Source organism: Oncorhynchus mykiss, chromosome 8 (assembly GCF_013265735.2).
Source record: "Oncorhynchus mykiss isolate Arlee chromosome 8, USDA_OmykA_1.1, whole genome shotgun sequence".
Taxonomy (NCBI): Eukaryota; Metazoa; Chordata; class Actinopteri; order Salmoniformes; family Salmonidae; genus Oncorhynchus; species Oncorhynchus mykiss.
Genome location: NC_048572.1, coordinates 13,130,987 through 13,203,075, shown reverse-complemented (window position 1 = coordinate 13,203,075; position 72,089 = coordinate 13,130,987). Strand labels below are relative to the sequence as shown.

Genomic DNA, 72,089 nt, shown 5'->3' with positions numbered 1-72,089 from the left:
TGCTAAATTTCAGGCAATATCATCAATCGAACATCTTAAATACATCTGGGTTACAAGCCAATTTAAGAGAAGTAACGTGATTTACACTATATAGGCAGCTTGAGTGCAGGAAACTAGAGAGTTTCTATTAGAATTCAGGTCATCCTGTTTTTGATGGGCTGTGATTCGTGCTAAATGAGCCTGTTAGATTTGTCCCGAAATAGAACCTGTTTTAGTATTTTAGGATACAAGCGAAATCTTTATTTCATCCGGAGCAGAGGAGGGAAACTTTATAATGACTGTTGCAACTTCCTTTCAATATTTGTGCAACTTTATCTCGACCTGCAAGTTGCATGGTGACGCAAATCCGCCCCTATGCTCATAATAAACAGAGGAAATCTATTCCCCTCTAAAACGAAAAGACAATAACTTCAGAGGCCATACTTCATCCGTATTCGAGACTCGCATGTTTCTCACCGAGTAACGAACATAATGGGGGACTGATTATTATGACAATGACAAAAGATCAAAGGGTAAATTAGATGTTATTATTATTGTAGGGATGGGAATGTGAGTGTTGTCATTTTCAATTCGGGGGAACATTTAGACACTAGGCTACTTGCAATATAGCCTAACTAGTCGTTAGATTGGCTTTTATAACACAGAGGTAAGGCAATAGCCATATACCAGATACAGTGCTTTTTATTAAACAGGAGTCATCATGTATTACAATAAAACATTGAATGAATGTATAAATACTAAATAATCCTAATTAATATGATAAAGGTGAAGTCTAAAATAATACAAAATAAACAACAAAAGCAATAATAATAATAATAATTTACTTTTAATAATGAACAATCGCATTCATATTGATAATGATGAATAATAACATACACATTTTACTCATGGCTACAATTTAGTAGTGTGTGTGTGTGTGTGTGTGTGTGCGTGTGCGTGTGTGTGTGTGTGTGTGTGTGCGCGCGCGTGTGTGTCCTACACATTCGATTGTTAACTCCCAAATTCCCACACCACATAGGCCCATGCATGTACTGTTTTTAACCCATTGTCATTACGTGCGCGTCTCATCCTCCAACTGCATTCATTAGATTTGATTCATTCCCGGAAGAAACTATGACCCTGGCCTGACTGCCTCCTGTCACGGTGTTTTCGAGTGACACTTTTCCAGGTTAAAATTAGAAATGAAATGTAACGTTTACCCTGGATCATGCAGTTAACACAATCCAGGGAAAAGGATGTAGCAGAGGCAGGCACAGCGGGATAGCAAGCCTCAGTTATTTCAGGTGCTGATGAGCCTTCAGAGGGAAGCATACATGGGCGGATTGGCCATCTGGCAATTCTGGAAAATGCCCGAAGGACCATCTTTTATTGGGTTGGGCTGGTGGATATATATATATATATATATATATATACAGTGCCTTGCGAAAGTATTCGGCCCCCTTGAACTTTGCGACCTTTTGCCACATTTCAGGCTTCAAACATAAAGATATAAAACTGTATTTTTTTGTGAAGAATCAACAACAAGTGGGACACAATCATGAAGTGGAACGACATTTATTGGATATTTCAAACTTTTTTAACAAATCAAAAACTGAAAAATTGGGCGTGCAAAATTATCCAGCCCCTTTACTTTCAGTGCAGCAAACTCTCTCCAGAAGTTCAGTGAGGATCTCTGAATGATCCAATGTTGACCTAAATGACTATTGATGATAAATACAATCCACCTGTGTGTAATCAAGTCGCCGTATAAATGCACCTGCACTGTGATAGTCTCAGAGGTCCGTTAAAAGCGCAGAGAGCATCATGAAGAACAAGGAACACACCAGGCAGGTCCGAGATACTGTTGTGAAGAAGTTTAAAGCCGGATTTGGATACAAAAAGATTTCCCAAGCTTTAAACATCCCAAGGAGCACTGTGCAAGCGATAATATTGAAATGGAAGGAGTATCAGACCACTGCAAATCTACCAAGACCTGGCCGTCCCTCTAAACTTTCAGCTCATACAAGGAGAAGACTGATCAGAGATGCAGCCAAGAGGCCCATGATCACTCTGGATGAACTGCAGAGATCTACAGCTGAGGTGGGAGACTCTGTCCATAGGACAACAATCAGTCGTATATTGCACAAATCTGGCCTTTATGGAAGAGTGGCAAGAAGAAAGCCATTTCTTAAAGATATCCATAAAAAGTATTGTTTAAAGTTTGCCACAAGCCACCTGGGAGACACACCAAACATGTGGAAGAAGGTGCTCTGGTCAGATGAAACCAAAATTGAACTTTTTGGCAACAATGCAAAACGTTATGTTTGGCGTAAAAGCAACACAGCTCATCACCCTGAACACACCATGCCCACTGTCAAACATGGTGGTGGCAGCATCATGGTTTGGGCCTGCTTTTCTTCAGCAGGGACAGGGAAGATGGTTAAAATTGATGGGAAGATGGATGGAGCCAAATACAGGACCATTCTGGAAGAAAACCTGATGGAGTCTGCAAAAGACCTGAGACTGGGACGGAGATTTGTCTTCCAACAAGACAATGATCCAAAACATAAAGCAAAATCTACAATGGAATGGTTCAAAAATAAACATATCCAGGTGTTAGAATGGCCAAGTCAAAGTCCAGACCTGAATCCAATCGAGAATCTGTGGAAAGAACTGAAAACTGCTGTTCACAAATGCTCTCCATCCAACCTCACTGAGCTCGAGCTGTTTTGCAAGGAGGAATGGGAAAAAATGTCAGTCTCTCGATGTGCAAAACTGATAGAGACATACCCCAAGCGACTTACAGCTGTAATCGCAGCAAAAGGTGGCGCTACAAAGTATTAACTTAAGGGGGCTGAATAATTTTGCACGCCCAATTTTTCATTTTTTGATTTGTTAAAAAAGTTTGAAATATCCAATAAATGTCGTTCCACTTCATGATTGTGTCCCACTTGTTGTTGATTCTTCACAAAAAAATACAGTTTTATATCTTTATGTTTGAAGCCTGAAATGTGGCAAAAGGTCGCAAAGTTCAAGGGGGCCGAATACTTTCGCATATGTATGTATGTATGTGTGTATATACATACATACATACATACATATATATATATATATATATATATATATATATATATATATATATATATATACATACATATATATATACATATATATACATATATATACATATATATATACACTGAACAAAGATAAACACAACATGTAAAGTGTAGGTCCCATGTTTCATGAGCTGAAATAACAGATCCAAGAAATGTTCCATATGCACAAAAAGGTTATTTCTCTCAAATTTTGTGCACAACTTTGTTTACATCCCTGTTAGTGAGCATTTCTCCTTTGCCAAGATAATCCATCCATCTGACAGGTGTGGCATATCAAGAAGCCAATTAAACAGCATGATTATTACACAATAAAAGGCCACTCTAAAATGTGCAGTATTAGGTTTTGAGGGAGCATGCAATTGGTATGAGTATGGCAGGAATGTCCACCAGAGCTGTTGCCAGAGAACTGACTGTTCATTTCTCTACCTTAAGCCGCCTCCAACATCCTTTCAGAGAATTTGGCAGTATGTCCAACTGGCCTCACAACCGCAGTCCACGTGTATGGCGTCATGTGGGCGAGCAGTTTGCTGATGTCAATGTTGTGAACAGAGTTCCCCATGGTGGCAGGTATGGGCAGGCATAAACTACGGACAACGAACACAATTGCATTTTATCGATGGCAATTTGACTGCATAGAAATACCATGACGTGATCCTGAGTCCCATTGTGAGGCCTATTTATTTTAAGGTATCTGTGACCAACAGATGCATATCTGTATTCCCAGTCGTGAAATGCATAGATTATGGCCTAATTTATTTATTTCAATTGACTTATTTCCTCAAATGAACTGTAACTCAGTTAAATCTTTGAAATTGTTGCATGTTTCATTTATATAATTGTTCAGTATATTTTAAATGCGCCTGTTTTTTAATGAATTTTGCACAATTTCTCTGTTGTCATAATAATCTGTATTGAGCATTTGGCTGACCAGTGGGCAACGGCCGGCCCCCGGTTTTGTGATTGGCTGTGCTGAGGTGTCGCAAATTAACATTCAGTCAAACGCGCATCATCAAAAAAAGTGAGACCTGCTCTGACTCTCACTCAGTCAGAACTGAAACTCACGGATCATTAAAAAAACGGAAAGATGTCGCAAAAAAACGTTAGCTTTAAAAAAAGGCTATTGATGCCGATGCTGCTAAATGCCCGAAATGAACCGATTTATATGCAAAAAGTTCTGCTGGTCCGAGTGCTGTGGCTGTGTCTGTGAGAAATGACAGACCAGCTGCTGCTGCCACTGCACGGTGCAGTTGAAGTAGGAAGAAAACAGAGAAAGACACTCAGGCACGCTGACACAGATCATGTTGAAACTGCTGAAAGTCCGGCCTAATATTCTGGCTTTATATTGTATGACATAGTAGGCTAATTAAGGAAGGGGGGATTCGGGGGAACATTTAGACACTAGGCAACTTGCAAAATAGCCTAACTAGTCGTTTGATTGGCTTTTATAACACATAGCCATATATATACCAGATATTTATACAGTGCTTTTTATTTATCACAAGTCATCATGTATTACAATAAAACATTGAATGAATGCATACATGCTAAATAATCCTAATTAATCTGTAAAGGTGAAGTCTAGTAATAGTACAAAATAAACAACAAAAACAATTATAATAATAATACTTTACTTTCAATAATGAACACTCATATACATATTGATAATGATGAATAATAACATACTAAACTTTTTTTAAATTATAATATAAACACATTTTACTCATGGCTACAATTTAGTAGTGTGTGTGTGTGTGTGTGTGTCCTACACATTCGATTGTTAGCTCCCAAATTCCCACGTCACATAGGACCATGCATGTACTGTCTTTAATCCATTGTCATTACGTGCGCGTCTCACCCTCCAACTGCATTCATTAGACTTGATTCATTCCCGGAAGAAACTATGACCCTGGCCTGACTGCCTACTGTCACGGTGTTTTCGAGTGACACTTTTCCAGGTTAAAATTAGAAATGAAATGTAACGTTTACCCTGGATCATGCAGTTAACACAATTCAGGAAAAAAAGATGTAGCAGAGGCAGGCACAGCGGGATAGCAAGCCTCAGTTATTTCAGGTGCTGATGAGCCTTCAGAGGGAAGCATACATGGGCGGATTGGCCATCTGGCAATTCTGGAAAATGCCAGAAGGACCACCTTTTATTTGGGTGAACTGGTGGAGTATATATATATATATATATATATATATATATATATATATATATATATATATATATATATATATATATATATATATATATATATATATATATATATATATATATGTATATATATATATATATATATATATATATATATATATTCGTTGTCTGTAGATTATCTCTGCCAAAATATATATATATATATACACAGATTTTTTTTTAAACACAACATGTAAAGTGTAGGTCCCATGTTTCATGAGCTGAAATAACAGATCCACATTTTTTTCCATATGCACAAAAAGCTTATTTCTCTCAAATTTTGTGCACAACTTTGTTTACATCCCTGTTAGTGAGCATTTCTCCGTTGCCAAGATAATCCATCCATCTGACAGGTGTGGCATATCAAGAAGCCAATTAAACAGCATTGTTATTACACAGGTGCACCTTGTGCTGGGGACAATAAAAGGCCACTCTAAAATGTGCAGTATCAAGTTTTGATGGAGCGTGCAAATTGGTATGCTTACGGCAGGAATGTTCACCAGAGCTGTTGCCAGAGAATTGAATGTTAATTTCTCTACCGTAAGCCGCCTCCAGCGTCTTTTCAGAGAATTTGGCAGTATGCCCAACTGGCCTCACAACCGCAGACACAATGTTGTGAACAGAGTTCCCCATGGTAGCGGTGGGGTTATGATTTGGGCAGACATAATCTACGGACAACGAACACAATTGTATTTTATCAATGGCAAATTGAATGCACAGAAATATCGTGACGAGATCCTGAGTCCCATTGTGAGGCCCATTTATTTTAAGGTATCTGTGACCAACAGATGCATATCTGTATTCCCAGTCGTGAAATCCATAGATTATGGCCTAATTTATTTATTTCAATTGACTGATTTCCTCAAATGAACTGTAACTAAATTAAATCTGTGAAATTGTTGCATGTTTCATTTATATTATTGTTCAATATATTTTAAATGGGCCTGTTTTTTTTAAAAGAATTTTGCACAATTTCTCTGTTGTCATAATAATCTGTTTTGAGCGTTTGGCTGACCAGTGGTCCGGTAAGGTTTTGTGATTGGCTGTGCTGAGGTGTTGCAAGTTCACATTCACAGTCAATCAAACGCGCATCATCAAAAAAAAGTGAGACCTGCTCTGACTCTCACTCAGTCAGAACTGAAACTCATGTATCATTAAAAAAAATGGAAAGATATTGCAAAAATATGTTAGAGAGATAAAAAAAAGGCTATTGATGCCAATGCTGCTAAATGTCCGAAATGAACCGATTTATATGCAAAAAGTTCTGCTGGTCCGAGTGCTGTTGCTGTGTCTGTGAGAGATGACAGACCAGCTGCTGCTGCCGCTGCAGCAGAGGACAGTGGGGCAGTCGAGGTAGGAAGAAAACAGAGAAAGACACACTCAAGCACACTAACACAGATCATGTAGCCTACTGCTGCAAATTAGGCCTAATATTCTGGCTTTATATTGTATGACATAGTAGGCTAATTAAGGAACGGGGGATTCGGGGGAACATTTAGACACTAGCCTAACTAGGCGTTAGGTTGGCTTTTATAACACAGGTAAAGCAATAGCCATCTGCTATTTATACAGTACTTTTCATTAAACACAAGTCATCATGTATTACAATAAAACATTGAATGAATGCATAAATACTAAATAATCCTAATTCATCTGTTAAAGGTGAAGTCGGGGTCTCTGTATTTGAATTGTTTTATCAATGTTTAGGCGATTTGCTTCGCTTGTAAATCTGTGTCTCTTCAGGCAGCAAGGCAACTAGGGTTTTTGAACTGTAGCAGAGAATGGTTGCACCTGACCTCGCCTGCTCCCGCCTGCCTTCCATATTTGAGGAAGTATTGTATTTCCATTGTTAGAGCTCGACTTGCCAATATAATAGATCATATTTGACTGTGGTGACTAAGGACTCTGGTGTCAGATTACATTCCCACCTAAAATGTATTTTTTCATCCGAGGGCTCGTCACTGATTTGTGACGGGCCCTAGCGACACTGTCATAACGAAGCCCAAAACTGGAAATGTGTACGCATCCACAGAAACTAGTCCCGTCGTTCTATGACAAACACAGAAAGGTTTAAATCGAATTCAATAGAGGAAAACAGAGAGAGCAGAGGACAGACTCTGACACAGATGTACTGCCAGTTCCTTAATGTTTTGTCTGTATATGTAGCCTAGTATTAAACACAGCTAAGTGGGTAGGGTGGAACACATAGGTGATGTCAGGCACTCATTTGCAATATAAGTAGCTAGGCTGTTATAAAGTATTGTGAGCCAATTGTCATCTATTATGCATTGATTTAGTGATTTTTTTTCTTTGTCTGAAAATGTGTGTTTATTCATTCACAAGGCAGTGTGGTCTCATCATCTTCCTGTCACAGTGATGCTAGGCACAGCACAGGCAGCTCAGCTGCTGCAGCAGAGTCAACTGTAGTGGAGATAGGAAGACAACACAGAGAGAGAAACACACACACACACACACACACACACACAGTCAATACTGCTGCCATGATTTACCTTTATACACATCCCAGCATATGCTGTAGTATTCATAGTCAGTGGTGACCCTGTTTTGAGCCCCACATTTTTTGCAAATAAAAAGCATGTTATTTTGGCATTAATACATGTCACATATCAGTTTGCACACTCTATATATATATATAAACTCCCAATAATTTATTGGGTAAATCATGCTAAATCGCCACTGTTCATAGTATATTCATAGTATTTTCTGGATATTCCTATTGTGTATATATTTGTATTACCATTCCTACTAAAATATTTGTCTATTACTTGGTTGTGTGTGTGTGTGTTGCAGCCTGTGAGTATGTATTTCACCGCAACATTTACATCTTGTATTCTGTGCATGTGATCAATAGACTCGCTGTGATGTGGGCTGGTGTAGCTAAAATGCTAGGACTGAATTTTTGGCCCTGTCACGTCCTGACCTTAGTTCCTTTTTTATGTCTCTGTTTTAGCTTGGTCAGGGCGTGAGTTGGGGTGGGCATTCAATGTTTTTGTTCTATGTTTGGTATTTCTGCTTTTGGCCTGGTGTGCTTCCCAATCAGAGGCAGCTGTCAATCGTCTCTGATTGAGAACCATACTTAGGTAGCCTGTGTTCCCACTATGATTTGTGGGTGGTTGTTTTCTGTTTAGTGTATGTCACCTTACAGAACTGTTTCGTTTCTTCCATTTCACTTTGTTATTTTGTTTTGTGCGTTCAGTCAATAAATTATGAAGAACACTTACCACGCTGCATATTGGTCTGATCCTTCTTACTCTTCTTCAGACGAAGAAGAGATTCGTTACAGGCCCAGTCCGCCCCTGTTAAAACATGAAGACAAGCTGAAACATGTCAAAGCACTGGAGTCTTTATTTTACACTCTGGAATGTCAAACAATAGTGCCATTTCATTGGTCAATCATTTCATATGTGATTGAATGTTATGTTTGTCCAGTTCAAAATGAATGTTTGACCCATGTGACATACTGTAGGCCTATTCAGAGATTGTTTCAGTTCTATTATAATTGTTATTGCCTTTAGTTTTCAATTACATCAATGCAGGATTGTATTACAAAACCATAACAAAATATGGGTGGCATAAAACCAATAACATTCTAATAGCATATTGTCAATTTATAAAAGGAATTGTGCTTTGCATTGTACTGTATGTTGGAAAGGTTGGTTGAGGCTGTCAGAACTTCTTTAGGCTACTGTATAAACAAACACATGTTGAAAATAAAATGTAAAACTACACGAGTCCAAGTCAACACTTTTTGATTAAAAACAAAGTTTGACAGCTACAGTACAGCTAACCATTGAGAGCCAGCATTCACAAGCCTATTGTTGTCACTCGATTGCTCTGTGTGTATTTTACAGGAAGCCTTATCAGACCTAAGGAAAGCTGAATGAGCGCCTCAGCCAACAACTGTCTCTGATCAAGAAGTTGGGAGGGACGCAAATTAAATAATTTCCATTATTAAACAGAGAATTATTACTCCCCTTTGGTAAAACTTAGACCTAGGCCAAGATGACTATTTCTGGAAATGTTTGTCTCAGGAAGGAACTTTCACAGATTTAATGGGACCTGGGCCATTGTACATGGCCTTCTGTATGGCATGGTGCCATCGTTTCCACAGCAACAACAAAAAGTTAAGGGAGCTATCCAAAGTGAATTGAAAACAGGTTTGTCTCATTTATGTGACCCCAAATGTGTCTTTTATTATATTCAACAATATTTGAATCAGTTCTGTTCCCCATGTTTTGAGGGAACCCGGCTCTCCACGTGTGAAAAGGTCTCGAGATGTTTTTGAGGATTGTTTCGGGGTGTTTGTCCAGCCAATGGTGCAACAAACATAAATTGTCTGTGTTATGACTGTGGTCCATATGAGTAATCCCATAAACTCTGTGGTAGGGGTGGGACACTGGTTAGCACATCAAATAAATCCCCACAACAGGCCTCTCTCTGTAAACTATTAGGACATAGACCCAACTATCCAGGTTTTTAATCTAATAGGGGAGAGCTCTTAATGTGTTCACGTATTTGTGATGGTAACATCATGTAAATGCATTAGGACCCTTTTGGAGACTGTTTTTTATATATATTTTATTTTATTCTAGATACTTGGAGGCCTATCCATGTTGATGTGTTGCTAAGGGCCCGGTCAAGTGGATCGAAGCTAGTTCCTTGGATACAGTGGCCTGGGAGCCCCAGCTGCCCATCAGTGGAGACGGGACTCATCACGCAGGAAACATAAACATTGAAATATCAAAATCCTCCAGCGCTGATCATGGGAAAATTTGGAAACCTCAAGGATTTTATCCTACCCTTTAGGCCAGCAATCACCATCAGGAGAGTTCACAACCAAAACTGAACGTCTCCACAGTTCCTGTGGTTTAAGGCCATATTAAACTAAAATTAAAATGATTAACCAAAAGACATCATTACAATCACATAATTGTAAAGTTGTTCCTGAAAGGCTACAGTGAAATGGCGAAATGACCCCCCCCCCCCCCGTGTGGTCATAGAATAGCACAGTTCTCCTGCGCTTTCCCCCACACAACAGGACATAGATAAAGACATTAGGTGGTCATTAGGAGTGGTAGACTAACCACACTCTCCTCAGTCTGCCCTGTCGTTTAAACAATCGAAGAGCTTCTTTAATGGAAGCTTTTAAATATGATGGTGTCCCACTGTCTGTACATTAACAATTTATGTGTTTACTTTAAAACGGCCCTGGCGCAGATTAAAGTCGCTCCACTCCGTGCCTCTTGTGACTGGTGCCTTTAAGGTCTTCCGATTACTCGCTGGGTCAATGTACACAGGGTTAAACCATGTTTGCTGAGCACTCTGGGGTCGCAGTGCTAAATAGGAGAGGAGACTAATGGAAACGCAAAAGGTCATCATAACAAACCATTACTGCTTCTTCTCTCCAGTGTCCTGGCATGCATCCCAGGAGGCCAAAAAGAGAAAAGGCACCGTGCACATAATGACGCCCATGTGACCGTTGGCTCGGGTCGCACTCCGCAACCCCGCGCAAAAAAAGAAAACGTCTCAATTTATAGACTCTATTTAAGCATGGTCTGTGACTGCCAGTGATCAATTTTGCATGTGTTTACCACAACCCTTCACTATTGAGGAAAAGCAGAGCCTCCCAGTGCGGAGGAGATCTATACCCGTGTCACACTGTCCCAGGGGCAGTGCTTGCTGCGTCAATTAATTGTAATAACACGCCACTATGGAAACAAATGTGCAAATGATCGGGTGGGAATTCTAAACAACAATGGAACCGGAGGCTGCAGAGTAGCAGGTGCTGACAGTATGTGGACACCCCTTCAAATTAGTGTATTCTACTATTTCAGCCACACCCATTGCTCACGGGTATATACAATCTGGCAAACAGCCATGCAATCTCCATAGACAAACATTGGCAGTAGAATGGCCCATACTGAAGAGCTCGGGGAATTTCAATATGCCACCTTTCCAACAAGCCAGTTCATAAAATGTCTGCCATGCTAGAGCTGCCCCAGTCAACTGTAAGTGCTGTTATTGTGAAGTGGAAACATCTAGGAGCAACAACAGCTCAGCTGTGAAATGGTAGGCCACACAACCTCACAGAATGGGACCGCTGGGTGCTGAAGTGCATAGCATGTAAAGATCGTCTGTCCTCGGGTTGCAACACTCACAACCGAGATCCAAACTGCCTCTGAAAGCAACGTCAGCACAATAACTGCTCATTGGGAGCTTCATGAAAAGAGTTTCCATTTCCGAGCAGCCTTACACAAGCCTAAGATGACCATGCGCAATGCCAAGCATCGGCTGGAGTGTGTAAAGTTCGCAGCCATTGGACTCTCAGTGGAAACACATTCTCTGGAGTGATGAATCACGCTTCACCCTCTGGCACTCCGATGGATGAATCTGTGTTTGGCAGATGCCATGAGAACACTACCTGTCCGAGCACATAGTGCCAACTGTAACATTTGGTGCACGAGGGATAATGGTATGGGGCTGTTTTCCATGGTTCTGGCTAGGCCCCTTAGTTCCAGTGAAGGGAAATCTTAATGCTACAGAATATAATGTCATTCTAGACGATTCTGTGCTTCCAACATTGTGGCAATAGTTTAGGGAAGGCCCTTTCCTGCTTTCGCATGATAGTGTCCCCCTGCACAAAGCGAGGTCCATATAGAAATCGTTTGTTGAGATAGGTGTGGAAGAACTGGCCCAACACTCCTAATCGCCCAACATCAGAGCCCGACCTCACTAATGCTCTTGAGGCTGAATCGAAGCAAGCCCCTGCAGCGTGCGTGCGTGATCCCGTGCCTATACATCTCACATATTACTAGAGCTGGATAACGTTCGATTTCTATAATAGGCCTGGAACATTACCTAGGCCAAGTTATTTTGACTTCAGAAAATGATGTTGTTATACCTCTCTACTTGATTTGTGGTCGCTACCAAAACAATTAAATCAAGGTTATGATCGGGCGTGTTCTCACAAAGCAACATTTTACACCGCAGGTATCAACTTGATGGATTCCAGTTTTGTCAACGCTCCAGAGCTGTCTAAACAGACCGTGTTTTACGACCTCTGAAAGTACAGCTGTCAAAATTACGAATAGCCTAAATCGGAATTGTCATTAAAACAGAAACATCATCTAAGCAATGACAAAATAAAATAATAACATAAATTGAACACTCATGATGGTTATTTAGTTTAATTTCCGAGTCGTCATCGCGTCTAAATCCACATAGGCCTAATTCAATCACGAATCTGGGTATTAATTTGACATGGGCATAAATCAAATTGTATAGCGTCGAATATAGACTAAAGTAGCCTAGCCTATAGCAAAACATGAATAAATTATTCATTTTTGTGAGTAAGACAAGAAGCCTACGTCCAATTCTTCCTATATGCTCTCGTGCCTAGGCCTATATATTATCCTAACGTTTTGAAAAATGCATATAGGCCTGGACGTCTTTGGTTGGCAATAGTGTTTTCTCTAATCAATAAATCAGCGTTTCCTTTTTTTGTGCAGTTTTCATTATGGACGTCTGGACAGCCACAGAAGGCAACAATGCACTTTCACTTATCAGGATCACACCCCAGGGAGAAGAGGTCAGGAGGAGAACATCCATGGATCCAGTTAAAAACACAACAGTAATAGTTTTCCACACTATCCCAAGCGCCTTATATTTCATGTACCGTTTTAATATAAATTGCCTTTCAGAACATATTTTCTCGTGCCAGCCTAAGGGCACATCGACACGTCTTCACCTAGTCGGCTCGGGGATTCGAACCAGCGACCTTTCGGTTACCATCCCGACGCGGCTTCTTAACCGCTAGGCTATCTGCTGTCCATATACAGATACTACAGTAGCCAATTGTTTTATTATGCAAATAAGTTACTTTGGAGGCACGTCAAACTGCTTTGGTGCTATGAAAACTCTAGTGCCTTGTGCATATCAGTAGTCTAATTGAATTTATTCATGCTATTTAAATAAATTAAAGTGATTATATTACATTAAATGTGTTTATTGCTTGTCAAATAATAATTATCTCTAGAGGCTATCATTTCCAAAGAAGGGTTATTAAATTGAGGCTTTTGGGCAAGTAAACTACATGTTATAAAATTATAATATGTAATGTGAAGACAATAATTTTCTATTATCCAATCAACAGATTTCAGGCCCACACACACATTTAAAAAAGTATAAATGCAACATACAACAATGTCAAACATTTTACTGAGTTAGAGTTCAAATAAGGAAATCAGTAAATTGAAATGAATTCATTAGGGCCTAATCTATGGATTTCACATCACTGGGCTGGGGGTGCAGCCATGGGTGGGCCTTGGAGGGCATAGGCCCACCCACTGGGTAGCCAGGCCCAGCAAATCAGAATGAGTTTTTCCCCACAAAAGGGCTTTATTACAGACAGAAATACTCCTCAGATGATCTCGCAGGCGAAGAAGCCGGATGTGTAGGTCCTGGGCTGCGGTTGTGAGGCTGGTTGGAAGTACTGCCAAATTCTCTAAAAAGACATTGGAGGCAGTTTATGGTAGAGAAATTAACAATCAATTCTCTGGCAACAGCTCTGGTGGACATTCATGCAGTCAGCATGCCAATTGCACACTCCCTCAAAACCTGAGACATCTGTGGTATTGTGTTGTGTGACAACACTGCCCATTTTAAAGTGGCCTTTTATTGTCATGTTGTTTAATCAGCTTCTTGATATGCCACACCTATCAGGTGGATGGATTATCGTGGCAAAGGGGAAATGCTCACTACATGTTGCATTTATATTTTTGTTCAGTGTAAAAAAACACACTTAAAACACTGCCTTTATTAAAATGTTTATAAGGTGCAGGCCTAGCCTCGTGATGATACCCTACTTATAAATTATTTAGACTACATTACTAAGATAATGGGATCACCTAAACTATTATCACAGAGCCTCTCAATTTTAATCAAACACACTACTTATTCACCGATTAGGCACCAGTATCTACTGCATCCTTTTAATATAGTCTAACACCACTCTTGAAATCGGATACATTTTTTGGTCATAAATCCATCTGTTATGCACATGATTGTTTTTTTTAATGCGCTCAACTATGTGATCAGACATTCTGGTCCTCATGCAGGTCTTTACTTGGGGTCCTTATTATAGCATAATAAACTCAATACACAGGTCAACTTTAACAAAATGCTGTCATCTAGTGGCGGTTCTTAGAAACAATCTGGCATCTAAAAAATGAAAATGATCAGACAGCTTTCACACAGGCAGACCAAACCTGAGCTTTTAACCAATTATTGGCAAAATAGCTAACGTGATTGGTCGAAGACGCAGTTAGTGGGGGGGGGGGGTCAGGTAATTAGGCTACCTGTGTAAACGCAGCCGTAGAGACATAGGCCTATCTATGAGCGTTATGGCAGTGACTGTAAAATATTGCACATAAATAACGGAAAACTTAAACAAAATGTCAGTCAGACTCGGATGCTGAGGGCGATGCAATAAAATCTGTTGACCTGGGTTCAGTTATGTGTAGAAAAACATGCTATTTTTCTCTAAATCATCACTGCACGTCCCAACGACATCTCAATCCGGATAACACTTTAACACTTTGGGCTATGTATAGTGCATTGAGTGTGAGCCAGTCGAACAGGGTTCCAATATAGAGCCCATGAGACTCGTTCAATCCAGGAGCAGTGAGAATATTTTGGACCAGGCGCATCTTCACTTCAACACGTAGGCCTAGGCTAATGCACAACATGCTTGTCAAGTGCGAATAATTTACGACAGGTGGGATTCATCCCGTTAACTTATCCCAATAAACAATCTATTTGTCTTTACTCATAGCACAAGTTCAGCTGTGGTAAGAATGTTAAAGATTCAGCTGTCCACTTGTGAATTGACAGTCTGCTGTGGAACTGAACTGCCCCTAAAGAGACACTTTCGATTCAGTTTCATTGTTCCATTTTAGGCTAAATGGTAAGTTTTAAAATGGGAGCACACGCGGTTTCTTTTGTTAAGCATGCGTAGTTTATCCAATTAGCCCATTTCTCTTTTCAGAATCGGCCATTAAAATTACATTAAGTCTTCTACTCTTAGGATGAAAACTTTGAGCTTGAATGACCAGGCATACCCAGGTTTTCAGAACAAAATTATATTGGATTGAGTTGAAGCCATAGCCATTTTACTACATTACCACATATGTTACAACCAAGTCATTGACATTTGATGGAAATATTAACTTTCAGTTTCCTGTAGGGGGAAACCCAATCTAATGGCACCACAAAATCTGAGAAAACACATGATCAGTCACTAACTGGACTTTCCAGATGAGCCAGCTGCAGTTAGTCTATTGGAGATGGTTGGAGTTGGCATTGAGGTTGTAGTATGATCTAAAATAAGGACGCGCGACAACGAGGTTCTAGCTCCAGCCTGTTTATTAACCTAACTTAACCTAATGTATGTCCTACATAGGTACGGATACCCCCAAGGGACATCCTACTACATCTTCCCCTCTCCCATGAACAAGAACTCAACATGCATAACCACTGAAGCATAACTGAAATGCAATTTGGAAACCAGTATTATTCTCTAACATGCTACTTCCCATCCTGAAACAGTATGAAAGCATTAAATCACACAATGTTCATACTAACTTAGGTACAGTCTCTTTTTGCTGGGTATGGTCCCCCACAGTATGTTTTCTCTTCACGTAACATAGTCTTTCAGCCATTCTGGTGGCTTCACATCCCTTTTTGGGCACGCTTGTGGCTCTGTGAGCATTCTCTCTCCTTCACCCTCTTTTTGTGCATTTTCTGTGGCCTCGGTCTGTGTGGCTGGTAGATCTGGAAGAGCTCTGAGGTGTGTTTTGTTCCTTCGTACCTCTTCTGAGCCTGTGTCCACCACATAGGAGCGTGGGGCATCTGCTTTCCTCAGCACTATTGCTGGTGTCTTTGAGTTTGTAATCCACACCCGTTGACCTTCGGTCAGCTCTGGCCTCTCATTAGCACGGATTTTCCGGGAACTCTGTAAGCTAACAGAGCCCTGTATGGATCCTTGTTCTTTTTCAGCAGTCCCTTGACTGTTTTAACAGCTCTCTCTGCCTCACCATTACTCTGTGCATGGTAGGGGCTACTGGTCACATGTATGAAGTCATATTCTGCGGCAAAAGCAGAAAAGGAGCTCGCAGAGAACTGGGGAGCGTTATCTGTAACCAGGACCTCAGTGACCCATTGCCTGGAAAAAATTGACTTGAATCCATTGATAACACCAACTGATGTGGTTATGGGTGTCTTTGCTATTTCAATGTATCTTGAGTAGTAATCTACCACTAGCAGATAAGTGTCATTTTTCCAATAGAACATATCCGCCCCTACCTTTTGCCATGGCCGTTTTGGCAGCTCCGTTGCCATCATTGGCTCTGGATAACAAGGTTGACATTTTGTACAGACCTCACACTGGGCCACTAGCTTGGCAATCTGAGTACTCAGACCAAGCCACCACACTGATTGTTGAGCCCTCAGTCTGCATTTGGTTATCCCCATGTGTCCATCATGCACTCTGTCTAGCATTTCTGGTTGTAGAGTCTCTGGGATAACTATCCGTTGTCCTTTCATGAGAAGGTCTCCATTACAGTGGAAGTCACTTTGATGCACCCAATAGGGCTTCAGCAGTTGAGGCAGTTCCTCCTGCCTGGGCCATCCCTTTTTGCACTGCTGCACTATCTGTTGGCAGATGTGGTCTCGTTGTTGCTCCTCTGCAATCTGCTGCAGTTTGGTCTGAGATGCAGGTAGACTGTCCCTTATTGCATTAATGGACACCTGTACCTCACCTTCTAGACATTGCTCCTCTTCTGGGCCCTGGAGAGTGCATCTGCTGTGATCAGTGCCTTCCCTGGCACATACACCATCTTGTAGGTGAACCTCAGTAATCTGAGGCGGAAGCGCAGTACTCTGGGAGGCAAGTCGTCCAGTGCCTTTGTCCCTAATAGAGCCAACAGTGGTTTGTGGTCAGTCTCTGCTGTAAACTGCAGGCCTATAAGGTATTGGCTAAGCCTTTCACATGCCCATGGGATAGCCAACGCCTCCTTCTCCACTTGAGCATATCTTTGCTCTGTGTCGGATAAGCTTCGGGAGATGCATGCTATTGGACGCCACTCCATGTTGTCCTGCATCTGTGTGAGGACTACCTGTTGCATGTGACCCCATGACCAGTCATTCTCTTTGGCTAGTAAGTCTCTCAGAGGTTTGGTTGTATCTGAGAACTGTGGGAGGAACTTACCCACATATGTGGCCATGCCTAAGAAGGTCCTGACTTCAGCCACATTCTGGGGTCTGGGCATATCTGTGATGGTGCTGATCTTCTCCGGGTCCGGCTCTATTCCAGCTGCACTGATTTTGTGTCCCAAGAACAAGACCTCTGATTGTGCAAAAGTGCATTTTTCATTGAGTGTCAGGCCAGTCTCCTGGAGTCGGGTCAGAACTGCTGTGAGCCTTACATCATGTTCTGCTGTCCCTTCCGCACACGAGCACATCGTCCGCGTGGACTATGACGCCACTCAGCCCCTCCAACAGCTGGGACATGTAGTCACCTTCTATCCTTCCTAGACCAGAAAACACTTTGGGGAATTTATTTTTGAAAACCTCACCTGGGTCCTCCAGTTCACTCACTCTCTCAATGAGTTGCAATGCTTCAATTGCTGGCAGCCCCAGCAACGGTCTGGCCAGAGAGTCAATGACGAAGACAGGCTGGATGGCACTTTTGTCTTTACTCTCCAGTTTAATCACCAAGTGTCCTACCACTGGTAAAATCTTATTACTGGGCCTGAACAGTTGTTTGTTTGTAGAGAGCAAAGGGCCATCTCTGCTATAGCTATACAGCCTAGTTTGAATAGCTGTCACTGCTGCCCCAGTGTCTAGTTTAAATGACACAACCTCCCCATTGAGTTTAATGTCTGAATGCCAGCCAGTATTGTTTCCCTTTACTTCTCCCAGAAAGATGCTGTCCTGCTGTACCTCCTCTGAGACCTCATGCATTTGCTTTAATCGACAAACAGCTGAAAAGTGTCCTCTCCTGTATTCCGCATCCTTTGCTGAGCAATCTTCCCATCTGTGGAAAGGGGATTTCCCACATTTGCGACAAAACACTTGAACTAGCTACTGGTGCTGTCTGTGATTGTTTTCTCCACGTCTGTCTCTGTTCTGTGTTCCCCTCCTTTTTTTTTTAGCTCTGTATGAAAATGCATGAATTTCCCCACTCTCTTCGTTCTGCAAGGAGCTGCTGTCGCGCAGTATCGTCTGCTGTCTTTTCACTGTCTCACTCTGCCTAACCTGGTTTACAATTTTGGACAAGGTAAACTGGGAATCCAACTGTAACTTTTCAGAAAGTGATATATTTATTATTCCGACTACAATCCGATCTCGGATTAGTTTTTCGGTGGTTTCACCCTGCTCCTGTTTGCGCATTTAAACCTAGCTCTCTCAAAAATAATGTTGTGTCTCCCTACAAAATGCGTTTCAAAACAGTCTTAAACGGCACTGTAGTTAAGTTTCTCTTCCTCGGTCAACGTTGAAGCGTTTAATATATTCTCGGCTTCATCACCCATAGAGTAGATCAGTGTATTAACTTGAAATGCCTCATTTTTCACGTTTAAGCCTGATGCTACCCTGTACCTTTCAAAGCGCCTGATCCATTTCGGCCAGTTTAGAATGTCCATACAAACAAAATTCTCCGGGGGACTAATGCGAAATTCGTCAGCACTCTAGCCACTGGCCTGTCCGTGTTTGCGCCAGAGCCCGTTGAACTTGGAGTCGCAAACCCTGAAATCCCGCCAGCTTCTTCCTCTTGCAACATGTTGCTTAGCAGTAATTTAGTCCTTGCTCGTTAGCTAGCAAAATAATGATATGCGCTGTTTTATCTCCAACACTGTGCCCTCCATGCTTTGAAACAGCCTGAATTTATGATTTACTTGGTACGTCCTTCACGTTTATGTGAATTTTAAAACCATTTCTGACACCATGTAGTATGATCTAAAATAAGGACGCCCGACAACGAGGTACTAGCTCCAGCCTGTTTATTAACCTAAACATCCCTACATAGGTACGGATACCCCCAAGGGACATCCTACTACATAGGTTATGCTCGGGTTTAACCTCTGACCTCAATAAGGACCTAAACCATTAGGGAGGCAGTTCCATGGAAGCAGGCAGGATCAGGCTGACATTAAATGCAGCTGGTGGTCTGATAGGACACAGGTGACCCCTGCACTGGATTTGATATTAATTTCACACATTAAAGCTGGAATCATTAATGGTGAAACGGCCACATCCCTTTGCGTTATTACAACAAAGTTACTGCAAACTTTTTGTCCCCTGGGCATCATTGCACAGCAAAAAAAATACAATGTTTTACCCTGATGCATGACACTCCCCACTTCGGCCAACAAAACAATTTTAATGGCCATGGGGTGGACAGTGCTGCTGTTTCTCCCTACTGCAGAGTCCATATTTCAAACCGAGGTAAGTTGGTTTTATAGTCACACATTCGGACATTCAACAGACATTCAGACATTTGGCAAAAGCCATTTAAAAATGTAAAAATCAATAACTAATTCACAATTTGTCACAGAATCATCAAATAGACATGATTTATCTATAAATGTCTAGCATACTTTTACAACCTTTGTTTTGACTAGAAATTCCAATTGACTTGATAGAAATACATTACATCTATAAAATGCAATTTCAAGCGGTATAAATCTGTCACGTTGTCCGAAATAATGATGGTCGGACCAAGGCACAGCGTACATAGAGTTCCACATATTTCAATGAATAAAGTGAAACTTAAGCAAATATAAAACAATAAAGAATAAGCGAACCGTGACGACAATTCAGTGCTAACAGGCAACTAAACATAAACAATATCCCATAACCCACAGGTGGACAAAATGCAATTTAAGTATGATCCCCAATTAGAGACAACGATTACCAGCTGCCACTGATTGGCAATCAAACACAAACACCAACATAGAAAAATAAACTTAGAACCCCACAAAGAAATAATAAACTAGACTAAACACCCCATGTCACGCCCTGACCTACTCTACCATAGAAAATAAAGGCTTTCTATGGTCAGGACGTGACAAAATCAATAACTAATTCACCTTTTGTCATATAAACAGCAAGCTAGGTATTATTTATTCTATAAATGTCTATCATACTTTTACAACCTTTGTTTTGAGGACAAATTACAGTTTTGACTTGATAGAAATACATACAATCTATAAAATGCCATTTAAAGCAGTATAAATCAATAACTACAGTTGAAGTCAGAAGTTTACATACACCTTCGCCAAAAATATTTAAACTCAGTTTTGCACAATTCCTGACATTTAGTCCTAGGAAAAATGCCCTGTCAGTTAGGATCACCACATTATTTCAAGAATGTGAAATGTCAGAGTAATACTAGAGAGAATGATTTATTTCAGCTTTTAATCTTTCATCACATACCCAGTGGGTCAGAAGTTTACATACACTCAATTAGTATTTGGTAGCATTGCCTTTAAAATGTGTAACTTGGGTCAAACCTTTTGGGTAGCCTTCCACAAGCTTCCCACAATAAGTTGGGTGAATTCTGGCCAACATTTGAACACCATTCAAATGTATCCTTCCTTCTAACTTTCCTTTGGGTAATCACTGATCAGACAACACTTATTTATTTTTTAGGTTGTAGATCAGCTTTAATATTACAGATGCAGTTGAAGTCGGAAGTTTACGTACACCTTAGCCAAATACATTTAAACTCATACACTACATTCACTGAATGTATTTGGTAGCATTGCCTTTAAATTGTTTGACTTGGGTCAAACGTTTCGGGTAGCCTTCCACAAGCTTCTCACAATAAGTTGGGTGAAATTTGGCCCATTCCTCCTGACAGAGCTGGTGTAACTGAGTCAGGTTTGTAGGTCTCCTTGCTCGCACACACTTTTTCAGTTCTGCCCACAAATGTTCTATAGGATTGAGGTCAGGGCTTTGTGGTGGCCACTCCAATACCTTGACTTCGTTGTCCTTAAGCCATTTTGCCACAACTTTGGAAGTATGCTTGGGGTCACTGTCCATTTGGAAGACCCAACTTCCTGACTGACGTCTTGAGATGTTGCTTCAATATATCCACATAATTTTCCTTCCTCATGTAGCCATCTATTTTGTGAAGTGCACCAGTCCCTCCTGTAGCAAAGCACCCCCACAACCTGATGCTGCCACCCCCGCGCTTCACGGTTGGGATGGTGTTCTTCGGCTTGCAAGCCTCCCCCTTTTTCCTCCTAGCATAACGATGGTCATTATAGCCAAACAGTTCTATTTTCGTTTCATCAGACCAGAGGACATTTCTCGAAAAAGTACGATCTTTGTCCCCATGTGCAGTTGCAAACCGAAGTCTGTCTTTTTTATGGTGGTTTTGGAGCAGTGGTTTCTTCCTTGCTGAGCGGCCTTTCAGGTTATGTCGAAATAGGACTCATTTTACTGTGGATATAGATACTTTGTCCCCGTTTCCTCCAGCATCTTCACAAGGTCTTTTGCTGTTGTTCTGGGATTGATTTGCACTTTTCGCACCAAAGTACGTTAATCTCTAGGAGACAGAACGCGTCTCCTTCCTGAGCGGTATGACGGCTGCGTGGTCCCATGGTGTTTATACTTGCGTACTATTGTTTGTACAGATGAATGTGGTACATTCAGGCGTTTGGAAATTGCTCCCAAGGATGAACCAGACTTGAGGTCTACAATTGTTTTTCTGAGTTCTTGGCTGATTTCTTTTGATTTTCCCATGATGTCAAGCAAAGAGACACTGAGTTTGAAGGTAGGCCTTGAAATACATCAACAGGTACACCTCCAATTGACTTAAATTATGTCAATTAGCCTATCAGAAGCTTCTAAAGCCATGACATAATTTGCTGGAATTTTCCAAGCTGTTTAAAGGCACAGTCAACTTAGTGTATGTAAACTTCTGACCCACTGGAATTGTGATACAGTGAATTACAAGTCTGTAAACAATTGTTAGAAAAATTACTTGTTTCATGCACAAAGTAGATGTCCTAACCGACTTGCCAAAACTATAGTTTGTTAACAAGAAATTTGTGGATTGGTTGAAAAACTAGTTTTAATAACTCCAACCTAAGTGTATGTAAACTTCCGACTTCAACTGTATATGGTGCATTGGTTCCTCTCAGCAGAGACACTTTAGCTCAACATGAGCTCTGTGGATTTAAAGAGTGGGTGGGATTTGCATTCAGCGAATGTAGACATTGTGAATGTACTTATGACAATATGCAGATTTAATTTAATGAGGATGTTTTTGTGCAAAGGACATTGGACAGACATATTCGACAATGCTGTGACATTGAAAAGGCCAGCACTGACTTCTTAAGAAACAGACTTAACACAACATATGGTATAAACAGAAATAACAAGCTAATTGAATTCCCTGTTTTTAATCTTATACAGTAAACACGGCATTGATCCATTAGAAATGAAGTGTGTGTTGAAACACCTAGTTGTTTCAGGACAATTGGACTTGGACACTTTAAATGCTGCTCTCCTTGATTTCCCCTACTCTTCCCTGGTTGTAAGAGCTAATGAGTTTTAATGACTCCAACCTAAGTGTATGTAAACTGACTTCAACTGTAATTCACTGTTTGTCACAAACATAAACCTATGTATGATTTATTCTATAAATGCTATCATACTTTTACAACCTTTGTTTTGAATAGAAATTCCAGTTTTGACATGACAGAAATGCATAAAATCTATAAAATGCCATTTCAAGTGGTATAAATCAATAACTAATTCACCGTTTGTCAGAAACATCAAACTAGGTTTGATTTATTCCATAAATGTCTAGTATACTTTTACAACCTTTGTTTTGACTAGAAATTCCAGTTTTGATTTGATAGAAATACATGATCTTTAAATGCAACATTTGAAATTAAGAAATCTAATTCAGTGATTGTCTCAGAAAAAGAGAAAATATGCATTTATTTGCAATAACTTTAAAGAAATGTTAATTTGAAGTGCAATTTGCTCTATATGAAGTTAGACAATGTTTACATAAAGTTGTACAATGTTTACAATGTTAAATGTTATGCCAAATCAATGTTCGCATTTTTTGTGCAACAGTTCCACATTTTAAAGTAGTTACAAGGCACAACAGTCATTTATTTACATGTCTCTAATTTATCAGCAAAGAGGCCCCTTCCAATCATTTTCTATTTAAGTCCTTCTTTGTCATCCCCAGACAAGCTGAATGGTACCATCAAAAACATAAACAGGGTTATATTCATTTACAGTTCTGGAATAGAGAGCAAATAGCATAGGGACAGCCTGGTTGAAGTCCTAGTTTGTAATGGTTAGTGCCAGTAGATTGCAGAGGGGTTCACATACAGTTCAGAAGCAAATCATAATGTATACATTTAGCCCAAAAACCAAACATGTACCCTTTACTTCTTATGTTAGTGTTTTTTTTTAATCCACCCTCTGGTATCTTTCAGTATCCATGCTAATACACACACACACGTTATGGTTCGCTCTTAGTTTTTCTTATCTCCACTGTGGAATGTCCATGTTGATCCTCTTGGTCTTCTTGATCCATCCACCGGTCTTCTTTGTTAGTCAGGCCTGACGTCTTCATCACATAGTTTTTTCCTGTAATCTAATTTAATATGACTGAAGATGCAGAATTTTCTGCCAGGCCCCTTCTAATAGGGTATAACAGACTCGTTAGAACTTTGACCACACGCCCTCTAGACGGACTACATGCCCTCTATCAAATCAAAACTGGAATTTTTACTCAAAACAAAGGTTGTAAAAGTATGCTAGACATTTATAGAATAAATCACATGTAGTTTTATGAATGTGACAAACAGTGAATTAGTTATTGATTTTTACAGTTTTAAAAGGGCTATTTGCGAATGTCTGTTGAATATAAAACCAACTTTACCTCGGTATATTACAAGTGGAAGTTCAAAGGGACATTAAAGCGGAATGCCAAGTTATGATGCCTGATTTTTGCCACAATTGTATCATGAATAACCTTTAGTGCAGAATTGCTACTATACTGTTTTTGTTTTTTTTCATAATGTAGAAATAATACCCATTTCAATTCTATAATCTAGCACATTCTCCACACAAAACATTTTATTACATTATTTTAAAAAGCATTTCACCGAAAACCCTCTCCATTTCCCTTTTTTTAAGCCAAGTTCATTGTATCCAGTCAACATTTCACATGACACTGCAAATCACAAAAATATATATGTCCTAATCAAAAGGTGCAGCATAGGTGTAAAAAAAAGCCTAAACATTAATATTCTATGTCCCGAAAACTGTTCCCTTTCACCTACGGAGACCGTGGTAGGCTGCTCAACTAACCTATTTAATCTATGGCAAAGCCTTAGTGATGGCGCCAGCTATATTTACAAACGCTACTCAATGATAGAAAAAGATATACCAAGAAGCATGTGCTTTTTACAACATTTACATGTGATAATGAGCCAGTGAATGAATATAATAATATAGCCAAAACCAATGCAATCATGCAGGAATTATTGAATCATAGATCCCAAATCACACTTGAGGTAGTGCATTGATATTGGCACTCAAACAATGTCTTCAACAAGTATCCGTTGGGGAACATTTCAGCTAACTGTGGTCGTTGGTAAAATGTACAGAGCAATAATGGAAAACCATTTTAAAAAGCATGAAACCAATAGCTCGCAAGTTCCATGTTGCATTATCTTGTCTAAAGGCTCTATTCACGCTGTAAAACTGAAAAGTTACAAACACTGCAACTTTTCAGGGAAGTCAGGAACCAATATACTCAGTCAGTTAGGAAAGATAAAGCTAGCTTTTTCAAACAGAAATTTACTTTCTGTTGCACTAATTTCAAAAAGTTTTGGAACACTAAAGTCCATGTAGAATAAGAGCACCTCCTCCCAGCTGCCCACTGCACTGAGGCTAGGAAACACAGTCACCACTGATAAATCTAAAAAAAAAAAAATGAGAATTTCAATAAGAATTTTTCTACAGCTGGCCATGCTTTCCACCTGGCTACCCTTACCCTGGCCAACATATCAGCACCCCTTGCAGCAACTTGCCCAAGCCCACCCCCCTCTTCTCCTTCACCCAGATCCAGACAGCTGGTGTTCTGAAAGAGCGGCAAAATCTGGATCCCTACAAATCAGATGGGCTAGACAATCCCTTTCTAAAATGATCTGCCAAAATGGTTTTAACCCCTATTAGTAGCCTATTCAACCTCTCTTTCGCATCGTCTGAGATCCCCAAAGATTGGAAAGCTGCGGTCAACCCCCTCTTCAGAAGAGGGAGACACTCTAGAACCAAACTGTTATATACCCATATCCATCCTGCCCTGCCTTTCTAAAATCTTCAAAAGCCAAGTTAAACAGATCACTGACCATTCCGAATCCCACTGTATCTTCTCCACTATGCGAGCTGGTCATGGGTGCACCTGAGCCACACTCTAGGTCCTAAACGATATCATAACCACCATCGACAGAACTGCGCAGCCGTCTTCATCGACCTGGCCAAGGCTTTCGACTCTGTCAATCACCGCATTCTTATCGGCAGACTCAAGAGCCTTTGCTTTTCAAATGACTGCCTCGCCTGGTTCACCCACTACTTTTCAGAGTTCAGGATGTCAAATCGGAGGGCCTGTTGTCTGGACCTCTGGCAGTCTCTACGGGGGTGCCACAGGGTTCAATTCTCGGGCAGACTCTTTTCTCTGTATATATCATGTCGTCACTCTTGCTGCTGGTGATTCTCTGATACACCGGTACGCAGAGAACACCCTTCTGTATACATCTGGCCCTTCTTTGGCACTGCTAACAAACCCCCAAATGAGCTTCAACGCCATACAACACTCCTTCAGTGGACTGCAACTGCATTTAAAATGCTATTTAAACTAAGTGCATGCTCTTTAACCGATTGCTGCCTGCATCCTCCCGTTCGACTAGCATCACTACTGTGGACGGTTCTGACTTAGAATATGTGGACAACTACAAATACCTAGGTGTCTGGCTAGATTGTAAACTCTCCTTTCAGACTCACATTAAGCATCTCCAATCCAAAATTAAATCTAGAATCGGCTTCCTATTTCGCAACAAAGCCTCCTTCACTCATGCTGCCAAACATACCCCCGTAAAAATTACTATCCTACGGGTCCTTGACTTCGACGATGTCATTTACAAATTAGCCTCCAACACTCTACTCAACAAATTGGATGCAGTCTATTACAGTGCCATCCGTTTTATCACCAAAGCTCCATATGCTACCCACCACTGCGACCTGTATGCTCTCATTGGCTGGCCCTCACTACATATTCGTCGCCAAACCCACTGGCACCAGGTCATCTATAAGTCTTCGCTAGGTAACGCCCCGCCTTCTCTCAGCTCACTGGTCACCATAACAACACCCACCCATAGCACGTGCTGCAGCAGGTATATCTCACTGGTCATCCCCAAAGCCAGCACTTCCTTTGGCCGCCTTTCCTTCCAGTTCTCTGCTGCCAATGACTGGAACGACTTGGAAAATCACTTAAGCTGTAGACTTGGATCTCCCTCTAACTTTTAGCACCAGCTGTCAGAGCAGCTCACAGATCACTGCACCTATACATAGCCCATCTGTAAATAGCACACCCAACTACCTCATCCCCATATTATTCCTTACCCTCATGCTCTTTTGCACCCCAGTATCTCTACATGGACATCATCATCTGCACATCGATCACTCCAGTGTTAATGCTAAATTGTAATTATTTCGCCTCTATGGTCTATTTATTGCCTTATTTGCACACAATGTACATAGATTTTTCCATTGTGTTGTGACTGTACGTTTGTTTATGTGTAACTCTGTGTTGTTGTTTTTGTCGCACTGCTTTGCTTTATCTTGGTCAGGTCGCAGTTGTAAATGAGAACTTGTTCGCAACTGGCCTACATGGTTAAATAAAGGTGAAATAAATAAATAAATAAATGTTGGCTCAATTGTGGTCTCTGCTAAAGAGGGAACATTGACATTTGTACTGACCTCTTTCTGACTTCCCCTGGTATGAAATCATGGACTTGTATTAACTTAGGTCTCTATTCAACCCACATCGTGGAAGTTCAGGTTTACATTTTTAAATCAACGTTCTAGCTTTTTTTATGACTTGTTAAACAAAATCATTTATCTGAGTAATTGTATTAGTATAAAATATAATTTCCCACCAAAAATAGAAAACAATATAGCTCAGTATTTGTATGATTTATTTTAGTTGTTTTTGCTCATCTTTATAAAGTGTGCAAACAATTTCAGTTGTGATTGTATCTATCAATGACCACAGTATGGCACTCTATCAAAACGGTGTTATGCTTAATGTTTTGGTGATTTATAAAATTCCTGCCACCATTAACACACATATTTAACTGATGCTGCAACAAGCCATAAAGAAGGCTATTCCAAGATCCTATAAACATGTCACCTGAAATTTACTACCAGGAGTGAACACGGTTTTAAAGACTGGGTCTTGTACAGTAATCTGAGAAATGTGGTGTCTTCATGTCACACACCCCCGGTGTGGTCAGGAGTATGGCGAGGTTATCATATCGATGTCAGACCCCGCTCCCCTCACCATCACCACCACTTTCAGCATTTTGCAAGTTCATCATGTCAGTTAGGTCTCCTCCTGCACCCTTCCCTCATCCAGCAGTCTTGCCCTCTCTGCCGGGTTGCGCTCCTCTTCCTCCACCATGTTGGCGCAGCATGGAATCTTGGCTAGCAGGGGGCGATGAAGCCCATTATAAAGCGCTGCACCCACCAACAACACAATGAAACCCAGAACCTGTAAACCATGGAACTGCTCCCAGCCCAGAGCAAGACTGACCACCCAGATGACCACGGTGCGCAGACTGTCCAGCACCATGCGCGTGGTGGCGCTGATTTCCTTGGTGACGGAGATGCCGGCGAAGTTGAAGAAGGCGATGGACACTGTGTTGCCGAGCAACGCCAAGATGATCATGGGGTTGTGGCCGATCTGGCAGAAGGCGTCCAGCGCGTCCTCGAGAACGTGTCGGGGGTTGTTGCTAAAGCTCCCCACCGGGATGTAGAAAAAGGGGATGAGGAGCAGCGAGAGGATGAAGAAGCCAAAGAACCCTAGAGAGATGGAGGAGAAGGAGGAGGGTGGAAATGAATGGAGTCTGGATGAATTACTAACGAGCTACAAACATTCTGTCTTTGATACAGCGCTAAAGGTGACAACACAGACATTATGATTATTTCCACAGAAACAAAAGATAAATGTCAAACAGGTTACTAAGTACTACTTACACATGTAAAAATCTGGTTGCTACGCTTGCATATCTTCACTGTAAGCTTCACTCTCAAAGCTGTACAAACACCACTGCTACATTCTGTAGCTAGAGTTATACATTAACCCAATGCATACACCCAGAAACGTATATGTTCACTGTACCTTCAGTGCCCACGGCCCGTAAAGGATGAACGTCGTGCTTGTAGACAAACTTCTCCTCCAGAACCATCTGGACAGCCGCAATGACCTGGGCCATTATGATCAGAAGATCACCTGGGGGTCAGAAGAGATGGCCTTTACATGGTAGTTCCTCATTGGATATTTGTTTTGGCAAGATGTTGCTGCTGAGGGAAAACAAGTCTCTGGAGAAGTAAAATGTAAATAGTAAAAAGTAAATATTGACTCCAACTACATCATGGGCCCTGTTTGAATTGAAGACCATTCAAATGTATCCTTCCTTCCAACTTTCCTTTGGGTAATCACTGATCAGACAACACTTATTTATTTTTTAGGTTGTAGATCAGCTTTAATATTACAGATGCAGTTGAAGTCGGAAGTTTACGTACACCTTAGCCAAATACATTTAAACTCATACACTACATTCACTGAATGTATTTGGTAGCATTGCCTTTAAATTGTTTGACTTGGGTCAAACGTTTCGGGTAGCCTTCCACAAGCTTCTCACAATAAGTTGGGTGAATTTTGGCCCATTCCTCCTGACAGAGCTGGTGTAACTGAGTCAGGTCTCCTTGCTCGCACACACTTTTTCAGTTCTGCCCACACATTTTCTATAGGATTGAGGTCAGGGCTTTGTGATGGCCACTCCAATACCTTGACTTTGTTGTCCTTAAGCCATTTTGCCACAACTTTGGAAGTATGCTTGGGGTCACTGTCCATTTGGAAGACCCATTTGCGACCAAGCTTTAACTTCCTGGCTGATGTCTTGATATGTTGCTTCAATATATCCACATCATTTTCCTTCCTCATGTAGCCATCTATTTTGTGAAGTGCACCAGTCCCTCCTGCAGCAAAGCACCCCCACAACCTGATGCTGTCACCCCGTGCTTCATGGTTGGGATGGCGTACTTGTGTAACAGATGTGAAACGGTTAGTTAGCGGTGCGTGCTAAATAGTGTTTCAATCGGTGACGTCACTTGCTCTGAGACCTTGAAGTAGTAGTTCCCCTTGCTCTGCAAGGGCCGCGGCTTTTGTGGAGCGATGGATAACGATGCTTCGAGGGTGACTGTTATTGATGTGTGCAGAGGGTCCATGGTTCGCACCCGGGTATGGGCGAGGGGACGGTCTAAAGTTATACTGTTACACTTGCAAGCCGCACCCTTTTTCCTCCAAACATAACAATGGTCATTATGGCCAAACAGTTTTATTTTTGTTTCATCAGACCAGAGGACATTTCTCCAAAAAGTACGATCTTTGTCCCCATGTGCAGTTACAAACCGTAGTCTGGTTTTTGGCAGTTTTGTAGCAGTGGCTTGTTCCTTGCAGAGCGGCCTTTCAGGTTATGTCGATATAGGACTCGTTTTACTGTGGATAAAGATACAGAAGTATCTGTTTCCTCCAGCATCTTCACAAGGTCCTTTGCTGTTGTCCTGGGATTGATTTGCACTTTTCGCACCAAAGTACGTTAATCTCTAGGAGACAGAACGCGTCTCCTTCCTGAGCAGTATAACGGCTGCGTGGTCCCATGGTGTTTATTCCTTGCGTACTGTTGTTTGTACAGATGAACGTGGTACCGTCAGGCATATGGAAATAGCTCCCAAGGTTGAACCAGACTTATGGAGGTCTTGGCTGATTTATTTTGATTTTCCCATGATGTCAAGCAAAGAGGCACTGAGTTTGAAGGTAGGCCTTGAAATACATTAACAGGTACACCTCCAAGTGACTCAAATTATGTCAATTAGCCTATCAGAACCTTCTAAAGCCTTGACATAATTTGCTGGAATTTTCCAAGCTGTTTAAAGGCTCAGTCAACTCTGTGTATGTAAACTGTGTATGTCACAGTACAGACATGGCAATGTATTGCCCTGGCCACATCTGCAGTCCCCATGCCACCTTGTAGCATGCCTAAGGCATCTTTCTTTTTGTGTTTTTCCAGAGTCAGTAGAAAGGCCTCTTTAGTGTCTTAAGTTTTCATTACCGTGACCCTTAATTGCCTACCGTCTGAAAGCTGTTAGTGTCTTAACGACCATTCCACAGGTGCATGTTCATTAATTGGTTTATGTTTCATTGAACAAGCATGGAAAACAGTGTTTAAACCCTTTACAATGAAGATCTGTGAAGTTATTTGGATTTTTACAAATAATCTTTTCAAGACAGGGTCCTGAAAAGGGGACATTCTTTTTTTGCTGAGTTCACATGAAATGAGTTGCAAAATGAATAGGAAATAGTGTCAAGACGTTGACAAGGTTATAAATAATGATTTTTATTTGAAGGAATAAATTGTGTCCTTCAAACTCCGCTTTCGTCAAAGAATCCTCCATTTGCAGCAATTCCAGCCTTGCAGACCTTTGGCATTCTAGTTGTCAGTTTGTTGAGGTATTCTGAAGATATTTCACCCTATGATTCCTGAAGCACCTCCCACAAGTTGGATTGGCTTGATGGGCACTTCTTACGTACGGTCAAGCTGCTCCCACAACAGCTCAATAGGGTTGAGATCCGGTGACTGTGCTGGCCACTCCATTACAGACAGAATTCCAGCTGACTGCTTCTTCCCTAAATAGTTCTTGCATAGTTTGGAGCTGTGCTTTGGGTCATTGTCTTGTTGTAGGATGAAATTGGCTTCAATTACGCGCAGTCCACTGGGTATGGCACAACGTTGCAAAATGGAGTGATAGCCTTCCTACTTCAAGATCCCTTTTACCCTGTACAAATCTCCCACTTTACCACCACAAAAGCAGCCCCAGATCATCACTTCTCCCCCACCATGCTTGACAGATGGCGTCAAGCACTCCTCTAGCATCTTTTCATTTTTTCTGTATCTCATGAATGTTCTTCTTTGTGATCGAACGCCTCAAACTTACATTTCTGTCCATAACACTTTTTTCCAATCTTCCTCTGTCCAGTATCTGTTCTTTTGCCCATCTTAATATTTTATTTTTATTGGCCAGTCTGAGATATGGCTTTTTCCTTTGCACCTCTGCCTAGAAGGCCAGCATCTCGGAGTCGCCTCTTCACTGTTGACGTTGAAACTGGTGTTTTGCAGGTACTAATTAATGAAGCTGCCAGTTGAGGACTTGTGAGGTGTCTGTTTATCAAACTAGACACTAATGTACTTGTCCTCTTGCTCAGTTGTGCACCTGGGCCTCCCACGCCTCTAACTATTCTGGTTAGGGCCAGTTTGTGCTGTTTTGTGAAGGGAGAAGTACACAGCGTTGTACGAGATCTTCAGGTTTCTTGGCAATTTCTCTCATGGAATAGCCTTCATTTCCCAGAACAAGAAAAGACTGATGAGTTTCAGAAGAAAGTCCTTTGTTTCTGGCCAATTTGAGCATGTAATCGAACACAAATGCTGATGCTCTAGATACTCAACTAATCTAAAGAAGACAGTTTTATTGCTTATTTAAAATCAGAACAGTTTTCTGCTGTGCTAACATAATTGCAAAGGGTTTTCTAGTAATCAATTAGCCTTTTAAAAGGAAAACTTGGATTAGCTAACACAACGTGCATTGGAACACAGTGGTGGTAGATGCTTGATAATGGACCTCTGTACGCCTACTTAGATATTCCATTAAACATCATCAGTTTCCAGCTACAATAGTCATTTACAACATTAACAATGTCTACACTGTATTTCTGATCAATTTAATTTTAAAATGGACAAAAAAAAGTGCTTTTCTTTCAAAAACAAGAACATTTCTAAGCGACCTCAAACTTTTGAACGGTAGTATGTGTGAGATATATATACACACACACACACACACACACTTTACTCTTTTCCCATAACCCTACCACCCCTCCCCTAATTGGAGCAAACTAATGGACAACAATACTTAAGCTTACACTGACAGCTTTGGAAAGCTTGCTTTTACATATACAATCATGAGTTAGATCTGTGAATAATTCAAGTGTGGATGAAGGGAAAGATTATTTTCGATCAGGACCCTACCTTTGCCACTAAGTGGCTACTCATTATCCTCTTAACAATGTGTCCTAACCCAGGCCTACCCTCTTAACAATGTGTCCTAACCCAAGCCTACCCTCTTAACAATGTGTCCTAACCCAGGCATACCTTTGACACAGGAAGTATTCCCTTCAAACCACAATTCTTTCTCTCTTACCAGTGATGACCTCGCTGAGTTTGTGTGAGTCATCCTTGTTTCCGCTTATGAAGTCGGCCAGGCCCACCATCACCAGGCCCAGAATAGTGACAAAGATGCCCGTCCACTGACTGGCCACCAGGCGGCGCCCCAGGAAGGCCACCGACAGCAGGCCCGTGAAGATGATCACCGCCCCACGCAGCATCTGGAAGCTGGAGGCACTCGTCATGTTCAGGGCTGGGGAGAAAGGATAGAGTCACAGAGGGTAACAGACAGACCTTGGTTCAAATAGGATTTGTTTTATTTCTTGTTACAGGCTGTATCACAACCGGACGTGATTGGCCCAGCGTCGTCTGGGTTTGGCCGGTGTAGGCTGTCATTGTAAATAAGAATTTGTTCTAAACAGACTTGCCTAGTTAAATAAAAAGGTTAAAATATATATACACACACACAACTCTGGATGGTTCTGACTTAGAATACGTGGACAACTACAAATACCTAGGTGTCTGGCTAGACTGTGAACCCTCCTTCCAGACTCACATTAAGCATCTCCAATCCAAAATTAAATCTAGAATTGGCTTCCTATTTCGCAACAAAGCATGCTTCACTCGTGCTGCCACACATACCCTTGTAAAACTGATCATCCTACCGTACCTCGACGTACCTTGTCATTTACAAAATAGCCTCCAACACTCTACTCAACAAATTGGACGAGCCTGCTGGTGCCTACCATCGCTCAGTCAGACTGCTCTATCAAATCATAGACTTAATTATAACATAACAACACACAGAAATACGAGTCTTAGGTCATTAATATGGTCGAATCCAGAAACCATCATCTCGAAAACAAGACGTTTATTCTTTCAGTGAAATACGGAACCGTTCCATATTTTATCTAACGCATCCATAAGTCTAAATATTCCTGTTACATAGGACAACCTTCAATGTTATGTCATAATTACGTAAAATTCTGGCAAATTAGGCGGCCCAAACTGTTGCATATGCACTGCCTCTGAGTGCAATGAACGCAAGAGAAGTGACAATTTCACCTGGTTAATATTGCCTGCTAATCTGGATTTCTTTTAGCTAAATATGCAGGTTTAAAAATATATACTTTTGTGTACTGATTTTAAGAAAGGCCTTGATGTTTAAGGTTAGGGACACATTGGAGCAACGACAGTCCTTTTTCACGAATACGCACTGCATCGATTATATGCAACGCAGGACACGTTAGATAAACTAGTAATATCTTCAACCATGTGTAGTTAACTAGTGATTATGATTGATTGTTTTTTACAAGTTAAGTTTAATGCTAGCTAGCAACTTACCTTGGTTTACTGCATTCGCGTAACAGGCAGGCTCCTCGTGAGGCAGGTGGTTAGAGCGTTGGACTAGTTAACTATAAGGTTAATAGATTGAATCCCAGAGCTGACAAGGTAAAAATCTGTCGTTCTGCCCCTGAACAAGGCAGTTAACCCACCATTCCTAGGCCATCATTGAAAATAAGAATGTGTTAACTGACTTGCCTAATTAAATAAAGATTAAATAAAAGGTGTAAAAAAATGTTTTGTAAAAAAAAATATATATATATATATTTGATTTATCGGACAAATTGGTGTCCAAAAATACCGATTTACGATTGTTATGAAAACTTGAAATCGAATTAAACGGCCATTCCGATTAATCGGTCGACCTCTAGTCTCAACTGGCAATTAATGTCTGGCAAAAGAAAGCAAATACTAATTGATTCCAGGTCCACAGACAGTCAGCACAAACTTTCACTATGATGACTCAAAAATCGTGACTTCTCGGTTATTGTGTCCAGTTCCTTAAAACAAATGGGAGACACTTCACAAGAACTTAAAGGGGAATACAGTTTAAAATTGTGCCTCTGACCATAATATTTTATAGATCATTTAGACTTTCTTGCAGTTTTTTTAAGAATATTTTTGAAGAATCAAACTCGGAAGCCCTTTTTGGTGTGAATTGTCAAATTATGAAAATATTATGTAAAGTGCGAGGGAATTAAATGGTGGCCTAAGCAGCGAGCGACACATTCCCAGAAAACTCTGGAGCCTGCTGCAACACAAAATGAAGATAAATATCTAGGATGTTCGGATCACGTACCAACATACATGATGGAGGTAGCGGTCATGTCACAGAGGGCAGGGGGGAGGAAGAGGAGGGGGTTGAAGCTCTGGCCCGTGTTCATCTTGGGCTCTGGTCTTCGTCTGTCGTGACAAAGCAGCATGTGGAAGACGACCAGACAACTGAGCTCCCCCAGGAACATCCCTACGGCCTAGAGAGAGAGGCAGAGCAATGGGGGGGGGGCAGTGAGCCAGAGACACACAGTTGAGACAGAAGAGTCAATGACAGCATTTAGGAACCTTCCTATCAACACGGTTGATAAACATCAAGTAACTCATTTAGGTCTAGCTTATATAGTTATATTCTGTGTTTTTTATGAGGGGAAGGGAGACTGTACCTGTACAAACGGGTGGGAGAATGTGTGTTCAGGGGAGTCTTTGCAACCCTTTGCGGAGAACATGTCAGCCCATCTGGGGGAGAACAGGAGAAAGTTTATTAAGTTTGCTCAAGAATGTCACACTAACAGTCAGAAACCAATCTGTTCATGAGACCAATCTGTCTCCTTTCAAATACTTGCGCTTGATTGAGCTTGCTTTGTGCAATGGAACCAACAATATAGCCCCAAAAGTTCAAACCACACCCATCTGGCACTCCAGGCAGACTCAATCAAATGCTCAAAGTATGATACGGTGACATAGGGGTTAATGAGTGACTTAGTCGTCTGTGCCTAGCTACCTGAACACCCACTGACGTTTATAGTCCAATTGGCCTGATCAGTAGAGGCATGACCAGCATGTGAGTTCTCCTTGCTGATTGAATATAGACTAAGGGCTGTGGTCACAGCGCCTCAAAGTGATGATGTGGCCCTTTCCTCACAGTAGCAGTCTGAGCTCCATAACACCACTGTACCCAGTTGAGTATCTGTTTGATTGACTGAATTTAGCTATTGATCTGAGAAAGTTTTACATTTACACATTGCCAAGTCCAATAACATATACAGTTGGTTAAATCAACTCAAAAGGCTACTGACATCTACGTTTTTAATCAACAAGAGGAAACTGTCCTCAGCTCAAGATAACATTCTCCTCAGTGAAGCACAGACAGTGAAGTGTTTGGTTTCTGGTGAACGCTCTGGAAAGAAGCCCAAAGAAAGCAGATGAAACGTGATCTCTCTATTTGCTACATTGTCTCATTGCACTGAGCAAGAGCAACCATGTATTTTATACAGTATTCCAGTACAGTTGTGACTTGAGACATACTGATGGGACTTGCCAGACTAGACCACGTTGATAAAGTGCCATTTCCACATGACATAAGAGCACACAGTAGCACAACTACGACCTATAGGCCCAGCCTATATCACATTTTGCATGACAGCAAAAGAGAAGTTGAGACGCCAAGCCGTAGTTTAGAGAAGTCTGCTTCTTTTGTGGCAACTAAGCAAATGTGATTTGCAGAGACAGCAGTGTCCTCACGCTTCATGTCATCAAAATACATGTATTAATCAACAGTGACGCAAGACCACGTGAAAGGTTTCCCTCCCTGTGTCTGGCACTTGTCTAATGTCTTGATATGTCACAATTTCAAATGTAGTCATACATTGCATTTAGGCTACACCTAAGCTAAGCTAGTAAGCAAACATACAGCTTCTAATTCTCAACCAGGCATTGTTTATAGACAGATTGGCTCGTTGCTGACCAAAGCAATTTAAAAACAGGCATTTAGGCCTACAACAATGGCATCATGGAAATCTAGCTTTTTCCCAAAAGTACAATAAAATGTCAAGTAGCCTCGCCTAATTTAGCCTACTGTAAAATATACAAAGAGATTGAGCCACAATAATTCAGTTCACAAGGATTCAACAGTGCAATAAACACTGTGGCCCAAATCTTGATGTCTAGGACAGTGGTCACCAACCTTTTGAGTCGAGATCACTTTCTGAGTCAAAATGCAAGCAGAGATCTACTGCTCCGATGTATTTTTATTTTTAACATGACTTAAATGTAAGACTATGCAACATTATCCAATTAAAAACAGTTCTGTAACAATGAGGTTTGTGCAGTAGGCTATAGGCCCAATACAATATCACTGCATATTGGCTAAGCTTGAATTTCCCTGCCAATGTTCTTCTCAGACAATTTTGAAATTATATTTCAAAATTGTAGGTATATGAGAACATTGGTAATACATCATTTTTTGTATTACTTTTGAGACACAGCTGAGTGAGCATAATAATAGTATTTTTACTGGACTGATGGCCTGTATCTGATGGTCAGTATGAGAGGAGGGAGCAGCGGTGAGTCTGCCTCTCTCCCGATTTACAGTGCCTCCTCTCTCTCCCGCCATAGGCTGAGAAAAGGGGACACAGTCTTCCAGCTGTTGGTGAAACTTAAATCGCACTGCATTACTTTGCCTCCTGCGCCAATTCAGGTTGTTACTCCTATAACCAGAGAAAGTGAAATATTCCTCGATATTAACAAATACACAAGCCACAAATAATAACAACGCAAGCTTATCAAAACACCGCTAGACTCATTCATTACAACTGCAGTGCTGGTAACGCGCATTTAATGACTAGTAAAACTGTTGAAAAAAAGTGACAGTTCTGATCGAAAACTTAAACATGAATTTAGTTATATAAACAGCAGCTCTTTGTTGTATTCGTCGAATTTGTCACTAGTCACGGTTTTAAAAATGTTTCAAATCTCACATGATCAACTTTGCTGTACGTTTGAGTATTCTTTTTACAGTCTATCGCTCGAGGAAACTGCAGACTCCGTGATCTAAACTATCGGATTGGCCAGCAGTAGAACTATAGGTCTACCTCATTTGCTATCTGGGACTACCGGGTAGGCAAAGTTCTATCTTCAGACACAAAATGGTTCAAAATTGGAACACTTTGCCTTCCCGGGGCTAGGACTACTGAATCAAGCGCACCTACCGAGAAACGAATAACACAATTAGGGACCCAAGGCTTTATCGTTGTTGTTTTTTTACATAAATGTTTGTTGAACGAATAGGAATGGCTTTGCGATCAACCAGATGCTCAACACTGGCCTATGCCATTGGCTACATCGTAGACCGTGAAATCAATTGACAACGTGAATGAAGCGTTCACTTACTTTGCCGATAGCGTGTTGATAGAGCCGGTTGTGAGCATAAGACCCGCAAGAAAGAGTTGATACTTTGTCCAAGCCATGTTGGACGTGCCGGGATAGAAAATACAACTACTAGATACTTTGTTTCAAACGCAGCGACTTGTGTTCACTCTCTCTGCCTAAAGGAATGAAATCACATGACTTCGAGTGTGTCAGCTGACCGAGTGCGCACAAGCAGTTAAAGGATCGTTTCCTGTTGTGGTTTTGTCAAAGTCCGACGGGTTGCTTCTTCTTGTCATTCAGTCCGAAGGACTGTCGTTTTTGTTCCCGAAAAACGACCTTTTAGACACCTACGATTATAATGTATCAGGGAACAGGTCGTATTCATGGGTGAGATAGACTATATATATATATATATATATATATATATATATAGACTATCTTAGCTGGTATTCCTCCTGGCATGGTTGGTAGACTTAAGAAAAGCAAGCAATAACCAAATCTACTGAATAAGATTCACATTCCTTTAAATATTTCACCCAGATTTTTAGCAGAGATGCAGAGAAGCATATTTAGTTTCTTAAAAAACACGAGTCAGTAGGATACAGACAGTTTAAGAGGTACAGTGGGGCAAAAAAGTATTTAGTCAGCCACCAATTGTGCAAGTTCTCCCACTTAAAATGATGAGAGAGGCCTGTAATTTTCATTATAGGTACACTTCAACTATGACAGACAAAATTAGAAAAAAAAATCCAGAAAATCACATTGTATGATTTTTTAATTAATTAATTTGCAAAAAATAGTGGAAATAAGAATTTGGTCAATAACAAAAGTTTATCTCAATACTTTGTTATATACCCTTTGTTGGCAATGACAGAGGTCAAACGTTTTCTGTAAGTCTTTCACAAGGTCTTCACACACTGTTGCTGGTATTTTGGCCCATTCCTCCATGCATATCTCCTCTAGAGCAGTGATGTTTTGGGGCTGTTGCTGGGCAACACAGACTTTCAACTCCCTCCAAAGATGTTCTATGGGATTGAGATCTGGAGACTGGCTAGGCCACTCCAGGATCTTGAAATGCTTCTTACGAAGCCACTCCTTCGTTGCCCGGGCGGTGTGTTTGGGATCATTGTCATGCTGAAAGACCCAGCCACGTTTCATCTTCAATGCCCTTGCTGATGGAAGGAGGTTTTCACTCAAAATCTCACGATACATGGCTCCATTCATTCTTTCCTTTACACGGATCAGTCGTCCTGGTCCCTTTGCAGAAAAACAGCCCCAAAGCATGATGTTTCCACCCCCATGCTTCACAGTAGGTATGGTATTCTTTGGATGCAACTCAGCATTCTTTGTCCTCCAAACACGACGAGTTGAGTTTTTACCAAAAAGTTATATTTTGGTTTCATCTGACCATATGACATTCTCCCAATCTTCTTCTGGATCATCCAAATGCTCTCTAGCAAACTTCAGACGGGCCTGGACATGTACTGGCTTAAGCAGGGGGACACGTCTGGCACTGCAGGATTTGAGTCCCTGGCGGCATGGTGTGTTACTGATGGTAGGCTTAGTTACTTTGGTCCCAGCTCTCTGCAGGTCATTCACTAGGTCCCTCCGTGTGGTTCTGGGATTTTTGCTCACCGTTCTTGTGATCATTTTGACCCCACGGGGTGAGAACTTGCGTGGAGCCCCAGATCGAGGGAGATTATCAGTGTTCTTGTATGTCTCCCATTTCCTAATAATTGCTCCCACAGTTGATTTGTTCAAACCAAGCTGCTTACCTATTGCAGATTCAGTCTTCCCAGCCTGGTGCAGGTCTACAATTTTGTTTCTGGTGTCCTTTGACAGCTCTTTTGAGTTTGGAGTGAGACTGTTTGAGGTTGTGGACAGGTGTCTTTTATACTGATAACAAGTTCAAACAGGTGCCATTAATACAGGTAACGAGTGGAGGACAGAGGAGCCTCTTTAAGAAGAAGTTACAGGTCTGTGAGAGCCAGAAATCGTGCTTGTTTGTAGGGGACCAAATACTTATTTTCCACCATAATTTGCAAATAAATTAATTAAAAATCCTACAATGTGATTTTCTGGATTTTTTTTCTCATTTTGTCTGTCATAGTTGAAGTGTACCTATGATGAAAATTACAGGCATCTTTCATCTTTTTAAGTGGGAGAACTTGCACAATTGGTGGCTGACTAAATACTTTTTTGCTCCACTGTATTGGAGCTAGGCATAAACATGCTCCATGTCTTGTTGTCATAGTTGGTGTGTTTACAAGTAGGCTACAACTTCTACTGTAGTTTTCTCTGTATTATGGAGTGTTAATTGATTGTTCATGAAAGGCTTGAATTCTCAATTAGAGAAAATGAGCTATTAGTAAGGAGGGGATGTTGTGTGTGACTGACTGGTGATGGTTGGGGGTGGTATTGTGTCTAAAGTTTAGTATGAATGATCTATTGACATGAAGGGGGGGGGGGGGGGGGGGGGGGGTGGATATTGTACCTTGTTTGAGTTTGTATTAATGGGGACAAAGTAGTAAATGGTGTCTAATCACTGACTACTGTGTGTCCTACAGACTACTCCTGCAGTTGCTGAAGACCTTGATGCCAACTTTAGTAGTACAGAGCCGGTAGACTCTGGAATAAGCTCAAACTCAACATCATCTGACTTTGAAACAAGCCAGGATAGTCAAAGGTATTTATGAAATCACAATACCCTCAATACCCTCTCGAGAAAACAAAATCACTAATACCCTAAACTGTCTACAAGTCAAGCCCCCCGCAAACTCTTCACATCTTTGCTAACAGCCCATCTTAATGCCCCAACATTGACTCTGTGTGAGTGTAACAAAATAAATACCAGTACTGTACCCTTTTTTGTTTACAGATGAACATGTTTTACTGTATGGTTACACATCCTCATGATCCGTCTTCATGTATTTCCAGGAGACTTGCAGTACATACACATCTTCTACAAGAGGTCGAAGCAGTGGGTGGTGAAGAACATAGCACCAAAGCCTGCTAAACCAGCTGCTATTACCCAACACAATAACACATTCTGGAACCTGCCTGGAACATTCAACCAACACAACATCCATATTCAGTTAGACTGATATTGTAGTATAATATAGAATGCCTAGTATTGTCACACCCTGATCTGTTTCACCTGTCTTTGTGCTTGTCTCCACCCCACTCCAGGTGTCGGTCATCTTACCATTATCCCCTGTGTATTTATACCTGTGTTCTCTGTTTGTCTGTTGCCAATCCGTCTTGTCTTGTCAGGTCTTACCAGTGTTCTTTCCCACCTTCCTGTTTCTCTAGTTCTGTTTCCAGGTTTTTCCCAGTTCTGACCATTCTGCCTGCCCTGACCCCGAGCCTGCCTGCCGTCCTGTACCTGCCTGACTCTGACCTGATCACGAACATCTGCCTGCCCTCGACCTGCCCTTTGCCTTCCCTGTGTTTCTACTAAATCATCTGAGAACTGTACTATCCTCCTCCCGTGTCTGCATCTGGGTCATATCCTGAGTCGTGATAGTACGAACTGACCATGACTGACCCAGCAGACTCGAACCAGCTCTGCAACGCCGTCTCCTTCCAGGGAGCCACCATTGGAAGACACAAGGAGTTACTTCAGCGTCTTATGGAGGATTCCAGACCTTGATGGAATGCTAAGACCGTGCCTTCAACACATTACTGGAGCAATTCCGTGGATTGTATGTGAGGCAGCCCGCCACTACAGTAACCCCCCAGATTGTGAATTATCCCGCTACCAGCAGCGTTTCTCTCTATTCTACCCTGGCTTCCCAAGAATCCCTCTTACCTTTTACAGAGCACTATGCTAGAGATCCCGGATCCTGCCGGGCGTTTTTCTCCCAGTATTCTCTCATCTTTGAGCTGCAGCCCTCTTAATTTCTCTCGGATTGCTCGAGGCTAGCGTATGTGATATTGCTGATGACCGGGAGGACTCTTGCCTGGGCTACGGCGGTGTGGGAGCAACAATCCACCGTTTGTCTCAGATTGAAGGAGTTTGTGGTGTTCACGGGTTGTCGGAGATGATTAAAGACGAGCTCGCAGCCCAGGAGCTGCTTCTGGATGTCGACTCCCTCAATGCCTTGACCATTCCCATAGCCGATGGGCGGCTATGGGAATTGTAGGAGGGAGAGGGAGTCTGTTCCCTGTCGCCGACACTCGATTTCCACCTTGCCTCCAAGGAATCCCGGAAATCCCCAAAGCCCACATTTCCGAGTGGAACCGATGTCGGCCGAAGTCTCTCGGAGGTCACCAAGGGTTGTCGAGTCGTCTCTTCCGGAGCCCATGCAACTGGGCAGTGCTAGATTGTCTCCTGCTGAGCGCTTACACAGACTTAACATCCACTTTTTTTATCTACCTGTCCATTAAAGAACCAGGCTCATCAAGAAGGTACTAGTATGAGTACGCTGGTGAGCTGTACGGGGAGTTTCCCATCTTCCATTGCTCATACCCCTCTCCATGCTACCCTGTTGTGGAATGACCGGTCCAAATCTCTCTGGGTGCTCATAGACTCTGGGGCCGATGAGAGCTTTATAGACGCTACTCTGGTGTCAGAGCTGGGAATCTCCACACAACCCCTCTCCATTCCCATGAACGTCAGAGCGTTGGATGGACGCTATATTGGCAGAGTCACCCACACTACGTGTCCCGTTAACCTGAGCGCTTCGGTGAGTTTATGCAGTTCCTGCCCATCGAATCCCCTCATGCACCCAGAGGCACAATCCCCTGATCGACTGGGCTACTGGTTTATATCCTGGGTTGGAGCATGTTTTGCCATGGGCATTGCCTGAAGTTGGCATTGCCTGAAGTTGGCGCTGCCTGCCCTGGGATGTCTTCCTAAGGGCTTGGGAAAAGCCCTGGATCTCTCCGCCATTCCAGCGGAGTACCAGGACCTCCGGAAGGTTTTCAGCAAGAGCCGTGCCACCACGCTTCCTCTGCATCGGCCCTATGACAGTGCCACGACCTTCTCCCGGGCACTACACTGCCTCTGGGTGGCTTTATTTCCCTGTCAGGTCCGGAGAACAAGGCGATGGTGACGTATATTGAGGACTCCCTGGCTGCAGTGGGGTATCTGTGCTTCTGCCTCCCCACCGGTACATGGTTCTTCTTTTTGGAGAAGAAGGACAAAACCCTGTGTCTATGTATCGACTACCGGGGCCTGAATGACATCACGGTTAAAAAAACGTTACCTGCTTCGACTCATCGCATCGGCTTTCGAACCTCTCCAGGGGCCTACCATCTTCTCCAAGTTGGACCTCCGGAATGCCTACCATCTTGTACGGGTCCGGGAAGGGGATGAGTAGAAGACCGCCTTTAACATGGCTAGCGGGCACTACGAATACCTAGTGATGCTGTTCGGACTGACCAACGCTCCTGCTGTGTTCCAAGACAAATCATTACAAACAGTAACCAGCAAAGTAGAAGAGTTGCACAAGTCAGAAATAGAGATAAAATTAATCACTTACCTTTGATGATCTTCGTATGGTTGCACTCAGAAGACTTTCATTTATTCAATAAATGTTCATTTTTTTCGATAAAGTCTCTCTTTATATCCGAAAACCTCCATTTTGTTCGCCCGTTTTCTTCAGTAATCCACAGGCACAACAGGCAGACAAAAAATCCAAATTGTATCCGTAAAGTTCATAGAAACATGTCAAACAATGTTTATATTCAATCCTTATTAAATTAAAATTATTAATAAAAATAAACAATTAAGTATTCAACGTTATCATTCATGGACTACATTATGACATAAAGCACTACAGAGGGTAGTGCATACAGCCCAATACATCACTTGGGCCAACCTTCCAGCCATCAAGGACCTATTTATTTATTTTTACCTTTATACTAGGTGGTGTCAGAGGAAGGCCCAAAAAATGTTCAAAGACTCCAGTCACCCAAGTCATAGACTGTTCTCTCTGTTTCTGCACAGCAAGCGGTACCGGAGTGCCAAGTCTAGTTCCAAAAGGCCACCATTTGATCAAATGCACCCCCCCTACAAATTACCTCGACTAACCTGTACCCCCGCACATTGACCCTGTACAGGTATCACCTGTAAATAGCCTTGTTATTGTTATGTCATTTTATTGTGTTCCTTTTTATAATTTTTTAAAAACTTTAGTTTATTTAGTAAATATTTTCTTAACTCTATTTCTTGAACTGCATTGTTGGTTAAGGTGCTTTTAAGTAAGCACGTCACAGTAAGGTTTACACCAGTTGAATTCGGCGCATGTGACAAGTACAATTTGATTTGATTTGAAATAAAGGTTTAATTAAATCAATAACAATTCAACTTTGCATTGAGTTATTCAATTTCTCAGAGAATAGAAACTACAGAGTATTTTTAATCCATGCTAACATCCAGACACAAAGGTCACTACACATTCATACATTAATTGATCCATAGATAGCTGATGTAAACATGCATTCATGACATGAAGGGTTAATGTTTCTTCTGTTATTAGAATCAATGGCTTAATTGTCCTTAGTATAAGTCTAGTACACAGGCTAACTCAGGTTATTCAATTTCTGTGGCAAAGTATCAATATTGACATGTAAATCTCCCATGATTTGGCTTAATTGAGGTCACAGGAATAACTTGCTCCAACCTCCAGGTTACTTGCTGTATTCAAATACATTAGGAATCATTGAATGTTTCAAATAGGAACAGCAGATGGCAGCCAAGTCCAAAGTTGTTTGGCTGGCTCTGGCTTGTTCTGTCTCTGAGTTGCTCAGGGCTAGTGTTGATGTCAATCAAGGCAGGTCGGTGAGCAGAGCAGTTTTGTCATGGACAACCATCCTACTTAAAGAAAGGCCCCCAGACGTCACATAATACACACCGACCTGGCTTGATTGACATGAATACGCACAAGTCTTTTTCCTCAGGCATCATTTCAATCCCATGATGTTCACTGCCTCGACTAATATTAATTCCTTAAAATATTGAGGCATGAAAGAAATGCATAACATATAAGTTAGTAAGATAAGATAGATAAGAGTATAGGGTTTTAAGTTCAGATTGATTTAGAATGACCTCATATCCAGGGCTCAGGCCCTCTCATCTGATGATTATTAAATGAACTGAAATGGGCTGCCTGTTGCATTCCCTCCTGCCTGCGTGTCTGTGCACTCTCCACAGAAATAGCACTTGTGATGAGAATGGTTTCAGGGCAGGCAAATGCCAGGGACTACTTCTCAAGCCACTGAGCGAGTTAGGAACCCTTCTCACTCTCTGTGAAGCCACTTGTCTTTCGTCACTGCAGACTGGAGTCCTCTCATCTCTCACCACCACAAGGTCTGTTCAAGTGCCTCTCCACGTGACACAACAAATCAGCTCTCGCCTCGATCCTCTGAGAATGGTATTCCTATGTACTGTATCTTGTCAAAGTGTTTATGGTACAAGGTTTGCCCAGGCTTCCACTCTCATCTGGAGATGGGTATGGTAAATACTGCATAGCTAGGGCTCCCAAACGGGAACAGACTATTGTCCTCGGGTTGTTTACCATTTTGGGATAGTGTTTGCAGTCAACGTTGCATTATGACATTAAAAATGAAAGATCACACCAAGCAGTAAGACAAGACACTGTAGGTGCATCGTTGGATCACTTTGATGAGATTGTGTTACTGAGCGGCATACATTTTTCAGTGCTCACACATTTTCAAAAGCAGTTGAACTGACAGATGGTTGATGCGGCAAGGGCATTTTGAGGTTACGAACAGAGCAGGACAGGAAAATAGACAGTGTATTCATAATCATAACGTAATGGAGATTGCAAAAAAAAGGGGGGAAGAAAGCAAAAACACAACATGAAGCTTCCAAACAAACATTCAATCTCTAAAGGCACTAAACCATGAATAAGGTTTAGTGCCAACAAAAAAAGAGGGGTGGAAGAAATCATAGGTAGATCATAGTTGTTCACTAAACCATAGTTCTTAATATCAATAAGTTGACAATGTCAATCAGTCATAGCATGCAGCAAAACATTTGTGTACTGTGTACCTCACAAAAAAACTAAATGCCTATGCAACATATGCTGCATAAATGTTTACCCATCTACAGACGTGCCCTTGAAGTGCTGTAACATCTGTGTGAAGGAGACACATGAAAAAAAGATGAATAGCTAGAAGCATGTTGATTTCATACCGTCTGACCACAAAGAAACACTTGATTGACAGCTGCATCCAGTTTTGTCAGGTGGGACCTGAGGGAGAACTGGAGAAGAGGATCTCGGGGAAAACTGTACAGGCTGTTCTGTTGTCGGACCAAGTAGAACGCAGAAAGGTCAGATGGGGAGCTCTGTAGATGCCGGTTAAGGAGTTTGACGTAATGGCAAACCTGTTCTGTCAACCTGCCTACTAAATAATCTAAACCGAAGTTTGAAGAAGTAGTCTATTTCCATGTTTTATGGATATAGACTAGATCAGGGATGGGCAACTTTGATGAGGGTGCGGGCCACAAAAAATCTGAACTCATCATGAGGGGCTTCAGTGGCAAGCAGGTCTGCATATCCACACCCACACCTGCAATCAGAGCGGGCCAGTTGCCTATCCCTGGACTAGAGGCATGAAATGAAGGAGAAATAGACAGGAGACACAGTGTGGAAAAAGGACAGTGGGGCTGGGATTCAATCCCATGCAGGCAAGGGGAAATACAATAGGATATGTCCCGGAGGCCAATGCCTTAACGGCTCAACCAAGCCTGGGCATCATGATCCTGCCTTACATGAACCTAAGGTACACACATGATCCTATCTGATGCTCCTATGTTATAGTTCAGTGTATGGGTGGATTACGTGCTGGGTAATATTATATTTGGTCAAATGAAGTAGGTTATTTTAGCTCTTCGTCATATTATGCTCTTACAACATAGAGTTGATGAGCGTATGTATGTAGATGTTGTAACAGTGTTTGCAATTAAATCATGAATTAGTCGTACGTCCTACTACTGAGTGTGAATAAAAAATACAACCCCATATCCCCCCCCAAAAAAGTAATGTACATTGGAATCACTCTGTCTGTGTGTGTGACACTGAGAGGTTAATTTGACAATGGATGCTTTTGATGAATAGTGATACATAACACTTGCTCAGGTCACAGCCACCTATAAGCCTATCAAAAGCAGCAAGGCACTTAGGAAATAGTGCCTCCAACTTAATCAAGCCTGTTGCTAAGCTACATCTTTCCAGACTAATTTGATGTCTGTCCCAGACTCCCTAATCAATCTAATTGTGATATTTCATCTCTTTCTTTTATTTACTTGTTTGATTTTCCCCTCCTTTGGTCATTGAGAACCAGAGGCCTCATTTCGCACATGAAGAGACGTACAATGTGTTTATCGCTTGAAATGGCTCAACCTCAGCCATAATGCCTTGATAGTTTAAACCAGAGTTTCCCTAACTTGGTCCTGCCCCCACTGGGTGTACTTTTGGGGGTTTGCCCTAGCACTGCACAGCTGATTCAAATAACCAACTCATCATCAAGATGTCATTATTTGATTCAGCTGTGTGTAATGCTCAGGCAAAAGCCAAAACGTATACCCGGGGGTGGGGTGGGGGTGGGGGTGGGGGTGGGGGGGTGGTAGAACTGAGTTATGTTAATTCAAGCTTGAGCATGTCCGCTGCCAGTTCAGAAGTCTTTAGAAAGGCTTACATAAGAGCCAGTAAAAATAAAAAGCTGTATTTAATATTGCACAGACCTTAATACTGAGCAACCTTTTCAAGAGGTGCAGACCTCTTGGCATAATGGTTAAGATGTTGGCTTGACAGTTGCTGGACAGAGGTTCGAGTCCGATTTGGGGGTAATATTATTTTAAGCTAACCAGACGGCACAATTTTTGTATGATTTTTACGAATAGCCACTACACACTACAACACTCAGACATAATTTACAAACAAAGCATTTGTGTTTTGTCAGTCTGCATGATTACCAGTATGGATGAACAGGGATAATCTCTTGAATATTGCGTGAGTTGAACCATTTTCCTTTCCTGCTAAGCATTCAAAATGTAATGAGTACTTTTGAATGTCAGGGAAAATGTATTGAGTAAAAAGTACATCATTTTCTTCAGGAATGTAGTGAAGTAAATATAAAAGTTGTCAAAAATATAAACAGTTAAGTAAAGTACAGACACCCCCCAAAAATACTTTAAAGGAGTTTTACTTAAGTACTTTACACCACTGCTCCCAAGTCGTCCTATAATAATGTTATAGGGCCTGCCTCAACTCGAGGCAGACCCAGTGACTCAGAAAAGCTTAACCCCGCTATCTTGCCTCCTCCTTCAATCAAGCAGCTTTTCCTCGCTCACCTAGAACCTAACACTTCAATATTGATTATATATGTATCATTTAATTTGTAAAATGTATTACCTTTTATACAGTATCTGGCATAAACACAACCAGTCACAATGTTTAATTCTGATTAGGCTTTTTTTTAAATTTCCTGTAGGCAAAAAGATCCCAGAAATATTCCATAAGCACAAAAAGCTTATTTCTCTCAAGTTTTGTGCACAAATTTGTTTACATCCCTGTAAGTGAGCATTTTTCCTTTGCCAAGATAATCCATCCACCTGACAGGTGGCATATCAATAAGCTGATTAAAAAGAATGATCATTACCTTGTGCTGGGGAGAATAAAAGGCCAAACTTAAATGTGCTGTTTTGTCACACAACACAATGCCACAGATATTTTGAGTTTTGAAGAAGCGTGCAATTGGCATGCTTACTGTAGGAAAGTCAACCAGAGCTGTTGTCAGAGAATTGAATATTAATTTCTCTACCATAAGCCACCTCCAACGTCATTTTAGAGAATTTGTCAGTACGTCCAACCAGCATCACAACCACAAACCAAGTATAACCAAGCCAGCCCAGGACCTCCACATCCGGCTTCTTTACCTGCTGGATCGTCTGAGGCCAGTCACGCGGACGGCTGATGAAACTGAGAAGTATTTCAGGCCTGCCCATGGCTGTGCCCCTGCCCAGTCATGTGAACTCCATAGATTAGTGCCTAATGAATTCATTTCAATTTACTGATTTCCTTATATGAACTGTAACTCAGTAAAATCGTTGCAATTGTTACATGTTGCATTTATATTTTTGTTCCGTGTACATGTGAGGGACTTAGTATAGAGAAGAGAAACTGCTTTGGCACTGGGGGGGGGGGGGGTACCCTAGAAAGACAAACGTGTAGATTTTGGCTCTTTTAAGGTACGAACTGCAAGGGTAAAATTATGCACGTATAACTAATGGTACAATGGGCGTACCGTAACAGGTTACCACTACAGTGACTACTGTTTGTACTCTAAGCGCAGTTCGGTACCTTTTTTTACAGAGCGTGCAGGGCTAACTGACTGCATTCGAACCCCCATTGGAATGTGACACAGTCAGTCACTGATACAAAACTTTCCATTGAAATCCCAGCATGTATTCAGTATGTATCACTGAGATGAGCAAGACTAGCAAAACTAGACAATCAACAAGTTATCATGTAATGCCATCAATGTTGATGATATTAAATCAGGATTGTTTCCCTTGTTTAAAGAACCAGGCTCATCTTACATGATCTAACTAAAAAACAGAAATGAGCAAACGTTCTGCAATTCATTCTCATTTACAGTACACACAAATATACAGTACTAGCCAAAAGTTTGGAAACAACTACTTCATTCAAAGGTTTTTCTTTATTTTTACTATTTTCTACTTTGCAGAATAATAGTGAAGACATCAAAACTATGAAATAATACATATGGAATCATGTAGTAACCAAAAAAGTGTTCAACAAATCAAAATATATTTAATATTTTAGATTCTTCAAAGTAGCCACCCTTTGAAATTGATGATAGCTTTGCACACTCTTGGCATTCTCTCAACCAGCTTCATGAGGTAGTCACCTGGAATGAATTTCAATTAACAGGTGTGCCTTGTTAAAAGTTAATTTGTGGAATTTCTTTCCTTCTTAATGACTTTGAGCCAATCAGTTGTGTTGTGACTAGGTAGAGGTGGTATACAGATTATAGCCCTATTTGGTAAAAAACCATTTCATATTATGGCAAGAACAGCTCAAATAAGCAAAAAGAAACGACATTACTTTAAGACACGAAGGTCCATCATTCCGGAAAATGTCAAGAACTTTGAATGTTTTTTTTGGAGTGCGGTCACAAAAAACATTAAGCTCTATGATTTAACTGGCTCTCATGAGGACCATCACAGGAAAAGAAGACAAAGAGTTACCTCTGCTACAGAGGATAAGTTCATTAGAGTTACCAGCCTCAGAAATTGCAGCCCAAATGAATGCTTCATATAGTTCAAGTGAATCGGGCCTTCATGGTCGAATATCTGCAAAGACACCATTACAAGAAGGAGAGTGATGGAGTGATGCATCAGATGACCTGGCCTCCACAATCACACAACCTCAACTCAATTCAGATGGTTTGGGATGAGTTGGACCGTAGAGTGAAGGAAAAGCAGCCAACAAGTGCTCAGCATATGTGGGAACTCCTTCAAGACTGTTGGAAAAACATTCCAGGTGAAGCTGGTTGAGAGAATGCCAAGAGTGTGCAAAGCTGTCATCAAGGCAAAGGGTGGATACTTTGAAGAATCTAAAATATATATTTTTAACACTTTTTGATTGCTGCATGATTCCCATATGTGTTATTTCATAGTTTTGATGTCTTCACTATTATTCTACAATGTAGAAAATTGTAAAAATAAAGAAAAACCCTTGAATGAGTAGGTGTGTCTAAACTTTTGACTGGTACTGTACATTGTAGTCATTAGATGCTTTGTGTAGCCCAATGATATCACCAAGGTAGTACTTCATAGGAACATATGTGCCGTTTCTGTTATAGAAGGTGTAGTACGGGGTGAAATAAACAAGCTTTTTCACATTCTCCAGCTCAGTGTCCTGAGCAAGATTAGGGACCTCAAATTTATAGGACATACAATCTCTATCAAAGCACACAGTATTATATGCCTGAAACTCAAAGCAATACAATGTTAAGTTTATGACAAATATGTATCTTATAATTACATTGGTAACAAACAACAAACTAGGAATTCTGACATACATTTACAATAAGCCATTTGACTGCATGGTCAACTCCCTCTATACCAAGGAAATCTCTCACTTTTGCTTGCAGATATTGCACATTCTTCACTTCTGACACTGGTCCCAATTCCCGCTTATTGGAAAAATAGGGTTGTGTTACTCATTAGCATTTTGACAACATTCAAACATTTGATTATGTTTTATCAAAGACTTATAGATGTTTCTGAAAATCAGGTTTGAGGACCAAGGTAAAAAAAACAAAAAAAACAATGCTTGGACTCAAATCTCTGACCATTGGACCCAATAATTTAATCTGAGATGGAACATGAATCAAATAATGTTGATTTGGTATAATATTGTTTTCAGGGAAAATCTCTTTCACATGCTTCAAATGTTACTCAATAACACATTTCCAATTTCATACAGTTTTAAGAGTAATAACGGGTACAAAGATAATCTGAACCATCTCTATCAATGTCAAAATAACTTTAATATATTCATTTCCTTCAACAGTGTCTGATAAAAATTGCAATATTTAAAGGCGAAAAAGCATGTGCCCTGAGGACTGCTTGATTTTATTATAATTTGATGCCAATGTTTGGTTTACAGGGCATGGTTTAGCTCTTACAACCAGGGAAGAGTAGGGGAAATCAAGGAGAGCAGCATTTAAAGTGTCCAAGTCCAATTGTCCTGAAACAACTAGGTGTTTCAACACACACTTCATTTCTAATGGATCAATGCCGTGTTTACTGTATAAGATTAAAAACAGGGAATTCAACTAGCTTGCTCTTTCTGTTTATACCATATGTTGTGTTAAGTCTGTTTCTTAAGAAGTCAGTGCTGGCCTTTTCAATGTCACAGCATTGTCGAATATGTCTGTCCAATGTCCTTTGCACAAAAACATCCTCATTAAATTACATCTGTGTCACGCCCTGACCATAGAGAGCCCTTGGGGTTCTCTGTGGTGCAAATGGTCAGAGCGTGACTAGGGGATGTTCTAGTCTAATATTTCTATGTTGGTGTGAGTATGGTTCCCAATTGGAGACAGCTGATTATCGTTGCCTCTAATTGGGGATCATACTTAGTGTGGTCCTTTTCCCACAAGCGTTTGTGGGATATTGTTTTGTTTTGGTTCAGTGCTATGTGCGCTACGAACTGCACATTAGTTTATTCTTTGTTGTTTTTTGGAAGGTTCACTTTAATAAATATGTGGAACTCTACTCACTCTGCGCCTTGGTCCGCTCATTATGTATACGACGAACGTGACAATCTGCATATTGTCAAAAGTACATTCACAATGTCTACATTCGCTGAATGCAAATCCCACCCACTCTTTAAATCCACACAGCTCATGTTGAGCTAAAGTGTCTCTGCAGAGAAACCAATGCACCATATATCTCTCTCTCCTTATTGACAGTTTGAATTTGAACACCATTGTACAATAGAACCAAGTCCTCATGAATTCTTTATAATATTGCATCAACCCCACACTGTGCCTAAAGCATTACACAACTACAATTTATCTGTGTAGAAAATAATCTGTAAAGCAGTGGGTTTCACGGAAAACAACGGGTCTGATCTTATAAGGTACCGATCTAAAATTTCATATAAGAATGCATAGGTGCATTTCTGAGGTCCATCTTCAATCATGGCTAATATTTTCGGGTGAGACAAGTGTTCCAAACTTTTCACTAGGAAGGTATGTAGTAATGAAAGAATATGTCTTGATGGCAAGGCCACTGTGCTGTACCTTTCAGCCGCCATGCATTTTGCCCAATGTCCGATTCCACCATGCTAAACTGTTATTTTATGGCATGGTCCTGCATGTGTGTTGTTGAAAGTCTGGCAAATGGATCTTCAAACATATCAAATATCTCTGTTGACTGAATTCTGAAATACCATTTTGAGCCGATCCCTCAGGTTGTTGAGTAATCCCTGGTACTGCTGCACCCCTGCCACAATGTTGTTAAGGCTTCTCTGAAAAACACAAGAACAAAATAGGGAGAATTTAACATTAATCAGACACTGCTGGATCATGCAGATCATGCAAAAACATTAAAGGGAGGATGACTTGTGATGATGATATACGGTGTATTTGGAAAGTATTCAGACCTTTTGACTTTTTCATTGCAGCCTTATTCTAAATTGATACATTTTCCTCAGAATTCTGCATGAGGTGGAAGGAATTGTCCGTAGAGCTTCAAATCAGGATTGTGTCGAGGCACAGATCTGGTGAAGGGTACCAAAACATTTCTGCAGCATTGAAGGTCCCCAAGAACACAGTGGCCTCCATCATTCTTAAAGTTTGGAACCACCAACACGCCAAACTGAGCAATCGGGGGAGAAGAGCCTTGGTCAGGGAACCTAATTGTCTCTCTGAAAGAGCTCCAGAGTTCCCCTGTGGAGATGGGAGAACCTTCCAGAAGGGCAACCATCTCTGCAGCACTCCACCAATCTGGCCTTTATGGTAGAGTAGCCAGACGGAAGCCACTCCTCAGCAAAAGGCACATGAGTTTACTAAAGGACTCTCAGACCATGAGAAACCAGATTCTCTGGTCTGATGAAACCAAGATTGAACTCTTTGGCCTGAATACCAAGCGTCACATCTGGAGGAAACCTGGCACCATCCCTACAGTGAAGAATGGTGGTGGGAACATCATACTGTGCAGCTGTTTTTCAGCTGCAGGGACTGGGAGACTACTCAGAATCAAGGGAAAGATGAACGGAGAAAAGTACAGAGAGATCCTTGATGAAAACCTGTTCCAGAGTGCTCAGGACCTCAGACTGGGGCGAAGGTTCACCTTCCAACAGGACACAGACCATAAGCACACAGCCAAGACAATGCAGGGGTGGCTCTGGCAAAAATGACTGAATGTCCTTGAGTGGCCCAGCCAGAGCCCGGACTTAAACCCAATCAAACATCTCTGGAGAGACCTGAAAATACCTGTGCAGCAATGCTCCACATCCAACCTAACAGCTATTGAGAGGATCTACAGAGAAGAATGGGAGAAACTCCCCAAATACAGGTGTACCAAGCTTGTAGCATCATACCCAAGACGACTTGAGGCTTTAATCACTGGCGAAGGTTCTTCAACAAAGTACTTAGTAAAGGGCCTGAATACTTATGAAAATGTGAAATTTCCATTTTTTTTATTTTGATAAATTTGCCAAAATTTCTAAAATCCTGTTTTTGCTTAGTCATTATGGGGTATTGTGTGTAGATTGATGAGGGGGGAAAAACAATTTAATACATTTTAGAATAATGCTGTAATGTAACAAAATGTGAAATGTCAAGGGGTCTGAATACTTTCTGGATACGCTGTATTTGGGCACAGCTCTTTGCCAATACTGTCCTGTACTTCTGTACTCCTGTCACATTCAAAATAATCTTTCATCCATCAATTTTGTGACTCTACACAGAAACATAACTGTGACAGGAGGTGTATTTCTCTTGCTGTCTACACGAAAGCAGCTGCATGTCTGGCCATAATTTTGTCTTCCGAGTCCTGGCTTATGCTGCTCGCCTATGAAATCAAGAGTACAACGTTTTAAGCTACACCTTGGTGTCTGTGTGTGTATTGTGCCGGTATAGTCAAAATAGCAATAACACAAAGTACAATCTAACTGGTTTATCCACAAACTCACTTAGCTAACTACTTAGCTAACTACTGTCGGGCAAATTTTGGCAAACCAGTAGAATCAAAATTCCCCAAATGTTCCGGTGCTTTGCCAACACATGCCAAATTCCCAAAATGTTTATTCTCTATGTTGGTTGGGGTGTGATAGTGACTAGGGTGGGTCATCTAGGTTTTTTGTATGTCTATGTTGGCCTGATATGGTTCCCAATCAGAGACAGCTGTTTATCGTTGTCTCTGATTGGGGATCATATTTAGGTAGCATTTCCTAATTTGTGTTTGTGGGATCTTGTCTACATTTAGTTGCCTGAGTGCACACCAGTAGCTTCACGTTTCGTTTGTGCTATATTGTTTTGGTGAGTTTCAGTTTATTAAAATATGTGGAACTCTATTCACACTGTGCCTTGGTATACTCATTACGACGAACGTGACAAGGGGTTCTGGTTGCATGTTGTTCTCGGCTAACAACAAAAATACCCCTTGGTCATGGTGATCCCCGGTTGTCCGTCTGTCCATACATATTGGCGGCAAGGAGGTGCCGAAAGTGGGTTGGCTTGATAAGTAACTCTTCAGAGCAGCCATCAATGCCACATACAACACAATAATCAGCACTATGACTACGAGTACTATTTATGTCGCTCAATAAGGATTTAAGTGTCAGAGCCACAGATACAGTGCCTTGCGAAAGTATTCGGCCCCCTTGAACTTTGCGACCTTTTGCCACATTTCAGGCTTCAAACATAAAGATATAAAACTGTATTTTTTTGTGAAGAATCAACAACAAGTGGGACACAATCATGAAGTGGAACGACATTTATTGGATATTTCAAACTTTTTTAACAAATCAAAAAATGAAAAATTGGGCGTGCAAAATTATTCAGCCCCCTTAAGTTAATACTTTGTAGCGCCACCTTTTTCTGCGATTACAACTGTAAGTCGCTTGGGGTATGTCTCTATCAGTTTTGCACATCGAGAGACTGACATTTTTAACAAATCCACCTGGATGGAGCCATGCGTTATTTATAAACTGGGCGGTTGATGCCCTGATTGCTGATTGGCTGACAGCGGTGGTATATCAGACCGTATACCACAGGTATGACAAATCATTTATTTTTACTGCTCTAATTACGTTGGTAACCAGTTTACAATAACAATAAGGCACCTCAGGGGTTTGTGGTATATGGTCAAATATCATGGCTAAGGGTTGTATACATGCACTCCGTGTTGTGTCATGCATAAGAACAGCTCTTAGCCGTGGGATATTGGCCATATACCAAAATCAAATGTATTTATATAGCCCTTCTTACATCAGCTGATATATCAAAGTGCTGTACAGAAACCCAGCCTAAACCCCCAAACAGCAAGCAATGCAGGTGTAGAAGCATAGTGGCAAGGAAAAACTCCCTAGAAAGGCCAAAACCTAGGAAGAAACCTAGAGAGGAACCGGGCTATGAGGGGTGGCCAGTCCTCTTCTGGCTGTGCCGGGTGGAGATTATAACAGAACATGGCCAAGATGTTCAAATGTTCATAAATGACCAGTCCTCTTCTGGTCATATTCCATTCTAGCTAAACGTTGGCAAGATGGTGTCGCAAGTCATTTCAAGCAAAGACCATTTAACCAAGAAATGATAGCTAACATTAGCTAGCTAGCTAGTTCTTCAGTCAGTTTAATTTCATGTGTTATCTGCATGTGCCTTTTAAAATTCCCCATGATGTTGATATCAGCTGTGAAATATAACCCTACTATAACTTTATTCTGTAAATTTGCGTTTTATTTTATGTCAAATGTTTTAGTTGCAAAGTTTGAAACTTACTGACCAGTTACCATTAGCTACCTAATTAGCTAGCTAGTGAACTAACCTATTAGCTACCACGGTATTGCTAATGTCAGCATGGTAATGTTATCATTACTAGCTAACCGTTAGCAAAATGGCATTGCAGGGGTTATCAAAATGGAAATTAGTACGGTTGAGTACTTCCAGAGTAACACATTGTAACTAAGGACATTGATGTCTATTTAATTGGGCGTATTTATTTTAGCTGCCAATATCACTGAAGACCTGTTACCAAGCCTCTCCTGTGATGATATCAGAGATCTCTTACCAGGTCCAGAACATTTAAAAAAAAGCCATATTGCAAGTGGCTCATCAGGATCATGAGGAAAGATTTAAATTTACACCAGCTAGTACACGTATTATTGCTATAAATGTTCACAGCTCTTAATTTCATATCAAACAATGTAGAAAACCACATTTATTGCCTAAATTCAATCTCTATCCGATGCATGTTTTTACAGGGACCAGATTTAGATCAGCAAAATGTGAGACTTTGTGCACAAGGCACCTCCAGTACCAGACCCAGTGACCCCAGCACTCTCCGGTCCAGTAATCCCAGCACCTCCAGAACCAATGGCAGTGACCCCAGTAGTCCCTGGTTCAGTAACCCAAATACCTCCACCAGAGCAAATGGATGTGCCTCCACGCCCAGGTCCCGTTTTATTTGCAGGCCCAGTGATAATGAAAGGTGTCCCTCCAAAATCATGAAGTTAACCCAGCCCAGAATGTAATCTACACAGACAGGGAGTTAGAGCAAGCCAGAAGATATTACTTTGAAAAGCAGCTTGTTGGGCAAGAGCAAGTTTGCACACTCTCAAAATAACTTGGCTGTTGTCTACTCTGTAACACGATAACCAACATAATATCCATAATACGAGCTACAATAGAGGACTTCAAGTATCCATCGAAGCGTGAAGTCAATTCAATGGCCAAACGACTGGTAGAATATTACCCTATGCTGAATTAAAACCATTTTCCTGTCCTGCTAGGCATTCAAAATGTAACAAGTACTTTTGGGTGTCAGGGAAAATGTATGGAGTAAAATGTACATTATTTTCTTCAGGAATGTAGTGAAGTAAAAGTCATCAAAAATATAAATAGGAAAGTACAGATGCCCCTCAAAAATACTTAAGTAATAGTGTAAAGTAGTTATACTTAAGTACTTTACACCACTGATTGTAAATATGAATGGGTGAGTGATCATCTTGTATACTGCTATTTCGTCTAATCATTGTGGATGTGGCTATGCAGTAATTAACAGCAGTAATCTCTGCATTGTTGCGCCATGTGCATTTAAAGGGATTCTTCAGGATTTTGGCAATGCAGACATTTATCTACTTCCCCTGGAGTTAGATGTCTCTGTGTCCAGTATGAAGGAAGTTGGAGGTAGTTTCGCAAGCAATGCTAATTAGCATTAGCGCAACGACTTGGAAGTCCATGGATATCTGCTAGCACGCTATCAGATACCCATAGACTTCTAGTCGTCATGCTAACCCTAGTTAACAATTGTGCTAGCACTAGTTAGCAACTTCCTTCAAACTGCATGCAGAGACATAAATAGTATCCACAAGTTCATCTGACTCTGGGGAAGTAGATAAAGGGCCTCTTTGCCAAATCCCGAAGTTTCCCTTTAAAGGGAGACATATCATGTGTCATGACACAAAACTGTCTCACAACTACTGATGAAGAGACTAGGGGACCTCTCAGAAGACCAAGGACAGAAAGACAAAGGATGCTACACCTGGAAAGAAGCCCAAGGATGCCACACTTGGAAAAAAGACCAAGGGCCCTACACCTGAAAGGGAGAAGAAATGGCGGCCTTAGTTTTGATCTGGATTGAACGACAGCATCCATGATGCATCAACTGATGACTATGACTGCAGTTGTGTTGGCTCCACGGTACTTCTTGGCAAGTCCCAATTTAGATCCAGCACCCCAGAGAGTGAAGATCACGATGATGATAATACTCTGTTTATAAACAACACATTTAAATCTTGTGTCAACTCAAACATTAATAAGCTGCCACTGTTTTGGAATATGCCCTTATCAGGCTGTTGCACTGTCCACTGGTTTATAGTTTAAAAAGAGTTTAAGTTAAACTCAAAAGGATAAACTTGATTGCTCTCAGCACCAGGGTTTAGGGCTGATTTCCAAACTAGTCCCTAAACCCCTCAAACTCAACTCTGGACCTCGAAGCCAGTTACACTGCATTTTACTTGATTACTCTAATCAGGGACTGATTTAAACCTTGAACTCCAGGTGTGTGCAATTCATTATCAGGTACGGTATCATTATTCTTATCTAATAAACGTTACTATCACAATGGCAGCACTTAAAAATGTTCTCACATCATGTGAATACCCAGATGGGTGAGGGATGCATTTTGGAATGTTTTGCTAACTGTTCTTATCTGGTACAAGTTACTATCCCAAACATATAGGCAGCTCTTAACCTTTTTTGCACACCATGCAAACCCGGGATGCATGAGTGTTATGTTTTAAATGATCTGATAAAAGTGACTATTACAAACATACAGGCGTTGCTCCTACCTCCCTTTTTGTGTATGTATATACAGCGTTAGAAGGCTGCTGTCAAGCTTAGTCATGAACATGCTGAATTCAAATGTAACCTTAAGAATAAATAATACAATACTTTGTCAAAGAAATTGATTTATGTGACTCTTTATTTAAGAAATGTTATTTCTAATGACTTGATTCAAGTATTAATGTGTCAATTTAAGATTTCAAATAATATAAACATAATCTTATTTATAGACAAGATAAATATTATAGTATTAATTACTTGTGCATTATTGTGCAGTGAAACTGTATCTATGTTACTTATATATTGTGGATAAAGAGTTATCTGTCTAACAGAACAGAGAGGGTGTTCTTTAATGGAAGCCTCGCCAACATAATCCAGGTAGAATCAGGAATTCCCCAAGGCAGCTGTCTAGGCCCATTACTTTTTGCAATCTTTACTAATGAATTGCCACTGGCTTTGAGTAAAGCAAGAGTGTCTGAATACTGATGACTCTATTAGCTACTACAGTGACTGAAATGACTGCAACACTTATCAAAGAGATGCAGTTAGTTTCAGAGTGGGCGGCAAGGAATAAGTTAGTCCTAAATATTTCTAAAACTAAAAGCATTGCATTTGGGACAAATCATTCACTAAACCCTAAACCTCAACTAAATCATGTAATAAATCATGTGGAAATTGAGCAAGTTGGGGTGACTAAACTGCTTGGAGTTGACTAAACCCTCGATTGTAAACTGTCATGGTCAAAACATATTGATACGACAGTAGCTAAGACGGGGAGAAGTATGTCCATAGTAAAGCACTACTTTACCTTCTTAACAGCACTATCAACAAGGCAGGTCCTACAGGCCCTAGTTTTGTCGCACCTAGACAACTGTTCAGTCGTGTGGTCAGATGCCACAAAAAATGACAAAGGAAAATTGCAATTGGTTCAGAACAGGGCAGCATGGCTGGCCCTTGAATCTTGGATGTACACAGAGAGCTAATATTTATAATATGCACGTCAATCTCTCCTGGCTCAAAGTGGAGGAGAAGTTGACTTCATCACTACTTGTGTTTATGAGAGGTATTGACATGTTGAATGCACTGTTGTGTCTGTCTGAACTACTGGTGCACAGCTCAGACACCCATGCATACCCCACAAGACATGCCACAAAAGGTCTCTTCACACTCCCCAAGTCCAGAATAGATTATGGAAGGTGCACAGGACTACATAGAGCCATGACTACATGGAACTCTATTCCATATCAAGTAACTGTAAAATTAGATGTAAAAAAACACCTTATGGAACAGCGGGGACTGTGAAGCAACACAAACATAGGTACAGACACATGCACACACACACACACACACACACACACACACACACACACACACACACACACACACACACACACACACACACACACACACACACACACACACACACACACACACACACACACGATAACATACGCAATATAAACAAAACACACATACAAATGGATTTTATACTGTAGATATCTGGTAGTTGTGGAGTATGGGCCTGAGGGCACACTGTGTTGTGAAATCTGTGAATGTATTGTAATGTTTTTAAAATCATATTATTTTTTATTTTTATTTCAGCTTTATTTAACCAGGTTGAGAACAAGTTCTCATTTGCAACTGCGACCTGGCCAAGATAAAGCAAAGCAGCTCGACACATACAACAACACAGAGTTACACATGGAATAAACATTTAGTTTTACTTGCATTTATGAGCAGTTGGAGGCCACGGAAGGAGAGTTGTATGGCATTGAAGCTCATCTGGAGGATAGTTAACACAGTGTCCAAAGAAGGGCCAGAGGTATACAGAATGATGTCGTCTGCGTAGAGATGATCAGAGAATCACCAGCAGCGAGAGCGACATCATTGATGTTTACAGAGAAGAGAGTCTGCCCGAGAATTGAACCCTGTGCCACCCCCATAGAGACTGCCAGAGGTCCGGACACAGGCCCTCCGATTTGACATACTGAACTCTATTGGAGAAGTAGTTGGTGAACCAGGCGAGGCAATCATTTGAGAAACCAAGGCTGTTGAGTCTGCCAATAAGTTGTGATTGACAGTGTCGAAAGCCTTGGCCAGGTCAATGAATACGGCTGCACAGTAACGTCTCTTATCGATGGCGGTTTTGATATCGTTTAGGACCTTGAGCGTGGCTGAGGTGCACCCATGACCAGCTCTGAAACCAGATTGCATAGCGGAGAAGGTACGGTGAGATTCAAAATGGTTGGTAATCTGTTTGTTAACTTGGCTTAGAAAAGCAGGTTAGAATAAACTGCCTTAATTTGGTTGGAACACAAGAGGAGTGTATCTGCTGCCTTGGCAGCAGCTAATGGGCATCCATAATAAATACAAATATCAAGTTTAAAAAAATCCCTTTTTACTACTTTTGAGATCACTAGCGCTTTCTCAACAACTAGCTATTTCTACTTATTTCAAGAAATCTTGTCAAGTGAAATTTGCTCATGCCATTGCCAGAATGTTTTACTTAATTCAAGCAATTGTTTCCCCATTCTATGATTAAAAATATATATTTTTGAGGTGGACTTTTAGCAGTGCAGATGTAATGAAATTGGCAGCCCTCCATATCCCTTAGAGAATATGTAAACAATCAGTCTGCATCATCGTAATAACTTATTTCCAACTGAGGCATGCCGAAGCATTCCTGGATGCCATTTTCCTAGGAGATCAGAGATTCAAATTGGAAAGGCATTCAAACTCAACTGAACACGCACTGGGGACACGGTCATCATTGCCAAAGCTTGAAATCTCAGGTAGGTGTTGACATAAAAGGGAAAAGAAGGGGATAAGGGCTGGATGGAGAGAGAGGGAGAGAGAATAAAACATGATGGCAAAGTCTTCTATGTAACCCTCTGGCAAGTATAAAAAAAAATCTAATCAGTAAATCAGATGAAAATGTGTAGAGGAGATAAAATGGTCTCTTCGTGTTGTAGAAGAATAACATTGGTCCTGTCATTGTCAGTTGCTTTATAACTGTGTCACATTCCTGAAGTTGTTTGTCTATGTTTTGCTTTCTCAGCCACAAGTGCAATCTCACGTTTCCATATTTGGCTGTGAAGACTGCGACAGATATCTCTCCAAGTTGGAGGGTGAGCTCACCTAATTTAGTTGGATCTTAAATCTCCCATGGCAAAACACAAACTCTGCAGCCCTCAAATCTAGGTACTGCAAAAACATTAAAGGGATAATTTGACAAAATTACATATTTAGAAAAACGATCTAAGTCAGTGTCAACTGTTTAGCATGTTTTTAATTTCCTGGCCAAATCATCTCTTGAATGAATTGTGTTGGTGTTATATTAACAAGTTCGGTTTTGTGTGTTTGAGTCACATGGAGAATCTCAATTGCATACTCCTTGCGTCTTCTCTCATCTCCTTCTGAAAACACATTGGATGTGAAAGCCAGAGGTCCGTCCCAGATTTCATCATGGGAGACAATGACAGGACTGATTCTAAGCAATTAGCCACTATTGTCATTCAGACCTTCTCTCTCACATGTAATAGGCCTACTCTATTATAAACTATTGTCACATGGCCTTCATGTATTGTCCAACAAGAGCATCACACTCTCAACGGTACACAGGTAACAAAAGTTGATCAGCACATGAGACAGCCAACCCCTGGTTAGTGTGTCTAATCATCATGCATCAGCCAAAGTCACAGCAGGTTGTCATTGGTTACGCAATCACTCTCCAGTGATCCTTTATGTACTTTTGGATAGAATCGATGCTCTCAAGTCCTCGTGTTTGCCAGAGGAGGCTGTTGAATGCACTTGTCCATGAGAGAATCACTGTGCAGGCATCAGCGCATCCCCGAAGAGATGGCAGAAAGAAACAACAACAACATAGGCCAAGGGCGAAATTGTGGTGCAGGAACGAACAGTAGACATGGGGTACTGCCCCAGATTATGAAAAACATTTTAAAACACATTTCCTACAATTCTACACAGTTTTACATGACTTATTATGCCTCTCTTGAGGGGTTATTGTGAGGGGTTTATGGAGGAGTATTTTGAAAACTCAGTATAAGTGGAAAGATATGTGGAGGGCCCCCATTTTTTTCCTGCATTTCAATACATCTAGCCATGTGGCAGATAATTATTTAATTTCCCATTTTATAATGCTATTCTACACATTTTGTCATGAATCTGAGAGAAAATGTTGCATTTTTTGAAGCAAATTCTCTTCTACTCCACACATTTTGACATGAGGTTGAGAGGAAACTGTCCAGTAGAAATCTCACTTTCAAAAGTTAATATTCTCTTAATTCATACCCAAATAATGTTGTTGACTCATCCTATACTCTTATTTGTGGCCAAAGCATACATTGGAGAAAAAAACTGTAAAAAAAACACCTCAAACTTGTATCTCAAAAATGCTTGCTCTTTCATCATTGAGGATGATGTCAACCTCCTGAGGAGGATGAGCTGGCCAATCAGTGGTCTATTCACATGAACATTTTTAATGACTACAACCACACCATTCTGTTGAGGAGTGCTAGAAAAAGTACCCAATTGTGAGACTTGAGTAAAAGTATAATTACCTTAATAGAAAGTTACTCAAGTAAAAGTTAGTTACCCAGTAAAATACTACTTGAGTAAAAGTATTTGGTTCTAAATATACATACGCATGTAATTGCTAAAATATACTTAAGTATCAAAAGTAAAAGTATAAACCATTTCAAATTCCTTATACTAAGCAAAGCAGACGGCACCATTTTCTTGTTTAAAAATGTACAGATATCCAGGGGCACACCCAGACGTCATTTACAAATTGTGCATTTGTGTTTAGTGAGTCCACCAGATCAGAGACAGTAGGGATGACCACGTGTTCTCTTGATAAGTGCGTGAATTGGACCATTTTCCTGTCCTGCTAAGCATTCAAAATGCAATGAGTACTTTTGGGTGCCAGGTAAAACGTACATTATTTTAATTAGGAATATAGTGAAGTAAAAGTAAAAGTTGTCCCAAAAAATAAATAGTAATGTAAAGTACAGATACCCCCCAAAACCTACTTAAGTAGTACTTTGAAGTATTTTTACTTAAGTACTTTACACCACTGCTGTTGAGGTATGCCCACACCATTCCAACACAGAAAAGTACAACATCTCTACAGCTTCCATCCAAAAACAAATCCTGTGAAATAACGTCAACACATACTGGAGGATTTGCTGGCTAGCTACAAGTGTCTAGCTTAGGTAACAAACTAAGCTAGACATGGGATGCATGACCGGAATGACACATCGATGAAACACCAGTCAAAAGTTTGGACACACCTACTTATTCAAGGGTTTTTCTTTATTTTTTACTATTTTCTACATTATAGAATAATAGTGAAGACATCAAAACTATGAAATAACACATATGGAATCATGTAGTACCCAAAAAAGTATTAAAGAAATCTAAATATATTTTATATTTGAGATTCTTCAAAGTAGCCACACTTTGCCTTGATGACAGCTGATGAGTCTAAATGAGACATTTTTGGTTCCAACTGCTGTGTCTTGGTGAGACGCAGAGTAGGTGAACGGATTATCTCCGCATGTGTAGTTCCCACCGTGAAGCATGGAGGAGGAGGTGTGATGGTGTGGGGGTACTTTGCTGGTGACACTGTCAGTGATTTAAATAGAATTCAGGGCACACTTAACCAGCATGGTTACCACAGCATACTGCAGCAATACGCCATCCCATCTGGTTTGCGCTTAGTGGGACTATCATTTGTTTTTCAACAGGACAATGACACAACACACCTCCAGGCTGTGTAAGGGCGTGGAGTGCTGCATCAGATGACCTGGCCTCCACAATCATCCGACCTCAACACAATTAAGATGGTTTGGGATGAGTTGGACCGCAGAGTGAAGGAAAAGCAGCCAACAAGTGCTCAGCATATGTGGGAACTCCTTCAAGACTGTTGGAAAAGCATTCCAGGTGAAGCTGGTTGAGAGAATGCCAAGAGTGTGCAAAGCTGTCATCAATGCAAAGGGTGGCTACTTTCAAGAATCTCAAATATAAAATATAATTTGATTTGTTTAACACTTTTTTGGGTACTACAATAACACAATAACATTTATGAAAAAATCTGAATGACACAACATGTGAAGAAAACCTATGCATATTATGTGAATCAAAACACGTTTGCATGAAATATTGCATGAGAATACATTCTATTAAGCGTTATCTCATTATTTATTTAATTATTTATTTATTCTCTTATTGCCATCAATTGTGAAGGACTACTGTCCTTTTCAGTCTCCAATGTTGTGTGTGAATTTCACTGAATCGTTTTGAATCAGGTCTGGCTAGTTATCTAACCTCCTCGATTCGAGTGGTAACATAATACAGAGAGCTGGAGCCGTTGAGCGGGCTTCCTCAACATCTTCGGGGAGGACACCTAATCATAACTGACCCAGGAGCAACGCGGCATATTTGATGCTAATAGGCGGTGAAGTCCGAAACATTTCAGTGCTCAGCACTCTGTGGTACTCCCTTTGAAAGAAAGTGCAGTAGGCACCATTGCCATGGAGTCATTAGGAATTTTGTGGTTGTATAATTCCTTCTGTACAGCGCTTACTTAAGCAACAAGGAACTAGGGGGTGTAGTATATGGTCAATTTATCACGGCTAAGGGCTGTTCTTATGCACGACTCAACGAGGAGTGCCTGGATACAGCCCTTAGCCGTGGTATATTGGCCATATACCACAAACCACCAAAAGGGCCTTATTGCTATTACAAACTTAAAATGTAAATAGAGCAGTAAAAATAAATGTTTTGTCATACCGTGGTGTATGGTCTGATATACCACGGCTGTCAGCCAATCAGCATTCAGTGCTCGAATCACCCAGTTTATAAATATCTCTAGAACACACAGGGGGATAAAATCTATGTATGTTCACTCTCACAAACCCTGTTGCAACGTTGCCTCAGTAGGTGAGGTTTCATGAGGATGTTACTGCGGGCGTTTCCATGTACAGTTGAAGTCGGAAGTTTACATACACCTTAGCCAAATACATTTAAACTCAGTTTTTCACAATTCCTGACATTTAATGCTAGTAAAAATTCCCTGTCTTAGGTCAGTTGGGATCACCACTTTATTTTAACAACGTGAAATGTTAGAATAATAGTGAAGATAATTATTTATTTCAGCTTTTATTTCTTTCATCACATTCCCAGTGGGTCAGAAGTTTACATACCCTCAATTAGTATTTGGTAGCATTGCCTTTGAATTGTTTAACTTGGGTCAAATGTTTCGGGTAGCCTTCCACAAGCTTCCCACAATAAGTTGGGTGAATTTTGGCCCATTCCTCCTGACAAAGCTGTTGTAACTGAGTCAGGTTTGTAGGCCTCCTTGCTCGCACACGCTTTTTCAGTTCTGCCCACAAATTGTCTATAGGATTGAGGTCAGGGCTTTGTGATGGCCACTCCAACACCATAAGTTTGTTGTCCTTAAGCCATTTTGCCACAACTTTGGAAGTATGCTTGGGGTAATTGTCCATTTGGAAGACCCATTTGCGACCAAGCTTTAACTTCCTGACTGATGTCTTGAGATGTTTCTTAAATATAGCCACATCATTTTCCTACCTCATGATACCATCTATTTTGTGAAGTGCACCAGTCCCTCCTGCAGCAAAGCACCCCCACAACATGATGCTGCCATCCCCGTGCTTCATGGTTGGGATGGTGTTCTTCGGCTTGCAAGCCTCCCCCTTTTTCCACCAAACATAACAATGGTCATTATGGCAAAAGTTCTATTTTTGTTTCATCAGACCAGAGGACATTTCTCAAAAAGTACAATATTTGTCCCCATGTGCAGTTGCAAACCATAGTCTGGCTTTTTTATTGCTATTTTGGAGCAGTGGCTTCTTCCTTGCTGAGCGGCCTTTCAGTTTATGTTGTTATAGGACTCATTTTACTGTGGATATAGATACTTTGTACCTGTTTCCTCCAGAATCTTCACAGGGTCCTTTGCTGTTGTTCTGGGATTTATATGCACTTTTCGCACCAAAGTATATTCATCTCTAGGAGACAGAACGTGTCTCCTTCCTGAGCGGTATGATGGCTGTGTGGTCCCATGGTGTTTATACTTGCATACTATTGTTTGTACAAATGAACATGGTCCTTCAGGCATTTGGAAATGGCTCCCAAGGATGAACCAGACTTGAGGAGGTCTACAATTGTTTTTCTGAGTTCTTGGCTGATTTCTTTTGATTTTCCCATGATGTCAAGCAAAGAGGCACTGAGATTGGAGGTAGCCCTTGAAATACATCCACAGGTACACCTCCAAGTGACTCAAATTATGTCAATTAGCCTATCAGAAGCTTCTAAAGCCATTACATAATTTTCTGGAATTTTCCAAGCTGTTTAAAGGCACAGTCAACTTAGTGTATGTAAACTTCTGACCCACTGGAATTGTGATACAGTGAAATAATCTGGCTGTAAACAATTGTTGGAAAAACTACTTGTGTCATGCGCAAAGTAGATGTCCTAACCAACTTGCCAAAACTATAGTTTGTTAACAAGAAAATTGTGGATTGGTTGAAAAACCAGTTTTAATGACTCCAACCTAAGTGTATGTAAACTTCCGACTTTGACTGTAATTCTGTTACCAAAAATCTGCATATCTTTAAGATATGTTATGATTTCACTCATAAACTCACATGAAGAGGGAGGATAATGAAAGTTCACAGAAGTAACAAGTAATGGTAGACCTACCATTTAGTTGGAGTGATTTTACTAGTTTTGCTTTTATGAATTATTAAGTGATTAAAACTCATAATTCCATTACCAAACTGGTAATGCATTTACTGCAACTGAATTGGCTACAATGGGAAATCCTAATAGTCACAAACCACAATAGGGTCATCTATTGGGTCTATCTATCTAAACCACAAACAGCTCATAACTGTTTTCTTTGTTTTTCTGTCATCTTATGGTCAAACTAAGAGTGTTGAAACAGTCTGAGTCTGGACAACCCCTCTCTCTCTGACTCTCGCTCTCACTCTCCAGTTAATGTCACCTTTTCCAGCTCTGGCACATACCCATGAGCCCCCTCTCTTTTCCTTTACTGTAACCAGCATCCTCAACTGCTGACTGTGCACCGACGGACAAAGGATGTCCATGGACATTGAAAAGTAGTAGAAATTTGGTCAGTCTACCTTGGCCTGGACCAGACTGTGTCGAATCTGAACCTATGATAGACATACATTATGTTTGACAAATTGTTTAGTACAGTACAAGTACAGTGAGTAGAGCCTTGTAGAATACAGTACAATACAGTACAGTGAGTAGAGCACAGTACGGTACAATACAGTAGTGCAGCACAATACAGTACAGTACAATACAATTCAATATAGTACAGTAAATAAAAGTAGAGTATAGTACAGTAGAGTAGAGTACAGTATAGTGTTCCCAAACTTTTTTGATTACTGTGCACCCAAATTAATTTAGCTCTGCCCGGAGTACCTTTGAAGTACTCCCACATGTGCATTTTACCAGTAAGCCTATGGTCTCAAGTAGCCCATGTGGATAGGCCAAGTACGCCCAGGGGGCCTAGTACCCCTGATTGGGAACCACTACTCTACTGTTCTCTACTGCAATGTACTGAACTCTACTCTTCTGTGCTCTGCTCTTCTGTATTGCACTACACTGTTGTTCACTTTGGTGTGCTGCTCTGTGATGTCCAAACTTGTGAAACATGAGGAGAATTGCATTCATATCCGTAATTGTACATTTCTGTGTAATACAGATCAGGGAGCTGTGATGTAATTCCGTTACCGTAATGTAATTCTGTTACTGGTGGTAAATCCACTTCACTTATTGTAGTTCAATAACCAAAGGGATTTTTTTCATACTCAAGGTCAGAGCTGACACCACATTCTTTCTGTAGAGTTTCTGGAAAACGTTGGCACACACAGTGGGGCAAAAAAGTATATAGTCAGCCACCAATTGTGCAAGTTCTCCCACTTAAAAAGATGAGAGAGGCCTGTAATTTTCATCATAGGTACACTTCAACTATGACAGACTCTCTAAGAGGCTCCTCTGTCCTCCACTCGTTACCTGTATTAATGGCACCTGTTTGAACCTGTTATCAGTATAAAAGACACCTGTCCACAACCTCAAACAGTCACACTCCAAACTCCACTATGGCCAAGACCAAAGAGCTGTCAAAGAACACCAGAAACAAAATTGTAGACCTGCACCAGGCTGGGAAGACTGAATCTGCAATAGGTAAGCAGCTTGGTTTGAAGAAATCAACTGTGGGAGCAATTATTAGGAAATGGAAGACATACAAGACCACTGATAATCTCCCTCGATCTGGGGCTCCACGCAAGATCTCAACCCGTGGGGTCAAAATGATCACAAGAACGGTGAGCAAAAATCCCAGAACCACACCTAGTGAATGACTTGCAGAGAGCTGGGAACAAAGTAACAAAGCCTACAATCAGTAACACACTACGCCGCCAAGGACTCAAATCCTGCAGTGTCAGATGTGTCCCCCTGCTTAAGCCAGTACATGTCCAGGCCCGTCTGAAGTTTACTAGAGAGCATTTGGATGATCCAGAAGAAGATTGGGAGAATGTCATATGGTCAGATGAAACCAAAATATAACTTTTTGGTAAAAACTCAACTCGTCGTGTTTGGAGGACAAAGAATGCTGAGTTGCATCCAAAGAACACCATACCTACTGTGAAGCATGGGGGCGGAAACATCATGCTTTGGGGCTGTTTTTCTGCAAAGGGAACAGGACGACTGATCCGTGTAAGGAAAGAATGAATGGGGCCATGTATCGTGAGATTTTGAGTGAAAACCTCCTTCCATCAGCAAGGGCATTGAAGATGAAACGTGGCTGGGTCTTTCAGCATGACAATGATCCCAAACACACCGCCCGGGCAACGAATGAGTGGCTTCGTAAGAAGCATTTCAAGGTCCTGGAGTGGCCTAGCCAGTCTCCAGACCTCAACCCCATAGAAAATCTTTGGAGGGAGATGAAAGTCCGTGTTGCCCAGCAACAGCCCCAAAACATCACTGCTCTAGAGGAGATCTGCATGGAGGAATGGGCCAAAATACCAGCAACAGTGTGTGAAAACCTTGGGAAGACTTACAGAAAACGTTTGACTTCTGTCATTGCCAACAAAGGGTATATAACAAAGTATTGAGATAAACTTTTGTTATTGACCAAATACTTATTTTCCACCATAATTTGCAAATAAATTCATAAAAAATCCTACAATGTGATTTTCTGGATTTTTTCTCATTTTGTCTGTCATAGTTGAAGTGTACCTATGAAAATTACAGGCCTCTCTCATCTTTTTAAGTGGGAGAACTTGCACAATTGGTGGATGACTAAATAATTTTTTGCCCCACTGTATGTTTTGGGGGTTGTGTCCATTGCTAGTGCTTCCAATAGATGGTTATGCTGAAGTGTAGAGCAAGACGTACAGTTGTGTTTGATTTGCTCTGCTCACAGGTACAGTAGATACTTCCATAATACAACAAGGGTGTGTGGTTACTGGACTGAATACCAGCTAACCATTCCATAATATATCAAGGGTGTGTGGTTACTGGACTGAATACCAGCTAACCCTTCCTTAAACTACCAAGGGTGTTTGGTTACCAGACTGAATACCAGCTAACCCTTCCATAAACTACAAAGGGTGTGTGATTACTGGACAGAATACCAGCTAACCCTTCCATAAACTACCAAGGCTGTGTGTGGTTACTGGACTGAATAGCAGCTAACCCTTCCATAATATGACAAGGGTGTGTGGTTACTGGACTGAATTCCAGCTAACCCTTCCATAATATGACAAGGGTGTGTGGTTACTGGACTGAATTCCAGCTAACCCTTCCATAATATGACAAGGGTGTGTGGTTACTGGACTGAATACCAGCTAACCCTTCCATAATATGACAAGGGTGTGTGGTTACTGGACTGAATTCCAGCTAACCCTTCCATAATATGACAAGGGTGTGTGGTTACTGGACTGAATTCCAGCTAACCCTTCCATAATATGACAAGGGTGTGTGGTTACTGGACTGAATTCCAGCTAACCCTTCCATAATATGACAAGGGTGTGTGGTTACTGGACTGAATACCAGCTTTTTTTTAAATTTCACCTTTATTTAACCAGGTAGGCTAGTTGAGAACAAGTTCTCATTTGCAACTGCGACCTGGCCAAGATAAAGCATAGCAGTGTGAGCAGACAACACAGAGTTACACATGGAGTAAACAATTAAAAAGTCAATAACACAGTAGAAAACAAAGGGGGAGTCTATATACAATGTGTGCAAAAGGCATGAGGAGGTAGGCAAATAATTAAAATTTTGCAGATTAACACTGGAGTGATAAATTATCAGATGGTCATGTACAGGTAGAGATATTGGTGTGCAAAAGAGCAGAAAAGTAAATAAATAAAAACAGTATGGGGATGAGGTAGGTGAAAATGGGTGGGCTATTTACCAATAGACTATGAACAGCTGCAGCGATCGGTTAGCTGCTATAGCTAACCCTAACCCTTCCATAATACGACAAGGGTGTGTGGTTACTGGACTGAATACCAGCTAACCCTTCCATAAACTACAAAGGGTGTGTGATTACTGGACAGAATACCAGCTAACCCTTCCATAAACTACCAAGGCTGTGTGTGGTTACTGGACTGAATAGCAGCTAACCCTTCCATAATATGACAAGGGTGTGTGGTTACTGGACTGAATTCCAGCTAACCCTTCCATAATATATCAAGGGTGTGTGGTTACTGGACGGAATACCAGCTAACCCTTCCATAAACTACCAAGGCTGTGTGGTTACTGGACTGAATACCAGCTAACCCTAAACCTTCCATAATACGACAAGGGTGTGTGGTTACTGGA

The 72,089-nt window shown here is 41.1% G+C and overlaps 1 protein-coding gene and 1 long non-coding RNA gene across 2 annotated transcripts; one reads left to right on the top strand and one right to left on the bottom strand.

Annotated features, from left to right (window-relative positions):
• Window positions 1-27,584: 27,584 nt before the first annotated feature.
• On the bottom strand, window positions 27,585-38,337 carry LOC110529420 (solute carrier family 35 member F6). The gene is made up of 6 exons (XM_021611576.2): window positions 38,133-38,337; window positions 35,408-35,480; window positions 35,050-35,221; window positions 32,944-33,159; window positions 28,811-28,921; window positions 27,585-28,491 (listed from the first exon to the last, which is right to left on the bottom strand). Exons 1-6 carry the CDS (start codon window positions 38,207-38,209, stop codon window positions 28,013-28,015), a joined length of 1,128 nt encoding a protein of 375 aa, XP_021467251.1. The 5' UTR covers window positions 38,210-38,337; the 3' UTR covers window positions 27,585-28,012.
• A 41-nt stretch (window positions 38,338-38,378) lies between these two features.
• On the top strand, window positions 38,379-43,611 carry LOC110529421. The gene is made up of 3 exons (XR_005052779.1): window positions 38,379-38,574; window positions 40,679-40,797; window positions 41,049-43,611. It is a non-coding gene; the product is annotated as an uncharacterized LOC110529421 (long non-coding RNA).
• Window positions 43,612-72,089: the final 28,478 nt, after the last annotated feature.

Coding starts and splice junctions, on each gene's coding strand:
- LOC110529420 (XM_021611576.2), bottom strand. CDS start 38,209: ATGGCTTGGACAAAGTATCAACTCTTTCTTGCGGGTCTTATGCTCACA. Junction 35,222..35,407: donor TCTCCCACCCGTTTGTACAG/GTACAGTCTCCC, acceptor CTCTCTCTCTAG/GCCGTAGGGATGTTCCTGGG. Junction 28,922..32,943: donor ACTCAGCGAGGTCATCACTG/GTAAGAGAGAAA, acceptor TCTGACCCCCAG/GTGATCTTCTGATCATAATG.